Here is a 72,089-nt window from a genome sequence, read left to right as displayed (position 1 = left end):
TCTGGCCCTGATGGCTTCACTGGAGAATTCTACCAAGCTTCCACAGAAGAGTTAACACCACTACTGCTAAAGGTTTTTCAGAGCGTAGAAAAGGATGGAATACTCCCTAACTCATTGTATAAAGCCAGCATAACCCTGATACCAAAACCAGGTTAAAAACACCACACAAAAAAAGAAAATTACAGACCTATATCTCTCATGAACGTGGACACAAAAATCCTCAACAAAATTCTAGCTAATAGAATTCAACAGCATATTGAAAAAAATTCACCATGACGAAGTAGGATCTATACCATGTACGCAGGGATGGTTCAACATTAGAAAAACAATGTAATCCATTACAGAAATAAAACAAAAGACAAGAATCACATGATCTTATCAATTGATGCAGAAAAGGCATTTGACAAAGCCCAACACAGTTCGTGATAAAAACTCTCAGCAAAATAGGAATAGAAGGGAAATCCCTCAACATAATAAAGGGCATTGATACAAAACCAATAGCCAACATCATTCTAAATGGAGGGAGTATGAAAGCATTCCCCTTGAGAACAGGAACCAGACAAGGATGCCCTTTATCACCACTCTTATTCAACACTGTGCTGGAGGTCCTAGCCAAAGCAATTAGGCTAGAAAAAGAAATAAGGGAAGGTAAAGTAAGGAAGAAGTAAAAGTATCCCTATTTACAGATGATATGATCTTATATATAGGAAACCCCAAAGAATCCACAAGAAAACTTCTGTAACTAATAGAAGATTTCAGCAAAGTATCAGGATATAAGATAAATACACAAAAATCAGCTGGATTCCTCTATACCAACAAGGAGAATTTCAAAGAGGAAATTATCAAATCAATACCATTTACAATAGCCCCCAAGAAGATAAAATACTTAGGAATAAATTTAACCAGAGACATAAAAGACCTATACAAAGGAAACTACAAGACGCTACTGCAAGAAACTGAAAGAGACCTACTTAAGTTGGAAAACATACCTTGCTCATGGGTAGGAACTATGCTCAACATTGGGAAACTGTTCATTTTACCCAAAGTGATCTACAGATATAATACAATGTAATCTCACTCCAAATTCCAACGACATTTTTTAACGAGATGGAGAAACAAATCACTAACTTCATATGGAAAGGGAAGATACCGCAGATAAGTAAAGCATTACCGAAGAACAAAGTGGGAGGCCTTACACCACCTGATTTTAAAACGTATTATACCACCGCAGTAGTCAAAACAGCCTGGTACTGGTACAACGAAAATACATAGACCAATGGAAAAAATTAGAATCCAGATGTAAATTCACCTATGAGCAGCTGATATTTGACAAAGGCCCAAAGTCAGTTAAATGAGGAAAATACAATCTCTTTAACAAATGGTGCTGGCATAACTGGATATCCACCTGCAAAAAAATGAAACAAGACCCATACCTCACATCATGCACAAAAACTAACTCAAAATGGATCAAAGGCATAGATATAAAATCTAAAATGATAAAGGTCATGGAAGAATAAATAGGGCCAACAATAGGATCCCTAATACATGGCATAAATGGAATAAAAATGTAACTAATGATGCTCAAACACCAAAAACAAAACTAGATGACTGGGAGCTCCTAAAAATCAAACACTTATGCTCATCAAAAAACTTCACCAAAAGAGTAAAAACACAACCTACAGTTGTAAATCCTAATCTCTATATACTAATGAAGTAGGGTAAGTGTGGGGTATATCTTGAGACACAACCTTACTAGAGGATGTGACTCAAGTCACACACTTATCAAGTCGTACTCTTACTTAAGTCATACCGTTAGAGTCATGCCTTTTACCTTACAAGAGACAAAAGGAGAGAGAATTAAGCAGAGAGGAGAGGGACCTCACTACCACAAAGAAAGAAGAACTGAGAGTAGAGCATGTCCTTTGGATCCAGGGTTCCTGTGCTGAGAACCAAGTAGACTCAGGGGAAGATTGGTGCCAGGATAGATGAAGATCTCAAAGGAATGCTGGGCCCACAGATGCTGAAAAGAGACAAGGACCTTCCCTCAGAGCTGATAGAAAGAGAAAGCCTTCCCCTAGAGCTGGCATCCTGAATTCAGACTTCTAGTCTCATAAGCTGTGAGAGAATAAATTTCTGTTTGTTAAAGTTGTCCACCTGTGGTATTTCTGTTATAGCAGCCCAGATAACTAAGATGGATGCCAAATTAATTATTAGGTCCTGTTTTTAAGTGAATAAAAGAAAGGTTCAGAACTCCAAGATTCAGATACTAGCCTGAGGGAATTTTCAGTAAGTCCATGTTTTTCTACTTTTGATAACATAAGTAACAATTATGTAATATTATGTACACTACACTATTTAGACATATCTACTTTACTGGAAATGCTTAAACAAACAGACAAAACCACTAAATGGTAGAAAAAGAGATCTGTCAATGTATCTCTTCCATTGTGGACCTGCCTCTCTTTGTTATTTCCAAGACAATTGAGTTTTACAGCCTTTCCTTTCTTACCTGTGGCACTGAGAGGAAATCCTCCTTTATTTTCTTATAGACATATTATAAAAGAGTAAGCATATAAAAATTCTCATGACAGATCACTGCAGATTTACCTTCTCTTCGTTTACTTAAAATGCGAAATTTCTCAAGGAAATGGGTATGATATGTCTTGGTGCGCCATGTTTTCCTTGTGGCAATTTACCAATTCCGTGTGTTCACACATGATGAAATTCTTGACAGATGGCAAATGGCCAAGATGCTGCTTCAATCTATAGTACCAAGGGTTAAATGGGACACTTAATTACTCTTTTCTTATTTTCTTATTGTTAACAGACAGTGAGGCCTTGATCTCAATAAAATCATATTTATAGGTTTCCTTTTGCCTTGGCCTTCTTAGCCAGTGTTGTACTTTAACAAAAAATGTATCTGAGCAGTCTACTAAAAAATGAATTGAGGATCCTGCATTCATGTCGTGACATGATCTTTGTAGCCCATGTATGTGATGCAAACCTATTTATATTAAATATTAAAAATAGTAGTGACAATTTTACTAGGCACCTTGCATTCTGTCTTTTTTTTTCACCAAACGACAATATTTATAAAACAGACAACAGTTTTATTGTTAAGCAAACATGTACTTTTACTGAGAGTGAACCCATTCCATACTTAAGCTGAACAAATATTAAATTATTAAGTAAATATCCAGAAACTTGGAAGAAAGAATATGTGTCAATGTTGTTAAATGGGAGAGGGTGGGGAGAAGGGAAATCCATAGAGGCAAATTGTTAGTTAGCTTCTTCATGCACACACACACACACACATATATATATAAGTATATATATGTTGTTGCTGTTAATTGCTGTCAAGTCAGCTCTGACTCCTAGCAACCCTGTATACAACAGAATGAAATACTACCCCATCCTGCGATATGCTCACAATCTTTGCTGTGTTTGAGCCCATTGTGGCAGCCACTGTGTCAATCCATCTCATTGAAGGTCTTCCTCTTTTTTGATGACCCTCTATTTTACCTGGCATGATGTCCTTCTCCAGGGATTGGTCCCTTCTTATAACATGTCCAAAGTACATGAGAAGTCTCTACATCCTCACTTCCAAGGAGCACTCTGGCTGTACTTCTTTGAAGACAGATCTCTTAGTTCTTCTGGCAGGTCATATTATATTCAATATTCTTTGCCAATACCATAATTCAAAGGCATCAATTCTTCAGTCTTCCTTATTCATTTTCTAGCTTTTGAATGCATATGAGGCAATTAAAAATATCATGTCTTAAGTCAGGAGTACCTTAGTTCTCAAAGTAATATCTTTGCTTTTCAACCCTTTAAGGAGGTCTTTGGCAGCAGGTTTGCCCAGTGCAATATGTCATTTGATTTCTTGACTGCTGGTTCCATGGGTATTGATTGTGGATCCAAGTAAAATGAAATCCTTCATAACTTCAATATTTTCTTCATTTATCATGATGTTGCTTATTGGTCCTGTTGTGAGGATTTTTGTTTTATTTATTTTAATGTGTAATCCATAATGAAGGCTGTAGTCTTTGATCTTCCTAAGTAAGCGCTTCAAGTCTTCTCTGTTTTTGTACAGTAAGGTTGTGTCACCTACATATCACAGAATCTTAGTAAGGCTCCTTCTAATACAGATGCCACATTCTTCTTCATATAGTCCAGCTTCTTGGATTATTTGCTCACCATACCAATTGATTAAGTATGATGAAAGATACAACCCTGATGCATACCCTTCCTGATTTTAAACCATGCAGTATTCCCTCGTCCTGTTTAAATGACTGCTTCTTGGCCTATGTACAGGTTCCTCATGAGCACAATTAACTGTTCTAGAACTCTAATTCTTCTCAACATTATCCATAATTTTTTATAATCCACACAGACAAATGCCTTTGCATAGTCAATAAAACACAGGTAAACATCTTTTTGGTATTCTCTGCTTTCAGCCCAGATCCACCTGACACTGGCAATGATATCCATTGTTCCAAGACTTCTTCTAAATCTGGCTTGAATTTTTGACAGTTCTCTGTTGATGTACTGCTGCAACCACTTTTGAATTATCTTCAGCAAAATTTTACTTGTGTGTGATATTAATGATACTGTTTGATAATTTCCACATTCTGTTGGATCGCCTTTCTTTGGAATGTGCACAAATATGGTTCTCTTCCAGTAGGTTGGCCAGGTAGCTGTCTTCCAAATGGCATAGATAAGCAATCACCTCTAGTGTTGCTTCATTTGTTGAAGCATCTCAATTGATATTTAGTCAGTTTCTGGAGCCTTGTTTTTCACCAGTGCCTCCAGTGCAGCTTGGACTTCCTCAATACCATCGGTTCTTGATCATATGCTACCTTCTGAAATAGTTGAACGTTGAGCAATTCTTTTTGGTACAGTGACTGTGTTTTCCATTCATCTTCTTTTGATGTTTCCTGCATTGTTAAAAATTTTGCCCATAGAATCCTTCAATATTGTTACTAGAGACTTGCATTTTTCTTCAGTTTTTTCAGCTTGAGAAATGCCCAGCTTGTTCTTCCCTTTTAGATTTCTAACACCAGGTCTTTGCACATTTCATTTTAATACTTTGTCTTTCTGAGCCAGCCTTTCAAATCTGTTCAGTTCCTTTACTTCATCATTTTTTCCATTTGCTTTAGCTGCTCTACATTCTAGAGGAAGTGTCAGAGTATCTTCTGACATCCATTTTGAACTTTTCTTTCTTTTTAATGACGTTTTGCAGTCTTCAAGTATGATGTCCTTGATTTCATCCCATAACTCATTTGATCTTCAGTCATTACTGTTTCCAAATTCAGATGGTACATACTCAAAGACATACTTTGGCTCTTGTGGGCTTGTTTTCCTTTTTTTCTTCTTCAACCTGAAAGCCCATGTCCTTATTCTGACTGATAATATTGAGCTTTTCCATTGTCTCTTTCCGCAGATGTACACAATTCCTTTGTTTTCTCTTCACTGAGGTCCATGTGCATAGTTGCCATTTGTTGTTGAAAAAAGGTATTTGTAAGGAAGAAGTTGTTGGTCCTACAAAATTCTATCATGGGATCTCTGGCATCTTTTCTGTCACCAAGGCCATATTTTCCAACTACAAATCCTTCTTCCTCATTTCCAACTTATGTATTCCAATCACCAGGAATTATCAGTGCATTCTTATTGCATGTTTCATCAATTTCAGACTGCCAAAATTAGTAAAAATCTTCAATTTCTTCATCTGTGGCATTAGTGATTGGTGGGTAAATTTGCATAATAATCATATTTACTGGTCTTTCTTGTAGGCATATGGATATAATCTTATCACTGACAACTTGCTGCTTCAGGATAGATCTTAAAATGTTCTTTTTGACAATGAATATGATGCCATTTCTCTTCAATTTTTCATTTCTGGAGTAGTAGACCATAAGTTTGTCTGATTCAAAATGACTGTTCCCAGTCCATTTCAACTCATTAATGCCTAGGATATCAATCTTTATATGTTCCATTTCATTTTTCACAATTTCCAATTTTCCTAAATTAATTCTTCATACATTCCACACTCCAGTTATTAATGGATGTTTGCAGTTGTTTCTCATCATTTTGAATCATGCCAGAACAGCAAATGAAAGCCCTGAAAGCTTTACTCCATCCACATCATTAAAGTCAACTCTACTTTGAGGAGTCTTCTGATGTATTTTTTGTGCCTTCCAATCTGAGGGCCTTATCTTCCAACACCATATCATACGATGTTCTGCTGCTATTCATAAGGTTTTCACTAATCAATTATTTCAGAAGTAGACCACCAGGTCCTTTTTCCTAATCTGTCTTCATCTGGAAGCTCCTCTGAAACCTGCCCACCATGGGTGACCCTGCTGGTATTTAAAATACTGGTGGCATAGCCTTGAACATCGCAGCAACATGCAAGCCACCACAGTATGACAAACTGACAGAAGTATGGTGGATGTATGTATATGTATATATGCATATATACGCAAACTGGTTAAGAGCGCTGCTGCTAACCAAAAGGTCAACAGTTTGACCCCACCAGCCTCTCCTTGGAAACTCTATACCACAGGGCAGCCCTATTCTGTCCTATTGAATCAACTTGGTGGCAATGGGTCATATATTGCCATGGAGCCCCCAAAATCATAAGATATTTTATGAAAGTAAATTGATCCAGAGCCTGGTCTCACAGCCCATGTTAACTTCTGCTTCTTGCTAACAGGCTGTTAATCTTTTACAGAGATCCAACCCTATCACCAAGGAACCAGCCCTATCACCAAGGAACCAACCTTATCACTAAGGAAATATTTTTCTTTGTGGTTAATCTAAACAATGTACCTGGGATCTTGACTCAAATAGCAATCAAAACCCATTGCGTAAAAGGTCTTCATAATATTTTAACAACCTACTCTCAGACATATGCTTTGTAGTCATCCTGTGAACACCTAACAGCCATTTTCAAGCAAGAACTTCTGCAATTATGCTCTGTACAACTATGCTCTGTATCCAGTCTCTAAAAGTCAACTCTAGTAATGTAACCAATGACATTCAAAGCACCATTTGTAGATATCCAACCCTCAACTATCTTGCCTTGCCAAGCACCAATCAGAATATTGTGCTGTTGGTTCCTGGTTTAACAATATGAATATTGGCTGGATGCCTGAAACTCCTCTGAATGTTTGATTTCATTCTGTGGGATGTAACATTTTTGCAGTTTAAACTGCATATCTTCCCTTCAATAAACTTCTTTGCTTTTACTTTAAGAGTATGCAGTTTTCACTCTTTGACTAATATATGTATATGTATATGTATATGTATATGTATATGTATATGTATATGTATATGTATATGTATATGTATATGTATATGTATATGTATATGTATATGTATATGTATATGTATATGTATATGTATATGTATATGTATATGTATATGTATATGTATATGTATATGTATATGTATATGTATATGTATATGTATATGTATATGTATATGTATATGTATATGTATATGTATATGTATATGTATATGTATATGTATATGTAAATGTATATGTATATGTAATGTATATGTATATGTAATGTATATGTATATGTAATGTATATGTATATGTAATGTATATGTATATGTAATGTATATGTATATGTAATGTATATGTATATGTATATGTATATGTATATGTATATGTATATGTATATGTATATGTATATGTATATGTATATGTATATGTATATGTATATGTATATGTATATGTATATGTATATGTATATGTATATGTATATGTATATGTATATGTATATGTATATGTATATGTATATGTATATGTATATGTATATGTATATGTATATGTATATGTATATGTATATGTATATGTATATGTATATGTATATGTATATGTATATGTATATGTATATGTATATGTATATGTATATGTATATGTATATGTATATGTATATGTATATGTATATGTATATATATATAAATTCTTTTTACACAACAATGAAAAATAAATGGATTCCTGGGGCACTAAGATGATGTGTGGACTGTAAGCCATCATTCAAAGACAATTAAGGTTTGGAAGAAAAAAAGAAAAAGACGTTTTGAGAAAGAGCCAGCAGAGAGATCAGCCTAGAATCTGAGAAACCAAGTGAAGAGAGTAGAAAATCTTTGCTAGCTTATACCTGAAAATAATTGTAATGAATACTTAATTTTAAGTTGGTCAGCATAAGGTAATGAAAGTCTCATGACTTGATATGCTTAATAAAGGGACATACTTTGGTCAAAAATTAAAACTCTTCCTTATATAACTCATGTATTATTCTGGGTTCCTGGAAGTTTCATCAAGTCTATTTATGGAAAATTCCAAATCATTATTTCTTATTAAAATCACTGATAAAGTCTAGATTTCTAAAATATAAAAACCTAATAAAGTATTCATTAGCAGGGTTAAAATAAAGAGTAATATTCCATGTTTTCATGGCATTGGGTTTGATAAATAGGAATATATATATATATACAGAGAGTAAAGTATTTTTTAAATTGCTTTTAAACTTCAAAATGTCATTTAGTAGCAGAAAATGAACCTCATAACTCTCTTCTTTGAGATATGGCTTACTTTTTAAGGAAGTCTTATGTGGATCTCTCTACTTCGAATTTATGGCTATTGCAGTCTGATAGAAGGAGCCCTGGGAGTGTAGTGGTTAAGCGCACAGCTGCTAAACGAAAGGTTGGCTGTTGGAAACCACTAGCCACTCCGGAGGAGAAATATGGTGGTAAAGGTTACAGCCTTAGGAATCCTATGGGGCAGTTCTACTCTGTCCTACAGAGTATGAAACGGAATTGAGTTGATTCAACGGCAGTGGGTTTTGTTTTTGTTTTGTTTTGTTTTTGAAGTCTGACAGATGATAAATTCAGTTTGAATGTACTATTGCCCCTAAATAATTTCAATATTTTCACCATAAATTGTTCTCAGAAGAGAGATGTCAACAGTGCTAAATTGAAAGCCATTTCATTTGATTTAATTTATACAAAACTGGATTATATTTTTGGCTTCCACTTAGTCAAAGGTCATTAGAGTGTAATTGCCCCATTAGAGACAGTCTGGAAATGTAGGCATGAAGCCATAAACAATAAATTTGTTTCACTGATCCTTTGGGGTTTGTTTTAATGCCTTCTTGTCTGTTAAACAATGCTGGATACTGTAGACAAAGATGAATTTGGCTTTATCGTATAAAAAGCACTGATGACTGGTTATATTCACAGTAAATCAATTTTTCAGTTGGTTCCCAAGTGAGTAATTAATGTAAAAATGGTTAACAGATTTTCACGCTTAACATTATGAAGGTGACATTCTTGTTTTGTGTTTTTTTTCTCCCTTTCTTCTCTCACCAAAGTCATTTTTGCCTAGTTGTGGTTGCAGGAATAATGTAAGAAAAGATATTGGAGGATAAAGAATAAAACATTTTTTCCTCAAATCCCTAAATATTCTTTTATTTTACTAGCAGATCTCATGAGAAAAATAATATTATAACAACTTCAGATTTGTTAAAAATCAAATCTGTTGCTGTCAAGTTGATTTCGACTCATTGAGACGCCATGCGTGTCAGCATAGAACTATGCTCCGTAGGGTTTTCAATGGCAGGATTTTGAGAAGTAGATCGTCAGACTTTTCTTCTGGGGCACCTCTGGGTGGACTCAAACCTCCAACATTTCAGTTAGCAGCTGAGCACATTAACTGTTTGCACTACCTAGGGACTCTGACTGGGTAATGGGAACTGGGGTAAAAAAGTGTTTAGAATGAGGATTTATGTCAATCTTGCCAGGAGGTGGGCTGTGTTTAGCCCATTGCCATCTAGTTGATTCTGACTGATAATGACGCTATAGGACAGAATAGAACTGCTGCATAGGGTTTCCAGGGAGTGGCTGGTGGATTCCAACTGCTGACCTTTTGGTTAAAAGCTGAGCTCTTACGCACCGCACTACGAGGACTCCTCTCAAATTCCTCTAGAGTCCTTAATTTGTGTTTCCTCTTGACTGGGCTTCACTAAGTACTCTTCCTTAGACGTAGTCTGTGTCTTATAGCTTTCACCTATAATCTACTGTTATGCTGGAGACCTGTTGGTGTGGTGGTAAAATGTGGAGGTTAAGCATTCTATTATTATTAAATCTTAGTCTTTTAGTGTACCTGTGCCTTGGGGCTGTGAACACCCTGAATGCTTCCTCAGTGGTATAGCTTCCCCTTGGTTCCTACATGAGACAAGAAACTAGACTGGGTTGGACTGGGTAGAAGAATGCTCTTTTTTTGCTATGGAGACTAGATATACTTTATAATGATTGCCCTTCCTCTCCTTCTGCCAGAGGCACCTGGGGATCTTCCTCATATCTTCTCTGTGGGAACTAGGTGGAGTTCTTGAAGGTAAAGGCCACATGAGAGTGTAGGGCCCCCTCAGAGTGCAGCCACCAGGAGTTTCTCACTCTCATACTAGTCCACACTCAACCTCCAACAATTTGTTAAAATTACCGTTTAAGTTTTCTATCAGTTCACGGGCTCCAGGCGCTTCTGCTCCAAGTAAGCAGATTTTGATTGTGCCTCTCTGGATTTATCTGTCTCTCCAGATTTCACAATGGCAGCTTGTCCTGCAAATTCAATGATCTGGAGAATCCAAGAAAAGTCAATGATTTTCTGTTCATTTTTTTTCTTGTTTTAAGGATGGAAATGATTATTTCTAACCTGTTCACATGTCAGAGCTGAAACTGAAAGTCTCCTCTTTCTTTTTGGAAAATGAACTTTGTGGGGATGTAAGAGTGGAAGCAGAGGGAACATTTTGGAAGATATTGCAGTAGAGATGATATGGATTTGACATAGGATCCTGTCAGCAGCGGAGGTGGTGATTGTTGGATTTAGGATCTATTTCAGAGGTCAAAGTAACTGAATGTTTTGATAAATTTGAATGCTGTGTTGACATGATAGTAAAGGAATAATTCAAGATTGTTGATCTAAGGAATTGGTGAATTGTGGTATAATTTACTAAGATGTGAAAACCTGGGTTTCTAAATCAGATATGTTAGATTTGAGGTACCTAAGAGCTCAGCTGCTAACCAAAAGTTTGACAGCTCAAATCCATCAGCTTCTCCTTGGAAACCCTCTGGGGCAATTCTACTCTGTCCTATAGGGCTGCTATGAGTTGGAATCAACTCAACGGCAACAAGTCTTTTTTTTTTTTTTTAGATATTGAAATGGAAGTGTCTTCTGGCAACTTTGGATTAACAGCAAAGGTTATGGTTCAAGGCATACCTCTCAGAATAATTGTAATGTAGATAAATATTTATTTAAAGACCTCCCAAAGACCTTCCCAACACTTTAGAATTACCCCAATTCTAACTAGAAAATTTATATAGTTTTTTTTTTTTTAATATCTCTTTTTTTCTGATAGCCTATAAGATTTATAAATTCAGGAACCATATTCTTGTTCACCACTCTTTCCCCAAAACATATCACAATATCACATCATATTTGTTTAATGAATAAATAAATGAGTGAAAAAATATTAAACTATCCTGGCCTCAGCTGGATTGCTCTCAAAGCAACTGTCTTAGTCATCTAGTGCTGCTGTAACAGAAATACCACAAGTGGATGGCTTTAACAAACAGAAATTTATTCTCTCACAGTTTAGTAGGTTAGAAGTCCAAATTCAGGGTGTCAGCTCTACAGAAAGCCTTTCTCTGTCAGCTCTGGAGGAAGGTTCTTATCAGTCTTCCCTTGGTCTAGGAGCTTCTTAGTGCAGGAACCTCCAGTCCAAAGGACTCACTCTGCTCCTGGGTGCTGCTTTCTTGGTGGTATGAGGTCCCCCGTCTCTCTGATCATTCTCTCTTTTATGTCCCAAAAGAAACCAGCTCAAGGCACAATTCAATCCCATAGACTGAGTCCTGCCTTATCAATAAAACTGTTGCCCATCTCCCTCATTAACATCATAGATAGTATTTACAACACATAGGAAAAGCACTCTGGATGACAAAATGGTGGACAATCACACAATATCGGGAATCATGGCTCAGCCAAATTGATATGCATATTTTTGGGGGACAAATTCAATCCATGACAACAACCATAGGCAAAGATCTTTCAACTTGTTCCTGTGCACACTAAATGTACATCCTTTAAAAGTTAGTAGAGGTTAAAAAAATAATAAAGTCACCCTATTCAATTAAAAAAGAAAGGTGGATTTGCTTAAAAGAGTCATTATGCAAATGTGCCACATCAATATGCTAGTAATTGCAAATACCATGTGATGATTAAATTGCCTTTTGCATCTCATGAATTAAAGTTAACATTGCCTTCATACATCATTGGGTTCTCATATCATAAGTGGTAATTAAGATATTAATCATAGATATTCTCAGATGGTATACATTGGTTTAGTGGAAAGGTATTCTTTCTTTCCTTCTTCTCCCTTTTTATTAATTTCTTATTACATCCACAATGGGAATAATACCCATTATGTTCCAGAGATTAAACACACATAATCATTTTCATAAAGTCTGTTAACTACGAATTTTCCTGGTTTTTATTTAGGTTATTTAGTTGCAGATAGTAATGTGATTACTTTTTTAATGAGAATGATTTCTTATTTGCCAAAGAGAAACAAACAATAACAAAAAGAGGGAGAGAAAGGAAAAAAGAAAATGAAGGCAAATTTGGATCTCGATAGCTTCACTTCAGGTAACATTACATTTGAATATAAACATCACCCATTACTGGTTCTCAGAGAAGCAGCGATTAAGACCATGAGTTGCTATCATCACTGTGTGCAACACACAGAAACACACGCTATTGTTGCAACGCAAATTGGGCATTGGTGCATAAGAATGTGAATTTTAGCTGGTAAAATGAAATTATTTCAACACTACCACGAGTAGCTAATGTTTTACAATTTAAATATAAAGAAAATTACACACCGTGAATAAAATTGTTTCAGGAAAATCATTTTCCTCAATGAATAATGAAAGAAATTCTGGGGTAATACTGTGATATAAGCAAGTTAAAGTAATTTTGTGCAGTTGTAATTATTGTTTATTTCTTTGGTTCCTTTCGTATCTGGGGGAAAAAAACTAAGTCTATTAGTTATCAAATTAAAAAAAAATGTTTTTCTCAACCGTTTATAAATTCTTAATATGAAATTTCTAATTTTTAAGTTCCACTGGCCAATAATCTGCAGATTTAATTAAATATCTTCAGAAATCTCTAAAATACCTTCTCTTTTATATTTCCAAACTTGCAGAACTATGGCTTTATATGCAGGGATGAAAGAGAGCTGATGTTTATACACAAACTGAATATGTACCCGACATGTGCATGGTGGAAGCAATTCTGCTGTCTATACACATGCCTCCAGAGCTGTGGCACTTTAAGTGTCACTCCAAAGGAGGGATATGAAACCAATAAATTAAAACTTGGTATAAAATATAGACACAAAATAAAAGCATTGTCTCAAGCTTTTCTACAAAATTAAAAACTGAAAATCTTTCAATAATACGGGCTGCTATGAACCCTGGTGGCAGAGTGGATAAGACCTTGGCTGCTAACCAAAAGGTTGGCAGTTCAAATCCCCCAGCTTATCCTTGGAAACCCTGTGGGGCAGTTCTACTCTGTCCTATAGGGTAGCTATAAGTTGGAATCGACTTGATGCAATGGGTTGGTTTCTATACTCTCTATTGCTTATTGGTCTTTTAACCAGATTAGTATATTTTTACTACTTGTGCTGGAGCCCTGATGGCATAGTGGTTAAGAGCTCAGCTGCTAACCAAAAGGTTGGCAGTTCAAATCCACCAGCCACTCCTTGGAAACCCCGCGAGGCAGTTCTGTTCTGTCCTACAGAGTTGCTGTGAATCAGAATCAACTTGATGGCACCTAGCAACAACATATGTGCCTAGGAATAATTCCTTGTGTTTTTACCACTGTCTTCTTTCTGGGTTCATAATCTAATAGTTTGTGATTTAGATGTTAATGAGACAGCTGTGGGCAAATTTGATTCCTACAGAAAGGAAGGAAAAAAAAAAAAGCCAAATCCAAAATCAATTCAGCCATTCATTTTGCTGAGCCCTTTCATTTTACATTGATCTGAAAATCATGTTATGTCTTTCTCAAGGCAAGAAAAGAATGCCATTCTAGACCCTTTGGTTTTCCTTTCATTCACAGGTGTTAAAGAAAGAAGGTGGTAAGAGCTGTCTCCTATCAGCAGAATGGCAAGAGGAAGCTACTCTCACCAGTGATTTGATTTTGGCAAATTAACTCCCACCGTTCCCAATTTAAGCATTGCTCAATTAATTGAGGATACAAATTTTTGCCTTCCACAAAGAATTATGTAGTATAAGAGTCAAATAATAATACCTGTAGAATTCTTCAGAAATTATAACATGCTGAACAAGATTGGCTTATAGCACTACTGTTCTCCACAGGGGCTTTTGTTCACCCTCAACCCAAACCTATTGTGGTAAAGTCAATTTTGACTCATAGGGACACTATAGGACAGAGTAGAACTGCACCATAGGGTTTCCAAGACTGTAAATCTTATGGAAGCCGACTGCCACATCTTTCCCCCATTTGTTCACCCAGTTACATACAAATTCTAAATCATTTTCTTTACTCATACATTTCCCTCAAACTGAATAGAAGATTTTTCATTCCATCTCTGTCATTTGAAATCCTTTTCAGCTTTCTTCATAGTACTTATGAAAGATTACATCTTTTTTGTATTTCCACTGTACTTCATGCTTGTACGTTATCAAAAGGAAAATATAGACCATTAAGAATACATCTCCCTGGTTGACTGCTGACCAATAAATTTAACTACCACTGGGACACAACAAAAAGCAAATTTCTTACGTCCTATGATGACTCTCTTTACATGTCCTTATATCCCATCACTTTCACTTACTCAGACATCTTGCTCAGACCTCTTAAACTTTAATCAGAATCTTTTCCATAGGTTATAAACATTTTTGGCTAGATAATTACCTAGTAATTAGTGTGGATACTTATTAACCTAATTAAATATTAATTATTTAACTTATTGCTTAAAAAACCCTATTCAATCTTAGGTTCTAATCACTCTAGACTTCACAGCTCAGCTTCTTCCAAAAGTCATCTATACTGCTTGCCTGTACATTCTAACGTTATTTTACTCCCTGTTTCGACTTTGGGTGTTTGTGTGTGTTTAATAATAAAATATGGAAAAATTCATTCAATGTAAAAGTATAGTGTAACAAATAATTATAAAATGTAACCTTTTAATCATCAGTCAAGTTAAAACAGAAAACTGATAGCACTCCAGAGTACATCTTCCAATCATAATATCGGAAATCTTCCAATCATAATCTCCCTCCATGCTGGTGATGATTATCATTATGTTATAGAGCTGACTGTCCAATATGGTAGACATTAGCAACATGTGGCTTTTTTTAAATTAAGATGAATTAAATAAAATTAAATTAAAAATTCTGCTCCTCAGTCATACTAGCCACAAGTCAAATGCTCAGTGGTCATATGTGTCTAGTGGCTACTGTATTGTACAGAACAGAGAACATGTCCATCATCAATGAAAGTGTTATTGGACAGCATTGAAATTAAATTTCATTTAAAATTTTTTTTAGAACATATACCTAAAAGTAAAATTTAACTAATGCAGACCTAACGAAAGAAAGTAATGTTCAGATGTGACTAAAAAATACAAAAGAGAGACTTAATTAGCATACATTTGTATGGGGTTGAATAGTTTCCTCTTCCCAAAGTTCATGTTCTTTCCAAAACCTCAGAATCTGACCTTATCTTGATATACGATCTTCAAAGATGTAATTAGTTAACTTAAGATGAGCTCATACCGGAGTAGGGTAGATCCGATATGACTTACTGTCCTTGTAAGAAGACAAGACCCAATATGACTAGTGTCCTTATAAAAAGACAAGAGAAAAACAGACACACTGGCCATGTGAAGACAGAGGCAGAGATTGGCACGATACATCTACAAGCGAAGTTCCCAAGAATTGCTGACAACCACCATAAGCTAGGGAGATGCAAGGCTTCCTTTGAGCTTTCAGAGAAACAGTGGCCCTACTAACGCTTTGACTGTGGACTTCTAGCCTCCAGAACTAAAAAGAGCACATTTCTGTAGTTTTAAGCCCCCACCTTACCTCTCCATTGCTACCATCCACCCCATCATTAACAACCTGCTTTATGCAGATGACACAACCTTGCTTGCTGAAAGTGAAGGACTTGAAGCGCTTACTGGTAAAGATTAAAGACCTCAGCCTTCAGTATGTATTACACCTCAACATAAACAAAACATAAATTATCACAACTGTACCAATAAGCTACATCATGATAAATGGAAATGATTGAAGTTATCTAGGATTTTGTTTTACTGGGATCTACAATCAACACCCATGGAACCAACAGTCAACAAATCAAAAGATGCATTGCATTGGGCAAATTTGCTAAAAAAAGACCTCTTTAAAGTGTTAAAAAGCAAAGAGGTCACCTTGATGACTAAGGTGTGCCTGACCCACTCCATGGTATTTTCAATTGTCTCATATTCATTTGAAAGCTGGACAATGAATAAGGAAGACTGAAGAAAAATTGATGCCTTTGAATTGTGGTGTTGGCAAAGACTATTGAATATACCATGGACGGCCAAAGAATGAACAAATCTGTCCTGAAAGAAGTACAGCCAGTGTGCTCCTCAGAAGCAAGGATGACAAGACTTCATCTCATATACTTTGGACATGTTATCAGGAGGGATCAGTTCCTGGAGAAAGACATCATGCTTGGTAAAGTAGAGGATCAGCAAAGAGGAAGACCCTCAAGGAGATGGACAGACACAGCCTAATAATGATGGTGAGGATGCGCAAGACCAGGCAGTGTTTCATTCTATTGTGCATAGAGTTGCTATGTTTCGGAACTGACTCAATAGCACCGAACAACAGCAACAGCCCCATCTGAGCCACGATCTTTTACTCCTTCATTATTATCATGCATCTTTGCTTCTTACCTGGCTTTCCTGTTTGTTCCTTGCCCTCTACAATCTATACTACAAAGCAGCAGGGTGACGTTTGTAAGATTGTCACTTCTTTTATCAAAATCTTTCAAAACAGCATTCTTTTTCATCAGGAGCAAAACCCAAAGACCTTAGAGTGGCATATAAGATGCCTTCTTTCTCTCACTGCTCTGACTCCAACTCCTACTCTCTCATCCCTGTCTCTGAAGTCATCTCTGTTCCTTGGCTATTCCTTGAACACAGCCTGTTCCCACCTCACTGCACTCGCCCTAGCCATTCTTTATTTCTGCAAACCCCCTTCCCGGGGTGTGGTCATATTTCAGTCCCTCATCTCTTTGCAGACTTTTCTCACATGTTGCCTTGGGAATGGGACTTAGACAAGCAAGGCGACCATGTATATTTATTTTAAGTTGTTGTCTTCACACACAAACCTGTAATTTCCATGAAGGCAAGGATTGTTATATGTTTTGTTCATTGCTATTCTATGTTGTCCTTTGTGCAATATTTGGCATGTAGATAGATGGCATTCGATAAATACTTATTGAATTTTTTTTTTTTTTTGATGCTAAAATCACCATGATCGCCTTCAGAGACAGGGATGAGAGTAGGAGTTGAAGTCAGAGCAGTGAGAGAAAGAAGGCATCTTATGATCCCCTGATCCCAAATTTGTTCCTGACTTTTGCCACACCAAAAAAATAAATTTGTCTGTACAGTGAGAGCACATCTTTGGGGGTGAACTCAGTGTCTACAATCTGACAGGAGACTAACTTGTTAATTAAGGTGCCAGCATAGTAATCTGTAGTGAGAAATATCATGTTCAGTTGAATCAGATGTTCATGTTGGTTTAACCAGCATGATCTCTCACTTCAGAGTGCCAAGGAAAATCAAACAAAAATTGGCATTTAATTGCTTAGCATGACATTAGAACAAGGTGTCTTATTTACATGATTCAAGTGTTTAATGGTAAGGATTCGTAGTAGATTGAAGCACCATTCTGAATCTGCACTTCTATAAACCTGCCCTAGAGACTGAGAAGATCAAGTCTCCAGTCCACACACTCTGCTCAGACTCTGCTGCATATACGATGTCGAATCTTTCCTTTATGACTTCTTCTTAGCTTTGTTTTGACTGTCCTCATTCGGTTGATAAATGGTTATTTTTCCCATTCCAAACTCTGTGTTTGTAATTGAAGTAAGTTATTTTCAGATAGAACTGTTGTTATAAATTATATCCCCTAAAAAGATAATGTTGATGTCCTAACACTTAGTACCTATGAATGTGACCTTGTTTGGAAATAGAGTCTTTGAAGATATTATCAGTTAACAAGATGTCATACTCAGTAAGGTAAGTCCTAATCCAATGAGAGCAAGATCCTCATAAAAGAGAAGAGACAGAGAGAGACACACAGAGGAAGGACAGCCATATTAAGATGCATCTACAAGCAAGTAGTTCCTGGGGCTTCCAGAAACTGGGAGAGTGAAGAAAGGATCTGTTACCCTAAGCAGGTCCTGCTCAGTGCAACTTTTTGTCAATAAAGATACACTGAGGTAAGGAGGGAGGAAAAGCATTTATTGCAAGCACACAGGCAAGGAGTAAGGAAGTGTATACCTCAAATCAAAATCCCCGAACAAAGGAAGGCAGAACTTTTTATACCATGTCTCATAATGAAGTACATACAAACATGATGGGCTACATATGTTATAATGGTGCGTGGGCACAGTAAGACAAATTGCCTTTTTCTTCTTTGGAATGAAGGCTCATAAACTGGGCTTGACTGTCTTGAGCCACACACAGATCTTTGAGGACAATGGACAGGAGGGGCAGGTTTCACTTGGTCTGAGCTGCTGCTAATTGAGCCATAGAGTGCTATCACTTAAGCTTTTGCTTGATAGTGGCTAAAAAACTCCTGGCTGTGTTTGCTATCAGATCTCCCTCTAAAGCCTTCAGAATGTTGATTTGGGCTTCTAACTTCCAGTACTGTGAAACAATATATAAGCCACCCAGTTTGTAGTATTTTGTTAGAGCAACCCTCGGAAACCAATACAGCCATTTAGTTACGCTTTCTGAAATTTAGTAGAAAGATATTTGTTTTCCTTCACTCAATTATGATCTTAAAATATGACATTTTTATGCAAGGGATTTTTCAAAAATTCTAAAGAGTGCTCTGCCTGATATATATAAAAAAAAAAGAAGTACTATTTAAAGTTAAATTCAGAGAAAAAAGATCACTAGCTTAATTACTCTGTATTGCTATTTAATTTAAACTTCTTTTCTATACACAATTTTAGGTATAACAGACTATAGTGTTTGAAGACATTTTTAAAGAAAACAAAATTCACAATATAATGCTTCCTTTGTTTTCTAAATATTAATAAATATATTTACAGGCATATTCTTTCCTATTACCTAGGTTCTGTACTCAGACTCTGCAAAATGCCCTAAAATCTATTCCAACATTGTCTTTTTTTTTAATTTATCTTAAAAAAAATTTTTTTTGTTGTATTTTAGATGAAGCTTTAGAGAACAAACCAGATTCTCATTAAACAGTTAGTACACATATTGTTTTATGACATTGGTTAACAACCCCATGACATGTCAATACTCTCCCTTCTCGATTTTGAGTTCCCTATTTTTTTGATTACCAGCTTTCCTGCCCCTTCCTGCTTTCTAGTCCTTGTCCCTGGGACAAGGACTAGTCTCCTTTTGTTTTATGGGCCTGTCTAATCTTTGGCTGAAGGGTGAACCTCAGGAGAGACTTCATTAATGAGCTAAAAGGGTGTCTGGAGGCATACTGTTGGGGTTTCTCCAGTCTTTGTCAGACCAGTAAGTCTTATCTTTTTTTTTTTTTTTATAATAACTTTTATTAAGCTTCAAGTGAACGTTTACAAATCCAATCAGTCTGTCACATATAAGTTTACATACATCTCACTCCCTACTCCCACTTACTCTCCCCGTCTTGAGTCAGCCCTTTCAGTCTCTCCTTTCTTGACAATTTTGCCGGCTTCCCTCTCTCTCTATCCTCCCATCCCCACTCCAGACAAGAGTTGCCAACACAATCTCAAGTGTACACCTGATATAATTAGCTCACTCTTCATCAGCGTCTCTCTCCCACCCGCTGACCAGTCCCTTTCATGTCTGATGAGTTGTCTTCAGGGATGGTTCCTGTCCTGTGTCAACAGAAGGTCTGGAGAGCATGACCGCCGGGATTCCTCCAGTCTCAGTCAGACCATTAAGTTTGGTCTTCCCATGAGAATTTGGGGTCTGCATCCCACTGCTCTCCTGCTCCCTCAGGGGTCCTCTGCTGAGCTCCCTGTCAGGGCAGTCATCGATTGTGGCCGGGCACCAACTAGTTCTTCTGGTCTCAGGATGATGTAGGTCTCTGGTTCATGTGGCCCTTTCTGTCTCTTGGGCTCTTAGTTGTCATGTGGGCTTGGTGTTCTTCATTTTCCTTTGCTCCAGGTGGGTTGAGACCAATTGCTGCATCTTAGATGGCTGCTTGTTAGCATTTAAGACCCCAGACGCCACATTTCAAAGTGGGATGCAGAATGATTTCATAATAGAATTATTTTGCCAATTGACTTAGAAGTCCCCGCAAACCATGTTCCCCAGACCCCCGTGCTTGCTCCGCTGAGCTTTGAAGCATTCATTTTATCCCGGAAACTTCTTTGCTTTTGGTCCAGTCCAATTGAGCTGACCTTCCATGTATTGAGTGTTGTCTTTCCCTTCACCTAAAGCAGTTCTTATCTACTGATTAATCAATAAAAAACCCTCTCCCACCCTCCCTCCCTCCCCCCCTCGTAACCACAAAAGTATGTGTTCTTCTCAGGTTTACTATTTCTCAAGATCTTATAATAGTGGTCTTATACAGTATTTGTCCTTTTGCCTCTGACTCATTTCGCTCAGCATAATGCCTTCCAGGTTCCTCCATGTTATGAAATGTTTCAGAGATTCGTCACTGTTCTTTATCGATGCGTAGTATTCCATTGTGTGAATATACCACAATTTATTTACCCATTCATCCGTTGATGGACACCTTGGTTGCTTCCAACTTTTTGCTATTGTAAACAGAGCTGCAATAAACATGGGTGTGCATATATCTGTTTGTATGAAGGCTCTTGTATCTCTAGGGTATATTCCGAGGAGTGGGATTTCTGGGTTGTATGGTAGTTCTATTTCTAACTGTTTAAGATAACGCCAGATAGATTTCCAAAGTGGTTGTACCATTTTACATTCCCACCAGCAGTGTATGAGAGTTCCAATCTCTCCACAGCCTCTCCAACATTTATTCTTTTGTGTTTTTTGGATTAATGCCAGCCTTGCTGGTGTGAGATGGAATCTCATCGTAGTTTTAATTTGCATTTCTCTAATGGCTAATGATCGAGAGCATTTTCTCATGTATCTGTTGGCTGCCTGAATATCTTCTTTAGAGAAATGTGTGTTCATATCCTTTGCCCACTTCTTGATTGGGTTGTTTGTCTTTTTGTGGTTGAGTTTTGACAGAATCATGTTGACTTTAGAGATCAGGCGCTGGTCGGAGATGTCATAGCTGAAAATTCTTTCCCAATCTGTAGGTGGTCTTTTTACTCTTTTGGTGAAGTCTTTAGATGAGCATAGGTGTTTGATTTTTAGGAGATCCCAGTTATCGGGTTTCTCTTCATCATTTTTGGTAATGTTTTGTATTCTGTTTATACCTTGTATTAGGGCTCCTAGGGTTGTCCCAATTTTTTCTTCCATGATCTTTATCGTTTTAGTCTTTATGTTTAGGTCTTTGATCCACTTGGAGTTAGTTTTTGTGCATGGTGTGAGGTATGGGTCCTGTTTCATTTTTTTGCAAATGGATATCCAGTTATGCCAGCACCATTTGTTAAAAAGGCTGTCTTTTCCCCAGTTAATTGACACTGGTCCTTTGTCAAATATCAGCTGCTCATACGTGGATGGATCTATGTCTGGGTTCTCAATTCTGTTCCATTGGTCTATGTGTCTGTTGTTGTACCAATACCAGGCTGTTTTGACTACTGTGGCTGTATAATAGGTTCTGAAGTCAGGTAAGGTGAGGCCTCCCACTTTCTTCTTCTTTTTCAGTAGTGCTTTGCTTATCCGGGGCTTCTTTCCCTTCCATATGAAATTGGTGATTTGTTTCTCTATCCCCTTAAAATATGACATTGGAATTTGGATCGGAAGTGCGTTAAATGTATAGATGGCTTTTGGTAGAATAGACATTTTTACTATGTTAAGTCTTCCTATCCATGAGCAAGGTATGTTTTTCCACTTAAGTATGTCCTTTTGAATTTCTTGTAGTAGAGCTTTGTAGTTTTCTTTGTATAGGTCTTTTACATCCTTGGTAAGATTTATTCCTAAGTATCTTATCTTCTTGGGGGCTACTGTGAATGGTATTGATTTGGTTATTTCCTCTTCGGTGTTCTTTTTGTTGATGTAGAGGAATCCAAGTGATTTTTGTATGTTTATTTTATAACCTGAGACTCTGCCAAACTCTTCTATTAGTTTCAGTAGTTTTCTGGAGGATTCCTTAGGGTTTTCTGTGTATATAATCATGTCATCTGCAAATAGTGATAACTTTACTTCTTCCTTGCCAATCCGGATACCTTTTATTTCTTTATCTAGCCTGATTGCCCTGGCTAAGACTTCCAACACGATGTTGAATAAGAGCGGTGATAAAGGGCATCCTTGTCTGGTTCCCGTTCTCAAGGGAAATGCTTTCAGGTTCTCTCCATTTAGAGTGATATTGGCTGTTGGCTTTGCATAGATGCCCTTTATTATGTTGAGGAATTTTCCTTCAATTCCTATTTTGGTAAGAGTTTTTATCATGAATGGGTGTTGGACTTTGTCAAATGCCTTTTCGGCATCAATTGATAAGATCATGTGGTTTTTGTCTTTTGTTTTATTTATGTGATGGATTACATTAATGGTTTTTCTGATATTAAACCAGCCTTGCATACCTGGTATAAATCCCACTTGATCAGGGTGAATTATTTTTTTGATGTGTCGTTGGATTCTATTGGCTAGAATTTTGTTGAGGATTTTTGCATCAATGTTCATGAGGGATATAGGTCTATAATTTTCTTTTTTTGTAATGTCTTTACCTGGTTTTGGTATCAGGGAGATGGTGGCTTCATAGAATGAGTTGGGTAGTATTCCGTCATTTTCTATGCTTTGGAATACCTTTAGTAGTAGTGGTGTTAACTCTTCTCTGAAAATTTGGTAGAACTCTGCAGTGAAGCCGTCCGGGCCAGGACTTTTTTTTGTTGGGAGTTTTTTGATTACCGTTTCAATCTCTTTTTTTGTTATGGGTCTATTTAGTTGTTCTACTTCTGAATGTGTTAGTTTAGGTAGGTAGTGTTTTTCCAGGAATTCATCCATTTCTTCTAGGTTTTCAAATTTGTTAGAGTACAATTTTTCATAATAATCTGAAATGATTCTTTTAATTTCATTTGGTTCTGTTGTGATGTGGTCCTTCTCATTTCTTATTCGGGTTATTTGTTTCCTTTCCTGTATTTCTTTAGTCAGTCTAGCCAATGGTTTATCAATTTTGTTAATTTTTTCAAAGAACCAGCTTTTGGCTTTGTTAATTCTTTCGATTGTTTTTCTGTTCTCTAATTCATTTAGTTCAGCTCTAATTTTTATTATTTGTTTTCTTCTGGTGCCTGATGGATTCTTTTGTTGCTCACTTTCTATTTGTTCAAGTTGTAGGGACAGTTCTCTGATTTTGGCTCTTTCTTCTTTTTGTATGTGTGCATTTATTGATATAAATTGACCTCTGAGCACTGCTTTTGCTGTGTCCCAGAGGTTTTGATAGGAAGTATTTTCATTCTCGTTGCTTTCTATGAATTTCCTTATTCCCTCCTTGATGTCTTCTATAACCCAGTCTTTTTTCAGGAGGGTATTGTTCATTTTCCAAGTATTTGATTTCTTTTCCCTCGTTTTTCTGTTATTGATCTCTAGTTTTATTGCCTTGTGGTCTGAGAAGATGCTTTGTAATATTTCGATGTTTTGGACTCTGCAAAGGTTTGTTTTATGACCTAATATGTGGTCTATTCTAGAGAATGTTCCATGTGCGCTAGAAAAAAAAGTATATTTTGCAGCAGTTGGGTGGAGAGTTCTGTATAAGTCAATGAGGTCAAGTTGGTTGATTGTTGTAATTAGATCTTCCGTGTCTCTGTTGAGCTTCTTACTGGATGTCCTGTCCTTCTCCGAAAGTGGTGTGTTGAAGTCTCCTACTATAATTGTGGAGGTATCTATCTCGCTTTTCAGTTCTGTTAAAATTTGATTTATATATCTTGCAGCCCTGTCATTGGGTGCGTAAATATTTAATATGGTTATGTCTTCCTGATCAATTGTCCCTTTTATCATTATATAGTGTCCTTCTTTATCCTTTGTGGTGGATTTAAGTCTAAAGTCTATTTTGTCAGAAATTAATATTGCTACTCCTCTTCTTTTTTGCTTATTGTTTGCTTGATATACTTTTTTCCATCCTTTGAGTTTTAGTTTGTTTGTGTCTCTAAGTCTAAGGTGTGTCTCTTGTAGGCAACATATAGATGGATCGTGTTTCTTTATCCAGTCTGTGACTCTCTGTCTCTTTATTGGTGCATTTAGTCCATTTACATTCAGGGTAATTATAGATAAATAAGTTTTTAGTGCTGTCATTTTGATGCCTTTTTATGTGTGTTGTTGACAATTTCATTTTTCCACATACTTTTTTGTGCTGAGGCGTTTTTCTTAGTAAATTGTGAGATCCTCACTTTCATAGTGTTTGACTTTATGTTAGTTGAGTCGTTACGTTTTTCTTGGTTTTTGTCTTGAGTTATAGAGTTGTTATACCTTTTTGTGGTTACCTCATTATATACCCCTATTTTTCTAAGTAAAAACCTAACTTGTATTGTTCTATATCGCCTTGTATCACTCTCCATACGGCAGTTCAATGCCTCCTGTATTTAGTCCCTCTTTTTGATTATTGTGATCTTTTACCTATTGACTTCCATGATTCCCTGTTATGTGTATTTTTTTTTTTAATTAATCTTAATTTGTTTGTTTTTGTGATTTCCCTATTTGAGTTGATATCAGGACGTTCTGTTTTGTGACCTTGTGTTGTGCTGATATCTGATATTATTGGTTCTCTGACCAAACAATATCCTTTAGTATTTCTTGTAGCTTTGGTTTGGTTTTTGCAAATTCTCTAAACTTGTGTTTGTCTGTAAATATCTTAATTTCGCCTTCATATTTCAGAGAGAGTTTTGCTGGATATATGATCCTTGGTTGGCAGTTTTTCTCCTTCAGTGTTCTGTATATGTGGTCCCATTCCCTTCTTGCCTGCATGGTTTCTGCTGAGTAGTCAGAACATATTCTTACTGATTCTCCCTTGAAGGAAACCTTTCTTTTCTCCCTGGCTGCTTTTAAAATTTTCTGTTTATCTTTGGTTTTGGTGAGTTTGATGATAATATGTCTTGGTGTTTTTCTTTTTGTATCAATCTTAAATGGGGTTCGATGAGCATCTTGGATAGATATCCTTTCGTCTTTCATGATGTCAGGGAAGTTTTCTGTCAGAAGTTCTTCAACTATTTTCTCTGTGTTTTCTGTCCCCCCTCCCTGTTCTGGGACTCCAATCACCCGCAGGTTATCCTTCTTGATAGAGTCCCACATAATTCTTAGGGTTTCTTCATTTTTTTTAATTCTTTTATCTGATTTTTTTTCAGCTATGTTGGTGTTGATTCCCTGGTCCTCCAGATGTCCCAGTCTGCATTCTAATTGCTCGAGTCTGCTCCTCTGACTTCCTAGTGTGTTGTCTAATTCTGTTATTTTATTGTTAATCTTTTGGATTTCTACATGTTGTCTCTCTATGGATTCTTGCAACTTATTAATTTTTCCAGTATGTTCTTGAATAATCTTTTTGAGTTCTTCAACAGTTTTATCAGTGTGTTCCTTGGCTTTTTCTGCAGATATCCTAATTTCATTTGTGATATCATTAAGCATTCTGTAAATTAGTTTTTTATATTCTGTATCTGATAATTCCAAAATTGTATCTTCATTTGGGAAAGATTTTGATTCTTTTGTTTGGGGGGTTGGAGAAGCTGTCACGGTCTGCTTCTTTAAGTGGTTTGATATGGATTGTTGTCTCCGAGCCATCACTGGGAAACTAGTTTTTCCAGAAAATCCGCTAAAAAAAAACAGCAGTCAGATCCCTATCAGAGTTCTCCCTCTGGCTCAGGCTATTCAGATGTTAATGAAGCCACCTGCGTGCAGTCCAAATCCCTGTGGGACGGTTCCCCGGCTCGGATGCTGCTCTTTCTGCTCCAAGATCAGTCACTGCCTCCCGGGGACTTCTCCTAACGGCTGCGTCCCACGCCGCCCGTGGAACCGGCTAGTCCCCCTCCCGGGGTTAGTTCAGGGGGGTGGAGCAGGTCTCTGTGCTTGTGCCGTACCTGACTGGTACGCTGGCTCCAGGCTCTGGAAACAATCGCTGCTTCCCCGTATTAGTTCGTTCTCCGTCTCTAAATCTGTGTTTGTTGTTCAGGGTTCGTAGATTGTTATGTATGTGATCGATTCACTTGTTTTTCCATGTCTTTGTTGTAAGAGGGATCCGAGGTAGCGTCTGCCTAGTCCGCCATCTTGGCTCCGCCCCCAGTCTTATCTTTTTTGTGAGTTAGAATTTTTTTCTACATTTTTCTCTAGCTCTGTCTGGGACCCTCTATTGTGATCCCTGTCAGAACAGGCAGTGGTGGTAGCTGGGCACCACCTAGTTGTACTGGACTCAGTCTGATGGAGGCCATGGTAGTTGTGGTCCATTAGTCCTTTGGACTAATCTTTCCCTTGTATCTTTAGTTTTCTTCATTTTCCCTTGCTCCCAAAGGAGTGAGACCAGTGGGATATCTTAGACGGCTGTCCAAAGTCTTTTAAGACCTCAGGCAGTACTCACCAAAGTGGAATGTAGAACATTTTCTTTATAAACTATGTTGTGCCAATTGAGCTAGATGTTCCCTTAGCCCTCAGCAGAGCGATTCAGTCCCTCAGGGAGTTTGGGTGTGTTTATAGATCTTTCATGACCTTGCCTTGTACAAGTTGTGCTGGCTTCCCCAGTATTGTGTATGGTCTTACCCTTCACCAAAGTTACCACTTATCTATTGTGTGTTCAGTGATTTTCCATCCCCACCCTTCCCCTCCCTGGAAACTATCAAAGATTGTTTCTTTTTGTGTGTAAACCTTTTCATGAGTTTTTACAGTATTGGTCTCATACAACATTTGTCTTCCTGTGATTGATTTATTTCACTCAGCGTGATGCCCTCCAGATTCATCCATGTTGTGAGATGCTTAGCAGATTCATCACTGTTCTTAATCATTGCATAATACTCCATTGTGTGTATGTACCATAGGTTGTTTATCTGTTCATCTGTTGATGGGTATGTAGGTTGTTTCCATCTTTTTGCTATTGTGAACAATGCTTCAATGACCATGGGTGTGCATATGTCTATTTGTGTGCCAAGTCTTACTCCTCTAGGATATACTCCTAGGAGTGGGATTGCTGGATCACATGGTATTTTTATTTCTAGTTTTCTAAGAAAACGCCATAAAATTTTCCAAAATGGTTGTATCATTTTGCATTCCCATCAGCAGTGCATAAGAGTTCCGATCTCCCCACAGCCTCTCCAACATTGGTTATTTTCTGTTTTTTTTTGATTTGCGCCAGCAATCCTGGGCCCAACACTATCTTTTAATGTAGGAAAAGGACTCCTCTTTCCCCCTACATTTTAGCTGGGGACATCCTACCCACCTAGAGACCTATATTTCTAAGACACTATTACAGCAAGGTGTGGCCATATGACAAAATATTGGCCAGTGGTACGTTACAGAAACTGATAACTTTGAACCCTCACCTCTAAAAGAGAGATGATTACATCTTTCTTTTTAATCATCTCCTGATAATCTTATGGAGCATAATGGCCCATCTGAGCGGAAGATGTATCTACTTTAGTATAATGGCATGAGAGGAAAATGCACTTCAACTTTGAGTAAATGCATTTTTGGATCTCTGTTAGAACAGCTTAAACTTGTACTCATTCCTAGGTAACCACACATGTATCTTTGGACTTGGAAATACAACAGACATCCATATACAATATAATCCATATGCTAAGTGTATTATCTCTCACCTTTTATGGATTTAAAGCCTTTCTGAGAAGTAAATATAACCCCCTCCACCTCTTTAGCAAGAGGAGATATTTCATCACTATAATGCAGTGCAAGAGTGTATTTGTTTTTTGGCACGGAAACCCTGGTGGCGTAGTGGTTAAGTGCTACGGCTGCTAACCAAGGGGTCAGCAGTTCAAATCCAGCAGGCGCTCCTTGGAAACTCTATGGGGCAGTTCTACTCTGTCCTGTAGGGTCGCTACGAGTTGGAATCGACTCGACGGCAGAGGGTTTGGTTTTTCTTTGGCTTTAGATAGCATTCTTAAAACCTAACAATCTTTACCAAAAGAAAATTTTTTAATAGTTTAAAAAAGTGAAAAATAAATAAAGACAAGTCATTTACAACATAATTGTTTGTCTTTTTTAGAAATAGTGCTGGCCTCTTTTTTATAAACTCCAATTTTAAGTTAGTTTCTAAATATTTACTGTTTAATTTTTTTCAATTGTTTACCTACCATCTCTCACTAATATAGAAGTACATAAAAGGTCAAGAGCTTTTGGAGGTTGATATGTTTTAAGATGACTTGGAGTTGGAAAAATTCCAGTTTATACCCAATGACAGTTTTGAAATACATTTAAAAGAACACAGACCCTGGTGACCAAAGGTTACCAGTTCAAATCCACCTGCTGCTCCTTGGAAACCCTATGGGGCAGTTCTACTCTCTCCTGTAGGGTTGCTATGGGTTCAAGCAGACTCTATGGCAACGGGTTTTTTTTTTTCTTAAATAGAACATGAATTCCTTAAATGAAGACATATGATATATTTTGTCTACAAGTCATCTTCCTCACTCAGGTGGAAGAAATTTCTGGCTCAGGCAACTTGGAAGATTTAGAATATTTAGAATAGAACAATGGTCACTAGTAAAATAACTGAATGTATTTTAAATTACTAAAAAATATAGACTATAAGAAAAAAGTAAAATGACAAAAGGGATAATAATTTTATTATATTTAATTAGAAAAATATATGCTATGTTTCAAAATAAGCAAATATGAATATCATGTGTGGTTAGTAGATGTACACAAATGTTATATTCATCTTTGGTGAGAAAATAATGGTTATGTTATAAAGAGTGGGAAACTTGATTGTCTTAATTGCCAAAATTATTGCAACAATTAGATGAAGAAATAAGCCTGAGATTATAAAAATAATAGTATATAAAAAGATCAACTACTGTAATGTGTATTGTGTTAGATCTAAGATGATTAAGATAGAAGACAGAGCCATATTATTCTAAGCGATGCTTAAGATAGACCTGAATTCAATTTGAAATACATTATGTCCAATAAAAAAAAAAATGATATGATGCTTTAAAAATTCAACAATTATTTGATTAGAATGTTAAGAAGTTCCACCCCTAAATGGAATATAAATGCAAGCCAAACATTTGCAAAGAAACTTTCAATATTTACTGAAAATCATGACATTTGAAGTATCTAAATTTGATCATGATGCAAAATTATACAAATGTTTGCTTGAATAAACACTAATACATCAAATGTTATAACATATTGATGCTATTGATTAAATTTTGTCCCCCCAAAATGTGTGTTAATTTGCCTAGGCCATGATTCCCAGTACTGTGTGATTGTCCACCATTTTGTCATCTGATTTGATTTTCCTTTGTTTTTAAATCCTACCTCTGGGATGTTAATGAGGCATTTCTGTTAATAAGACAGGACTCAATCTACAAGATTAGGTTGTGTTTTAAGTCAATGTCTTTTGGGATATAAAAGAAAGAAATGAGCAGAGAGACATGGGGACCTCATACCACCAAGACAGCAGCTCTGGGAGCAGTACCTGTTCTTTGGATCCAAGGTCCTTGTGCTGAGATGCTCCTAGACCAAGGGAAGATTGATAACAAGGACCTTCACCCAGAGCCAACAGAGAGAAAGCCTTTCCTGGAGCTGGCACTCTGAGTTCAGACTTGTAGCCTACTAGACTGTGAGACAATAAAATTCTGTTTGTTAAAGCCATTCACTTGTGGTATTTCCGTTATAGCAGCACTAGATAACTAAGACAATCAGGCCTTTGATCTATATGTACTCCTCTTTGACCCACAGGTTCTAATGGAATTTTGAGTACAGATTGCGGCATTTGGAATTTTAATACTACTTTCTAAGTCTGATCCTAGTCTAGCTGCACTGTAGTTAGCCAAAGAATCTTTTATTTTTTGTTTTTTAATAACTCTAACTCAAGGCAAATACAACAGCCATATGACATATTCCAGCTTGCAGTCTGCTGGATATATTTATATAGCAAGGACTCATATTAATTTATAAAGGGTATTATGAAATCAATGTTAATGTATCTTGTGGTGACTATTAATCTTTTAGGAGTAAATAAAGTGAACACAGTTAAACATGAATTTTTATGTACTCTACAGTACTAATTAAATTTACTAAAACACATTAAGGGAGAGCTTAAAAATAGACTTATATCAGTGCTATCATTAGCCTGCCTTTTTGTTTTTTTTTCCAAACATAATATACTGCTTCCATAGCAACTGACATTTGGGGGTGTGTCTAGAGAGATTAGTGAAGCACCTTAGAACATTTTATATCTTTTTTTTTTTTTAATAGACCAACATTTTCTGTTTAAAATTTTGATAGAATTGTCAATCCTTTCTACCCAAACTACGGGGAACATACCAGTAAACGAAGAAGTTGGGTTTATAACACTTGCAGTGGGGGAGAAGGTACACCATGGCCACTGTGCCATCAAAAGAGAGATTGCTGTTGTTAGCTACCCTTGAGTATTAAAATGGACAACTGACAGGAGTTAAGGAACCCCAGTGACACACAGTTAAGTACTCAGCTGCTAACCAAAAGATTGGCAGTTCAAGTTCACCCAAAGGCTCCATGGGAGAAAGATCTGACATTCTGCTCTTATAGAGATTACAGCCAAGAAAACCCTAAGGAGCAGTTCTTCTCTGTCACATGGGTTCACTATGGGTCAAAAATCAACTGGATGGTACCAAACGACAATACTTTTAGGATTTAGATTTATGAAAATGTGTTCTCAAAGATATCCTTGTTGAAAAGGTAGACTTCACAGCAAATTGTGCTGGAACAATTGAATATTTGCATGGAAAACAACAAAACAAATGAACTTTCATACTTACCTCACACTATTCAAAAAAGTTAACTCAAAAGTGATTATCAGCCTAAAAATAAGAGCTAAAACTGTAAAATTTCTTGAAGGAAACATGAGAGAAAATTTTTGTGATATTTTGTTAAACAATGATTCTGTGAAACAGGCATAAAAAGCACCAATCATAAAAAAAAAAAAAAATTGCTCTTCAAAACACACTTGGTAAATAGAAAGTCAAGCCACAGGTTAGGGGGAAAAAAGGGAAGCATTTATCCGAAGTGGTATCTGTACCCAGAATTTACCTAAGACAAATGAAAACACATCCCCAAAATGTTTGTACATCAATATTCAGAGTAACATTATTTATAATAGCAAAATTGTGGAAAGAACCCACATGTCCATCAACTGGTGACTGAATAATCAAATTATTGTGTTTTCACGTTATGGAATATTAATTATCAACAATGAAGAACAGAATATTGACTCACATAACAAAATGAATGAATCTTAAAAACATAATGCTAAGAGTAAGAAGTCCAATGGAAAAGGCTATGTACTAGATTACTCTGCTCTTCTGTAACTCTAGAAAAGGCATAGCGTAGCCACAGAGAATAGGCCAGTATTGCTGAGGACCAGGGCTTGAAGGAACTTTTCAGGATGATTGAAGTTTTGCACATCTTGGTTGTGTTGTTGCAGAATTTTATATAATTGCCAAAATGCATCACACTATGTTAAAATGGATGAATTTTATTAAATAGAAATTACACTGCAATGAAGTCAAAGGGGGCTAAAAATGCATTGCAAATCTGATTGTTTCACTCCCCCTCTGCCATCCACTTAGTCACAGCTAACACTTTCTCTTAAATTATTGTAATGAAATTCCACCCGGTATCTATTCTTCTGCCTCCCTCCAATCCAAATTCCATCAAGTAACTCAAGTAATCACTTTAGAATGAAAAATGATCATGCCATTCCCTTTCTTAAAACATTATAAAAGACTTCCTAATTTACTAAGGATACATTACTACAGCCCTGATTATTCTACTAAGGAATGCTGCTGCTGCATTGGTTAAACACTCGGCTGCTAACAGAAAAGTTGGTGTTTGGAACCCACCAACCGCTCCGGGGGAGAAAGATATGGCAGGCAGTCTGCTTCTGAAAGATTACAGCTTTGGAATTCCTCTGGGGCAGTTCTATTCCGTCCTACAGGGCTGCTATGAGTTGGAATCTACTTGAAGGCATCCTAAAAAAAAAAAAAAAAAAAACCTTTGCTGTCGAGTCAATTGCAATTCATAGTGACCCCACAGGACAGAGTAGAACTGCCCCATAGGATTTCCAAGGAGTGGCCGATGGATTCAAACTGCCAACTTCTTGGTTAGCAGTCAAGTTCTTTAACCACTGCACCACTTATTTGAAGGCAATGGGATGGGATTATTCAACAAGCCTTGAATAATAGGAGTGCATTTTAACATCCTAATCTTTATTAATCTTACCAATTGACCTTCCTCAACTTCTAGCCTCAGTGCCTTCTTTCCGTCCTTCCGAAAGACCAATTTTTTTCACATAAGGGACACATACCTTTTCCTTAAGCTCTCCAAACCAAACAGGTCTCCATATTATATTCTCTTATAATATTCCTATTTTCTTCCATAGAACTAATTATAGTGTACAAATGTATACCTGTGTGTCAGTTGATTTCTATAGCATATTTATCCCACATGGTACTGAAAGTTTCATGTATCTGGAAAACGTATTTGTATTGTTTAACATTCCAAGCCCACTAGTACAATGCAGGTATCCTGGAGATGTTTGAAGAATCTACCAATGAAATAAGTGTTAAAAAAATTGTTTGGCTGTTACAATTCATACGTTATTTCAGGAACAGAAAACAAGTCAAATCTAGGAATTTGCCAAGCAGAGGGCTTTAATTTTGTTAATGTAGGTTCAAGAATAAATAAACCAAAACTAAAAAACCTGAACTGGAACAAGATATCTATCTGCCTGACCAATTATCAGTGTTGGTCAGTTCTCCCAGTGCTGTAAAAAGTTATACAGACTTGGACTCTTGTTCTGAAATGAGCTAACAACAAAAAACATGAGGTCTACACAGTTATATTCTTGTCCTCTTTCTTGTTTTATGTTGAACTATTTTTTATGAAAATATTTTTAAATTGGTTGGGAGATTTAAAACTAACAGGTTTCTTTTCTTTCATTTTTCTATATTTTTAAGAAAAGATGAACTGATTTTTAGTTTTTTACAGAAGACAGATGTATAGGAAGACATGGGCCGTGTTTCCTGCAAGTTTACGGAATCATATCAGCTATTTCCCAGCACACTTGCTTCTATCGTTCTCAATGGATTGCGACAATGGATGGGCATGGAGAAAGATGGCAGGATCCTGGAGTCAGTCTTTCTCCATATGGTCTGTCATTCTTTACTCTGCTCGGTACCATAAGGACCAGTTTTAAGAAAGATTGGCATTTGGCTACCCTGGCCACAAAACTATAGTAGAGCTGACAATTTGGCCTATTCCAGTTGCTTGCATTTTTCTTCCTTTGCCCTTAACACTATAAGGGAAATTTGTGGATTGGGTTAAACAAATTGGTCAAAAAAATTGGAATTTACTTAGCAGAACCTTTGATTCAGCCATATTTTTTCTAGGTTTGAATAAAATTACCAACCAAAACAAGTTGCCATAGAGTCAACTCCAATTCATGGCGTCCCTGTCCATGTGTGTCACAGTAGAACGGTGTTCCATGGGATTTTCCAAGGCTGATGTTTTGGTAGTAGATAACAAAATACCTTAACTATTTTGGGGATTCTTTAGCATCAGGATTAAAATAAAAATTTTATCTTCTTACCGCACTCTGCCTCCAAATCAAATCATACTTGTTTAACATAATAAAATTTGCAATTACCAAAAGGAATCTCTGTTGAAATTGTATATGGAATAATTTTGAAATAATTTCTCCTTGTTGTCTTGTTTGTTTTGATAATTATTTTAACAGCTGCCTTTTTTTTTTTTAACAGTTTCTCATAACAGCTAATATTAAGTGTCAGCTGTGTGCTAACTACTGGTGACAAGTAAGTGCTAAATACTTTGACTACTAAGCCCATGATTGAACAGTCAAAATGCATACTTAATGAAATGCAAACGAGTGAGGCTTAACTTCACTATATAATATAACGTAGAGTTGTGTTTTCCCTTCCTTACATGGAAGTGTGATTTTAATGTTATTACTGAGGTAATGTTGCAGGGGTTACTGTGAATTATTTTTCTTAGAAAATGTTGTCTGATAAAGATAAGGGAAGATCATGGTGTTATACTGACAGAAAGCAAGAGAATGCAGGCTATGATAACAGTTATCAAGATTACTTGACCAAAGAGCAAACTGCAATCAGTTTAGTTATTCTTCAAATTGAAGTTAATGAAGACAGGAGAAATCAGGTTTTGTGCAGAATAGAACCACTGTGCTTAAATAATTCTCTCTTGATTTCTACTTAAAACCAATGAAAAGTTGTTTAAAAAATAACACATTAAACTAACCGGCTAATATAAGATTGGTTTCATTTGTTATATGCAATGTGGAGCAAAAAGTGATTTCGTTATTAGGCATGGCACATTTGCATGCTAATAGCACATTTTTGAACAGCTTTTCAAGAAGGTAGAAACTAGAAAATGTTTTAAGAAATTGAACTAAATAACTCTTTAGGAAAGTACAACATGCAATTTCTTTATTAATATTCTACGTTTTCTCTAGAATATACAGGGTTTTATGAGTTCCGTTGGAGCCCTCATGGTGCAATGGTTAAGAAGTAGGCTGAGTTCTATTAGCAATTATACCTTTCTTTTTATAATATAAAAATTAAATTTATATAATACATATGTTGTGGATTTAATTTTGTCCCCCCAAAATATGTGTTGTCTCTCCTAACCCCAATACCTGGGTTTATAATTCCATCTGGGAAAGGGGTTTTCTTTGTTATGTTAACAAGGCTGTATTAGTGTAGGGTATATTTTAAGTCAATCTCTTTTGAGGTATAAAAGGAGCAGATTAAGGAAGCAGAGGATGAGAGATGCCATGCCACATGGAGATCACCAAGGAACCAAGAAACAGAAACTAAAAATAGACAAGGACCTTCCCTAGAGTGGACACAGAAAGAGAGCCTTCCCCTAGAGACAGCACTCTGAATTCAGACTTCTAACCTCCTAAACTGTGAGAAAATAAATTTCTGTTTGTTAAACTACCCTTTTGTGGCATCTCTGTCATAGCAGCACTAGGTAACTAAGACTGCATATATAAAAGACATGGATGAGAGAAGTAATATTCAACCTTTAAAAGTTAGAAATACAAAAATATGTTTATTATTATATGTATATTATACACATATATATGCAAATATATTTGTACTTTCTTATATGTATAATATGAATTATGGAGTAAATGGTTAAGCACTTGACTACTAGCTGAAAGTTTGATGGTTCAAACCCACCAGAAGTTGCTTCAGCAGACCGAATAGGCGAGTTGCTTCCAAAAGTTCATTGCCTTGAAAACCCTATGGAGAGGGATTCTACTCTGACACACATGGGGTCATCATGAGTCAGAATCGACTCAATGGCAACTGTTTTTTTTTTTTTTTTTTTAATTTACTGTCTTGGTCATCTAGTTCTGCTATAACAGAAATACAAGTGAATGGCTTTAACAAAGAGAAACTTATTCTCTCACAGTCGAGTAGGCTACAAGTCTACTCGACTGTGAGAGAATAAGCTTCTCTTTCTTAAAGCCATTCACTTGTATTTCTGTAATAGTCAGAGAATCAGCTCTAGGAGAAGGCTTTCTCTCTCTGTTGGCTCTGGAGGAAGGTCCTTGTGATGTATCAGTCTTTCCTTGGTCTGGGAGCATCTCAGTGCAGGAGCCTCAGGTCCAAAGGAAGCACTCTGTTCCGGGCACTGCTTCCTTAGTGGTATGAGGTTCCCCTCTCTGCTTGTTTCCCTTTCCTTTTTATCTCTTGAGAGATAAAAGGTGGTGCAGGCCACATCCCAGGAAAACTCCCCTTGCATTGGAGCAGGGATGTAACCTGATAAGGGTAATACAATACAACCCTAATCCTCTTTAACATAAAATTACAATCACAAAATGGAGGACAACCTCAGAATACTGGGAATCATGGCCTAACCAAGTTAATATACATATTTTGGTGGTGGTGATGGGGGGTGGGGTACATAACTCAGCCCATGACATCTACCTAAATAATTCTAAATCATTCACCTTTTTTTCAAAGAAAATACTAATTTTTTTAATCCTAACAATATATTTTTTTGCCGCGTGTTGTCCAATCACTAGTTTCTAATTGTGCAAATATATGCCTCTTATAAAAAAAAAAAAAATTGCCCTCATGGACTGCAAAACATTTGTCTCCCTATAGGATGTAAGTGGGGATGAGGAAATTGAAAGAGGCCCGGTCTCATCTCCTTGTAAACTTGTCAATAACCAATCTTTTAGCAAACAAACTAATATGTCAGCAGGGGCAGAGTTCTTATCTCTGGAATTCCTTTAGCAGGATGTCCCTGTTTTAGGACAGCCCTGGTGGCACAGTGGTTAAGAGTTTGGCTGCTAAGCAAAAGGTTTTCAGTTTGAATACACCAACCGCTCCTTGGAAACCAGATGGAACAGTTCTATTCTGTCCTACAGGGTTGCTATGAGTTGGAATTGACTTGAAGACAAAGGTTTGTTTTGTTTTTTTTTTTTTTGGTTTACAGTAAACAAGCTTTGAGTCTATGAATTTAATCAGCAAGCCTCCTTGAAAAATGTCGTGTAAGTTATATAACTACACGGGTATGAAATGAAGATGTTTCATGAACTGAAATATACCTATTCAAGTGAAGTGTCTGCACACCTTTATTAGTGATCTCATCTTTGAACCCAGGTCAGACAGCATCTGTGGGATGTGAGGAGAATGAGCCCAGGAAGCCACACTCAATGTTCCAGTCCTTCTGTTTTGCCTGTACCTCTTCTTGTTTCTTGGAAATTTTAGTAAAGCTTCATACTGGGATTTGTTGGGTCTGATCTGACGGTCTGATCCTTTGTGTTAATGAACACACAGGCACACAAAACTCTGGTCCTTCCAATTTTCTGTTTATTTTTCTTTGTATACTTCCGTTGTCTTTCACAGAAAAGAGAATTTTTGTTGGGTGCTGTCTAATCTGTTCTGACTTATAGCTACCTTATGTACAACAGAATGAAACACTGCCTGGTCCTGCGCATCCTCACAATTGTTGCTATGTTTGAGCCTGTCGTTGCTCAAAGAGGATATCTTACTCTCATTTTCCCTAAACACAATAGCCCTTTGCTGTGTTTTTATAGCATGTCTTCCAATATTGAATTATCACTGTATGGTTCGTAGACAAATAGGAAATTCCCTGGTTACTTTATTTCCAGTTGAGGATAGTAGAGAAATGTGCATTTTATTCTAAGTTATTCTTGTTTAGTTTGATTACGAATAGCAGACTGAGCTAAAAATTAGCCAGGAAAAATTTACTTTTACTAACAAAGGGGTTCATTTCTAAGACTATTGAGCAAACTATCAGCCCAATGATAAATGTGATATTACATGTCTGTCAGGTAGCCTGCATCTTCTTAATATTCTGGGAATTTTTACAAATGACAATTTGTTTATATGGTTTAAGGTTTATATTTCACCATATTTCAGATGCTTTTTAAGTGGCAAAATAGAAATAGATTAATTAAGAGCCTGGCTTTAGGCCAGGACCCAAAACATCAAAATCTAAACTCCCAAAGATACGTTGCTGTTAGTTGCCATCAAGTGGATTCTGATGGCATGGAGACTCTGTATGTGTCAGGGTAGAACTGTACACCATATGCTTATTTTTCAGAAGTAGATTGCCAGGCCTATCTTCTGAGGTTCCTCTGGGTGGGCTCAAACTGCTAACTTTTCAGCTGGTGGTCAATCTGCGCCACCCAGGTACTCCTTCCAAAAGTTTAGAGAACAAAATAAATCAATATGAGAAATAAATCATGAATAAGCCAGAGACAAACATATTAGAAAGTGGCCTGAAGCAGATTTGTTACACGAATAATATAGCAAAACAAGAGCAATAATTTTGTCAGAATAAGAATTATTATTGAGTCCATTATACTCTGGCATAGTCAGTCAGATTTTTAACATTGGCGAGGGAGTGTGTTTTTAGTCATGCACAAATCTTCTAAACACATAATATTAAGGGCAATTCTCTAATATTCTAAAAATTATTATTATCACTAGAAAGAATATTTCAATAAATTGAAGTGAATGAACCATGACATCTGGGAGAATATTAATACAAAAACATGCTTTCAAAATCTTTATATTATCATTACAGATTTGAGGAAATCACTCCTTTTACTATTCAAATATAAATGAAAACTTAAACATTTAAATATATATTTTTAAATAGTTTTGATAATCAGGTTTTCTTCAACAATAAATTTTGTTGTTTGATTATTTAATGGAAATGATTCCTAACATATTTACTTTGACAGATTTTAGAAATGAAACTTGAATATATTTTTAAAAATAACTGTTCTTTGTGAAGTCTTAGAGCTGTTCTCATGTGACTTGTTTCTTTCGGTTTTCTAGTATTTAATGCCATGATTCATATTTACTCGAGCTAGACTTATCATTCCCAAAGTGTGAATAGGTTATTACTGAATATATGAGAGACCACAGAAATGTTTGGATAAGTGCCTTTTTGAGAATGATATTATGGATAAAAACAGAAAATCAAACCCAGTGCCATCCAGTTGATTCCGACTCATAGAACCCTATAAGACAGAGTAGAACTGCCCCGTAGGGTTTCCAAGGAGCGCCTGGTCGATTCAAACTGCTGACCTTTCGATTAGCAGCTGTAGCTGTTAACCACTACGCCACCAGTGTTTCCAATATTATGGAAAGAAGTAAAAAAAAAAAAAGGTATAACGTATTTACAGGACAATGGTAAAACCAAATTTAAAAACGCAAATATTAATCTCTTTGACCGAACTCTTATCAACCATCTAACCAATTTTTATTACCTTCAAACTGGGAAAAAATTAATCAGTAAAGATACAACCCTCTAAAATTTTAATAAATTTTCGGTATGTGCATATTTTCATTGAATTATAGCTGAACAATTCCCTTCCCACGCCATCTCAAATAATTTAAAATATCAACTTAGTGAAGAATTAACACTCTGAATATTTCAATATTTGTGCAACCGAGCTCCCTTTGGAGTGTTCTATGTGTTTATTATCACTCGTCTTTATTTTTGACTTCCTGTATAATTTTGTAAATCTCTTGTTAATAAAGTCAAGCACATTTGCCTTTTAAAATAAGCAAGATTGTTAGAATATATAGAGTGGGTAGCATCATTATTTAAGTAACCCTTTTGGAATGAGGAAGTTGAACTTTTATCAAAAAGAATAAGAGTAAAATGTAAAATTCAAAAACTTTTATTTTGAATAACAATTTCTGTACCCTTTTTGACTTAGAGATAGTAAAAATAGAAGGGGAAAATGACATGAGAGAAAACAGAAAGCTTGCTTCTCCTGATGGCAATATAAAATATTATTCTTACTGTGTTATACAAACATTCGGTTAACTTTCTACTCAAGCTACTTTATGACATTTTCAATATTGCTTTAGTTAAAACTATTTTTCTGAATTGCATTAATGCTTATTAAGTTGGAATCTCTATGTTTACGTGCAGATTTTTAACGTCAAAATTCAGAAAGTTTTATATTTTGTACTCTTTGATTAAATATCTTGCTTTCTCAATTCAAGTATGAGCACCATTGAATTAATTATACTTGTTGTTGTATGCTGTTGATTCTAATTCATAGCGACCCTGTGTGACAGAGTAGAACTACCCTATAGGATTTCCTAGGCTGTAACCAGCTGCCCCTTGGAAACCCTATGGGGCAGTTCTACTCTTTCCTATAGGGTCCCTATGAGTCGGAATCAACTCAAGGGCTTTTTTTTTTTTTTTAGTCTTTATGAAAGCAGATCACCAGGTCTTTTCTCCCACACGGCCTCTGGCAGATTCTAACTACCAACCTGGGTGAGCAGCTGAGCACATAACCATTGTGCCACCTGTGCTCCTAAATTATACTTAGAAGTATAATTTTAAAATTTTGTAAACTATAAATTCTATAAGGTTAAATAGAATTCTAAACTAAACATTAACCATAAAAAATAGAGGGACAAGAAGTATCTTTCATCAATATTGGCACCCGGGAGATCTCTCTCGCTCTTATTAGCTGTGCAGTATTGAGCAGACATTTTACTTTTGTGGTCCTCATTTTTATCCTCTGTAGAGTTGGACGATGTATTAAGTTATTTTAAGCAGCTTTTCAACTCTAAGGTTTATGGGCCTGAAATAATTAAAACAGACAATTTTTACCCTTTGCTTCATCTAAGCCTAATTTGCATTTTAAAAGCCTTGCATTCCTGAAAGTGCAAATTATTGACACATACTTAAAGCTTTGAACCTTGCAATAAACCACACACTGCTTTTTAAATTTTGATTCTTCTTGGTTTTCTGTTTCTGTGTTTATAAAAGGAGACCCCATATAATATGATGCTGTTAGCCATTTCTTCAGAGAACATGCCCTCTTGCAAGCACTGCAATCTACAGGACAAACAGATACGTATAAATGTCTTTGGTGCTTAAATATATTCTCAGGTTGTAATATGTTTCCTTCCTTTTTCAGTTAGTTTGGAGATGTCACCAAGAGACACCACTGTAAATAGCTGAACTCCACGTTGCTTGAGAGAATACAACTGGAACCCTTGAGCCCAGACCAATGTCCATTGGCAACTGGGGTGAGTGTTACCAGGCGGTTTTAGTCTCTGCTCACTGTGTCTGCTTCAGTTCCCAGATGACTGATGGTCTGGTTTATTTGTGATTTGTAGCCCATCTCCATTATTTCTCTTTTAACGGTTGTCTAATCTTCCAAAAAAAAAAAAAATTTTTTTTTAATCTTCCAAATAAGTGACAACAAGGACTGAGAAGGTGTTATCTGTTCTTTTTCAGTGTAGTCTGTCTGCAGGACTCGGGAATTTTGAAAGACTAGAGCACATGTCTCTGCATATATGGGATAGAGACTACAGTTTACTGGGTGCAGTTCACTCTCAGATGCAAGATGGAGAAGCAACCCTTTGTCTAAAGTGATTGTTGTTAGCTGCTGTCATAGAATAGTGATATTATTCTTATTAGGCTGTAGACAAATTCAATAAATTGTCTTGGCTGTGTCAGTCTTTTTGGTCAGGGATCATTTTGTTTCCCACATATATCTTGGTGTCTGTAATTTGCTTTTGTTGGTGCCTGAATTTGTTGATCTGCTACTTTGAGCTCTTTGTGTGTCTGTGATAAATCCTCTCCTCCCTTCCCCAGAGGAGGTTCAATTGCCTTTTACTTGCTCTGTTTGCAATTATAACTCTTTGTGATATGCCAGGAGTGGGGGACCCTCCTCCAGATGTATTTCTTGAAAAGAATCTATGGTCTGTAGGTGCTATGTTATTTGTTGTTAGATGCTGTTGAGTCAATTTTCAATTCATAGTGACCCCCATGTGACAGAGTAGAACTGCCTCATGGGGTTTTCCTGGCTGTAATCTTTACAGGAGCACTGGGTGGGTTTGAACCGCCAAACTTTTTGTTAGCAGCAGAGTGCTTAATTGTTGCACCACCAGGGTTCCTTTGTAGGAGCTATACCAAAACCCAAACCAAATCCACTGCCAACTCATAGTGACCCTATAGTTCAGAGTAGAGCTGCCCCATAGGGCTTCCAACGAGCACCTGGTAGATTCCAACTGCTGACCTTTTGGTTAGCAGCTGTAGTTCTTAACCATTGCACCATCAGTGTTTCCTGTAGGAGCAGTAGGAATATCTAATTCTAACAAACTCATCTACTATAAATGTCAATAAAGCTTAAATAAACCAAGATAGGTTTCGCATAGGCTGATGACCAGGGAGCCCTGAAGTTCAAGTGGGCTTGAGATTCTTATGCAACAATTTTGTGAATGAACCTGAATGAGTGTGTGTGCTAATCTTGAATGGACAGTAAAGTGAACACACAACAAGGGGGTATATCGGCTTCTATGTTCTCTAGAGTGTCAGAGCCTTAATTACTACACAAAAATTTGAAGTGTTCTAAGGGCAATGCCTCTTCTTTTTACAACTGAATGAAATAGGGAAGTCCCCCTGGTGGCGAAGTGGTTAAGAACTCGAATCTGCCAGGCGCTCCTTGGAAACTCTATGGGGCAGTTCTACTCTGTCCTATAGGGTGGCTATGAGTCGGAATCAACTCGGCGGCACTGGGTTTGGTTTGTTTGGTTTTATATATACATATATAAAATATATATGTATAAATATACATATATGCCACTGCCATGAGTCAATTCAGACTCATAGTGACACTACAAGATATAGTAGAACTGCCCCATGGGGTTTACAAAGCTGTAAATCTTTACAGAAGCAGACTGCCACGTCTTTCACCCATGGAGTGCACGGTAGGTTTGAACTGCTGAACTTTCAATTAGCAGCTGAGTACTTTAACCACTTTGCCAGCAGTGCTTCTCTATATAGGTATAGATGATATAGATATAGATGATATAGGTATAGATTTAGATATATAGCTGAAGCCCTATTGGCGCAGTGGTTAAGAGCTTGGCTGCTAACCAAAAGGTTGGCGATTTGAATCCATCAGCCACTCCTCGGAAACCCTATGAGGCAGTTCTACTCTGTCCTATAGGATTGCTATGTGTCAGAATCAACTTGACAGCAATGGGTTTGGTTTTGTTTTATATAGCTATATCTACTATTCTCTGGGGATCTGATTCAATAGTGATATTCATTTAAAAAATTGCTTATCTTCTAAGGATCTCTCTCTCTATATATATATATAAAAAAAAATACATAAAAAACCTGTTGCTATAGAGTTAATTCTAACTCATACCAACCCTACAGAACAGAGTAGGCCTGCCCCATAGAATTTTCAAGGTTGTAATCTCTACAGATGCACTGTTCTGACCTTTTGGTTAGCAGGCAAGCACTTAGCCACTGCACCACCAGGGCTCCACACACACAGACACACACACACAGACACACACACACCACAAAATAATAGATATATAATATAACCTGATATTATATGCATCATTTTTCAGAAAATGATGTATATAATAGGTTGTTTGGAGAAATAATCTAAATGGTCACATTTGGAGGAAGTTGTATTTGGTCATTTTGTTTTTGTTGCATACATTTTCCTTGTGGATTATACATTTTATTCTACTCATAATGATTCTGATTATTCCTTTTGTATTCCATTCTGTCTTGAATTTCTATTTTCTCTGACAGGAATATTCCTGCTGTTTTCCACATGTTTGCACTTACCTCCAGTATCTATCAGTCATTTTTATTAAAAATTTCCACATTATTTTCCTTTAGAGTGTCCTTGAGCAGACACATTAAAGTAGTATTCTGTGATTCATCACAATTGAAACCTAATTTGAGTGACTGGCTGTCATTGCCTCTAACTGGATATTGGAGAAAGAATTCATTTGGGGAGGTAGGGATAGTATTTTTAATTTTGAATGCAGTATGTTTAATGTAATTGTGGGGGAGCCAACTGGTTGGAGATGTTCATATATCAAAATATGAGCCTCTTAGGCAAAAGACGTTGCTATAAATCTGAGAGTCAAATCAGAAGCAAATAAAAAGGATTAAAAATCACAGGAGATGGATGAGATTACCCAGAGGGAAGTGCATAGCAGCAGCATAAGTTGGATAGAGACAATATTCTGGAAAACTCATACCTAGGAAGCATAGATTGGATTATGGAACAGGGATAGTTTTCCTGGTAGGATAAAAACGGGATGAAACTTTATAATCCTTCTGATGGTATGTTGTTTACATTCATTAATGCACAGCATGCATTTTCAGGGTCCGATAGTCATTTGCAAATGCTCAGCCTTTCTTTTCTTTTTTAATCACAGTGAATGCTGTATGTCAGTCACACTGCTCCTTGGAGTTAGTGTCACGGACTCAGACTAGAGTGGTGGTGGGGAATGCAGAGGTGATGGTAATGGCAGCTGTCAGCTATAGAACAGAAGAGGGACAGAAACTGTCATGAGACTTGAGAGCTTTATATATCACTAAAGACAGTTAATTTAGCAGCTGTGACCAGGGTAGGCAGCTGAATTTATTAAACCCCTGTGCTCTTATAATGCTCCCATTTCCTCCACCATGAGAATATAAGCTAGCACTGATTTGTGCTTGCTTTCTCCTGTAGCTCATTCAAGTGCTTTCCCTACGACACAGGTTGTTATTAAGATTGCAGCCCTATAATTTCAAAATGAACATTGTCTAATGTATGCTCTTTCGTGGAATGCCACTGCAGTTTATCTGTCAAAACACCTTAACAAAGTAGAAGTTATAGGATTTTAGAACTGCATTCATGTCTTCAAGTTCTGCTCTGTGAAATACAGATGCAATGGTTCTTGTGGTTTTTCAAATGCTCTTCCATTCTAGGGAGACTTAATTGTACGCTTAAATGATCACAGCTGAACATATAGGAGAATCAGGTGACAGGAAAATGCAAACTCTCAGAAGGGTCCTGTATTACTCGAAAATCAATCTACTTCCTGAAAAAAAAAAATGAATTAGACCTTAATTTGTTGAATTTTTATGATCTGGTTGTTGGTTTTCCACAGCTATTTCATTGAAATAAGGGAATCTGGAAATAAATATAGAAATACATTCTGGTACATGCATGTATCAATTTGTTCTTTTTCTCTGAGAAATGTAATAAAATATTTGTCTTTGTAAAATAATTATTACTATTTTTATTAAATTAAGGTACTACTATCATATATATGCATAATACTAGTAATACAATAAACAATATCATTTTATTCTTCGAATATGAATGGATATTAAATAAGCAGAAAGATATTCTGTGTTCATGGATCGGAAGATTTGATATTGTAAAGATGGCAATACTCCCTGAATTGATCTATAGATTCACAAAAATCCCCCTTAAAATTCCAACTGGGCTGTTTTGCAGAAACGGTGAAGTTGATCGTAAAATGCATATAGAAGTGCAATTGACCCAGAATAGCCAGAACAATCTTAAATAGAAGAATGAGGTTGGAGGATTACTACAAAGCTACAGTAATCAAGACTGTGTCTACTGGAATTAGAGTAGACATACAGATCAATGCAATAGAATTGAGAGTCTAGAAATAAACCCATAGTTGTGTTCAACGGCTTTTCAACAAGGGTGCCAAGACTACTCAATAGGGAAAGAATTGTCTTTTCAGCAAATGATCAACACGCAAAGAATGCTATTAGACCTCTACCTCTTACCACATGCAAAACTTAACTCCAAATGAATCGAAAACTTAAATATAAAAGCTAAAACTATAAAACTTTTAGAAGAAAACATAAGTATAAAAAATTACAATCTTTGTGACATTGGATTAGGCAATTTTGGTCTCATATATAATACCAAAAGCACAAGCAAACAAACAAAATATGAATAAATTGAACTTCATCAAAATTAAAAACTTTTGTGCTTCAAAAGACACTATGAAGAAAAGACAACATACATAAACCCATTGTCGTCGAATTGATTCCAACTCATAGTGACTCTATAGGACAGAGTAGAACTGCCTCACAGGGCTTCCAAGTCTGTAGATGTTTGCGAAGCAGACTGTCACATCTTTCTCCCGAGGAGTGGCTGGTGGGTTCAAACCAACAATCTTTGAGTTAGCAGCAGGGTATTTTAAGCACAACGTACTTATTGGGGGATAATATTCACAAATTGTATATCTGATAAAGGTCTAATATCTAGGATATGTAAACCCCGTACTCATATAATTCAACAATATGAAGACAAATAACCCAATTAAAAACGCAGAAATGGGCTTTTGGTGTACTATCTGAGACCAAAATTGCTTAATCAAATTTCAGTAGACATTTCTCTGAAGAAGGTATACAGTATGTACACAAAAAGATGATCAACATCGTTCATTAGGGAAATGCAAAGCAAACCCACAAAGAGATACCATTTCTCACCCACTGTAACAAAATTGACAAACAATAACAAGTGGTTGAACAGATGCCCAAAAAAAGAACCCCTTTAAATTGCTAATATGTTTCTTATAGGGTACATTTTTATATGTATTATTCATTGTATGTCAATTATGCTTTAATAAAAATTTTCCAAAATGTCATATGTTTGCAATAACATTTAGCATATACTATTCTCCTGGGATACCTGTATACATACAATAACTCCATTTGGGTATCTAGAATTTGATTCAAAATTGTTAGGTTGAATATTAAACTAGTATAGGGAGAAATGATTCACATGTATTGCAGTCTCTAATATATTTTTTTAAAGAATTTTTACTGTGCTTTAAGTGAAAGTTTACAAATCAAGTCAGTCTGTCACATATAAGGTTATATACACCTTTCTCCATACTCCCACTTACTCTCCCCCTAATGAGTCAGCCTGCTCCCTCCTTCCAGTCTCTCCTTTCCTGACGGTTCTGCCAGTTTCTAACCCTCTCTACCCTCCCATCTCCCCTCCAGGCAGGAGTTGCCAACACAGTCTCAAGAGTCCACCTGATACAAGTAGCTCACTCTTCATCAGCATCTTTCTCCAACCATTGTCCAGTCCCTTCCATGTCTGATGAGTTGTCTTCAGGAATGGTTCCTGTCCTGGGCCAACAGAAGGTTTGGAGACCGTAACTGCTGGGATTCTTCTAGTCTCAGTCAGACCACTAATTCTGGTCTTTTTATGAGAATTTGGGGTCTGCATCCCACTGTTCTCCTGCTCCCTCAGGGGTTCTCTATTGTGCTCCCTGTCAGGGCAGTCATTGGTTGTGGCCAGGCACCATCTAGTTCTTCTGGTCTCAGGATGATGTAATTCTCTGGTTCATGTGGCCCTTTCTGTCTCTTGGGCTCATAGTTACCCTGTGACCTTGGTGTTCTTCATTCTCCTTTGCTCCAGGTAGGGTGAGACCAATTGATGCATCTTAGATGGCCGCTTGTTAGCATTTAAGACCCCAGATGCCACACTTCAAGTGGGATGCAGAATGTTTTCATAATAGAATTATTTTGCCAATTGACTTAGAAGTCCCCTTAAGCCATAGTCCCCAAACCCCCGCCCTTGCTCCGCTGACCTTTGAAGCATTCAGTTTATCCCAGAAACTTCTTTGCTTTTGGTCCAGTCCAGTTGAGCTGACCTTCCCTGTATTGAGTATTGTCCTTCCCTTCACCTAAAGTAGTTCTTATCTACTAACTAATCAGTAAATAACCCTCTCCCACCCTCCCTCCCTCCCCCCCTCGTAACCACAAAAGTATGTGTTCTTCTCACTTTAAACTATTTCTCAAGATCTTATAATAGTGGTCTTATACAATATTTGTCCTTTTGCCTCTGACTCATTTCACTCAGCATAATGCCTTCCAGGTTCCTCCATGTTATGAAATGTTTCACAGATTCGTCACTGTTCTTTATCCATGTAGTATTAAATTGTGTGAATATACCATAATTTATTTACCCATTCATCCGTTGATGGACACCTTGGTTGCTTCCAACTTTTTGCTATTGTAAACAGAGCTGCAATAAACATGGGTGTGCATGTATCTGTTTGTGTAAAGGCTCTTATTTCTCTAGGGTATATTCCGAGGAGTGGGATTTCTGGGTTGTACGGTAGATCTATTTCTAACCTTTTAAGATAACGCCAGATAGATTTCCAAAGTGGTTGTACCATTTTACATTCCCACCAGCAGTGTATAAGAGTTCCAATCTCTCCGCAGCCTCTCCAACATTTATTATTTTGTGTTTTTTGGATTAATGCCAGCCTTGTTGGAGTGAGATGGAATCTCATCCTAGTTTTAATTTGCATTTATCTAATTGCTGTTGATTGACAGCATTTTCTCGTGTATCTGTTAGCCACCTGAATATCTTCTTTAGTGAAGTGCGTGTTCATATCCTTTGCCCACTTTTCGATTGGGTTGTTTGTCTTTTTGTGGTTGAGTTTTAACAGAATCATATAGATTTTAGAGATCAGGCGCTGGTCGGAGATGTCATAGCTGAAAATTCTTTCCCAGTCTGTAGGTGGTCTTTTTACTCTTTTGGCGAAGTCTTTAAGCATAGGTGTTTGATTTTTAGGAGCTCCCAGTTATCCGGTTTCTCCTCGTCATTTTTGGTAACATTTTGTATTCTGTTTATGCCTTGTATTAGGGCTCCTAACGTTGTCCCTATTTTTTCTTCCATGATCTTTATCGTTTTAGTCTTTATGTTTAGGTCTCTGATCCACTTGGAGTTAGTTTTTGTGCATGGTGTGAGGTATGGGTCCTGTTTCATTTTTTTGCAAATGGATATCCAGTTATGCCAGCACCATTTGTTAAAAAGACTGTCTTTTCCCCAATTAACTGACACTGGGCCTTTGTCAAATATCAGCTGCTCATATGTGGATGGATTTATATCTGGGTTCTCAATTCTGTTCCATTGGTCTATGTGCCTGTTGTTGTACCAGTACCAGGCTGTTTTGACTACTGTGGCTGTATAATATGTTCTAAAATCAGATAGAGTGAGGCCTCCCACTTTCTTCTTCTTTTTCAGTAATGCTTTACTTATCCGGGGCTTCTTTCCCTTCCATATGAAGTTGGTGATTTGTTTCTCCATCACATTAAAAAATGTCATTGGAATTTGGATCGGAAGTGCATTGTATGTGTAGATGGCTTTTGGTAGAATAGACATTTTTACTATGTTAAGTCTTCCTATCCATGAGCAAGGTATGTTTTTCCACTTACATAGGTCCTTTTTAGTTTCTTGCACTAGTACTTTGTAGTTTTCTTTGTATAGATCTTTTACATCTTTGGTAAGATTTATTCCTAAGTATTTTATCTTCTTGGGGGCTACTGTGATTGGCATTGATTTGGTAATTTCCTCTTCAATGTTCTTTTTGTTGATGTAAAGGAATCCAAGTGATTTTTGTATGTTTATCTTATAACCTGAGACTTTGCCAAACTTCTATTAGTTTCAGTAGTTTTCTGGAGGATTCCTTAGGGTTTTCTGTGTATAAGATCATGTCATCTGCAAATAGAGATAATTTTACTTCTTCCTTGCCAATCCAGATGCCCTTTATTTCTTTGTCTAGCCTAATTGCTCTGGCTAGGACCTCTAGCACAATGTTGAATAAGAGCGGTGATAAAGGGCATCCTTGTCTGATTCCCGTTCTCAAGGGAAATGCTTTCAGGCTCTGTCCATTTAGGGTGATGTTGGCTGTTGGCTTTGTCATGCCCTTTATTATGCTGAGGAATTTTCCTTTTATTCCTATTTTGCTGAGAGTTTTTATCATGAATGGGTGTTGGACTTTGTCAAATACCTTTTCTGCATCAATTGATAAGATCATGTGGTTTTTGTCTTTTTTTTTATTTACATGGTGGATTACATTAACGGTTTTTCTAATATGAAACCAGCCTTACATGCCTGCTATAAATTCCACTTGGTCGTGGTGGATTATTTTTTTGATATGTTGTTGAATTCTACTGGCTAGAATTTTGTTGAGGATTTTTGCATCTATATTCATGAGGGTTATAGGTCTGTAATTTTCTTTTTTTTGTGGTGTCTTTACCTGGTTTCAGTATCAGGGATGTGGTGGCTTCATAGAATGATTTAGGTAGTATTCCATCATTTTCTATGCTTTGAAATACCTTTAGTAGTAGTGGTGTTAACTCTTCTCAGAAAGTTTGGTAGAACTCTGCAGTAAAGCCATCCGGGCCAGGGCTTTTTTTTGTTGGGAGTTTTCTGATTACCTTTTCAATCTCTTTTTTTGTTATGGGTCTATGTAGTTGTTCTACTTCTGAATGTGTTAGTTTAGGTAGGTAGTATTGTTCCAAGAATTTATCCATTTCTTCTAGGTTTTCAAATTTGTTAGAGTACAATTTTTCATAGTAATCTGAAATGATTCTTTTAATTTCATTTGGCTCTGTTGTGATGTGGTCCTTCTCGTTTCTTATTCAGGTTATTTGTTTCCTTTCCTGTTTTTCTTTAGTCAGTCTGGCCAATGGTTTATCAATTCTGTTAATTTTTTCAAAGAACCAGCTTTTGGCTTTGTTAATTCTTTCAATTGTTTTTCTGTTCTCTAATTCATTTAGCTCAGCTCTAATTTTTATTATTTGTTTTCTTCTGGTGCCTGATGGATTCTTTTGTTGCTCTCTTTCTATTTGTTCAAGTTGTAGGGACAGTTCTCTGCTTTTGGCTCTTTCTTCTTTTTGTATGTGTGCATTTATCAATATAAATTGGCCTCTGAGCACTGCTTTTGCTGTGTCCCAGTGGTTTTGATAGGAAGTGTTTTCATTCTTGTTGCATTCTATGAATTTCTTTATCCCCTCTTTAATGTCTTCTATAACCCAGTCTTTTTTGAGCAGGGTATTGTTCAGCTTCCAAGTATTTGATTTCTTTTCCCTGATTTTTCTGTTATTGATTTCTCACTTTTATGGCCTTGTGGTCTGAGAAGATGCTTTGTAATATTTTGATGTTTTGGATTCTGCAAAGGTTTGTTTTATGACCTAATATTTGGTTTATTCTAGAGAATGTTCCATGTGCGCTAGAAAAACAAGTATGGTTTGCAGCTGTTGGGTGGAGTGTTCTGTTTAAGTCCTTGAGGTCAAGTCGGTTGATTGTAGCAATTAAGTCTTCCGTGTCTCTATTGAGCTTCTTACTGGAAGTCCTGTCCTCCAAAAGTGGTGTGTTGAATTCTCCTACTATAACTGTGGAGGTGTCTATCTCACTTTTCAGTTCTGTTAAAGCTTGTTTTATGTATCTTGCAGCCCTGTCAATGGGTGCCGAAATATTCAATATGGTTATATCTTCCTGGTCTATTTTCCCTTTAATCATTATGTAGTGTCCTTCTTTATCCTTTGTGGTGGATTTAACTTTAAAATCTATTTTGTCAGAAATTAATATTGCTACTCCTGCTCTTTTTTGCTTGTTGTTTGCTTGATATATTTTTTTCCATCCTTTGAGTTTTAGTTTGTTTGTGTCTCTAAGTCTAAGATGTGTCTCTTGTAGGCAGCTTATAGATGGATCGTGTTTCTTTATCCAGTCTGAGACTCTCTGTCTCTTTATTGGTGCATTTAGTCCATTTACATTCAGCGTAATTATAGATAAGTATGTGTTTAGTGCTGTTGTTTTGATGCCTTTTTGTGTGTGTTGTTGACAATTTCATTTTTCCACTTACTTTTTTGTGCTGAGATGTTTTTCTTTGTAAATTGTGTGTTCCTCATTTTCATAGTAGTCGAATTTTATGTTTGCTGAGTCGTTATGTTTTTCTTGGTTTTTATTTTGAGTTATGGAGTTGTCATACCTCTTTGTGGTTACCTTAATATTTACCCCTATTTTTCTAAGTAAAAACCTAACTTTTATTGTCCTATATCGCCTTGTTTCCCTCTCCAGATGGCAGTCCTATGCCTCCAGTATTTAGTCCCTCTTTTTGATTATTGTGATCTTTTACATATTGACTTCAATGATTCTGTTTTGAGCATTTTTTTCTTTTCAAATTAATCTTAATTTGTTTTTGTGATTTCCTTATTTGAGTTGATATCAGGATGTTCTGTTCTGTGACCTTGTGTTGTGCAGGTATCTGATATTATTGATTTTCTGACCAATTTCCTTTAGTATTTCTTGTAGCTTTGGTTTGGTTTTTGCAAATTCTCTAAGCTTTTGTTTATCTGTAAATATCTTAATTTCACCTTCATATTTGAGAGAGAGTTTTGCTGGATATATGATCCTTGGCTGGCAGTTTTTCTCCTTCAGTGCTCTATATATGTCATCCCATTGCCTTCTTGACTGCATGGTTTCTGCCGAGTAGTCTGAACTTATTCTTATTGATTCTCCTTTGTAGCAGACCTTTCTTTTATCCCTGGCTGCATTTAAGTTGTTCTCTTTATCTTTGGTTTTGGCAAGTTTGATGATAATATGTCTTGGTGATTTTCTTTTTGGATCAGTCTTATATGGGGTTTGATGAGCATCTTGGATAGATATCCTTTCGTCTTTCATGATGTCGGAGAAGTTTTCTGTCAACAGATCTTCAACTTTTCTCTCTCTATTTTCTGTAATCCCTCCCTGTTCTGGAACTCCAATCACACGCAAGTTATTCTTTTTGATAGAGTACCACATGATTCTTAGGGTTTCTTCATTTTTTAAAATTCTTTTATCTGACTTTTTTTTTTTTTTTTAGCTATATTGGTGTCAATTCCCTTATTCTCCAGATCCTCCACTCTGCATTCCAATTGCTCGATTCTGCTCCTCTAACTTCCTATTGAGTTGTCTAAATCTGTAATTTTACTGTTAATCTTTTGGATTTCCGAATGCTCTCTCTCTGTAAATTCTTGCAGCTTATTAATTTTTCCACTATATTCTTGAATAATCTTTTTGATTTCTTCAACTGCTTTTTCAGTGTGTTCCTTGGCTTTTTCTGTAGATTGCCTTATTTCATTTCTGAGGTCATCCCTGATGTCTTGAAGCATTGTGTAAATTAGTTTTTTATATTCTGCATCTGGCAATTCCAGGATTGTATCTTCATTTGGGAAAGATTTTGATTCTTTAGTTTGGGGAGTTGTAGAAGCAATAATGGTCTGCTTCTTCATGTGGTTTGATATTGACTGCTGTCTCCAAGCCATTTATAAGATATTGTAATCATTTATTTTATATTTGCTCACTGAGTCTTATCTTGTTTTGTTTTCTTTCAATATATGTAGATGGGCTACTAGATTGTGCTGTCTTGATTGTCATAGCCCTTGAATCACTTATGTCCTACTACCAGCTGGTTTGGGTTATTACCAGATATGTAAGCCTAAGAGTCCATTTGCTATTCTTGAGTAGAATCTGATTTTGGGTCACCAAGTGTGTGATGCAGACTGTCACCTATCCACCTAGAGGAGTAGTAGTGATAGTTGTGTGCACCAGATTGTAGTAGCAGCTGGGGGTCACGCTCCAGGGGGTCAGGATGCTGACAGGCTTCCCCCAAGTGTCAGTGAGGTAGGTGTGTCTCTATTCCTAAAGCTCCTTGGTGGGTGGGCTCTGCTGCTGTACCTTAGGCACCCAATGCAAGTACCTCTACAGATTGGTAGGTGTCACCATCCTCAGACCCCTATGGCAGGAGGCTAGGTTGTTTGGGGGCAGCTTCAGCCCTCAGTTCCCTGTTGTGGGTCAGTGAGGGCTCTGTTTAATATGCAGAGATATCAGACCTGGGAAACTTGTCTTTCCAGTAATCCACTAAAACAATTACAGTTAGATCCCTTTCAGAATTGCCTTTGCATTATAATAGCCACATTGTTCCCCGTAGGGATGAAAGCCCAAGACTGTGGATCTCATATGCTTGGCTGGAACTGGTTCTGTATTTTTAGTCCAATTTTGGGAAGTCAGGGAAAGATTTTTGGTCCCTGGGTTTTTTGTAGCTGCTTCTCTCAGGCCGGAAGATGCGGTTAGGAAAAGACCAAAAAAAAAAAAAAAAAAAAAACCGCAGAGCACTTCACTCTCTGGCTCAGGAAATTCCAATGTTAATGAAGCCGCCTGGGAAGGGAAGGGGAGGGATCGGATAAATAGGAGAGAGTAGCACCCCAGAATATAGACAAAGTTACTTATCTTGCTTGATGACTACTGTTTTATCTGAGATTCCAGAGGGGTGTGTAGCCTGTGTGCGTTGGCTGGTTTGAGATTGCCCCCGAGGGTCAGGCCCGCGTCCCGTGCTTGTGCTGTCTCAGAAGCTATGGTCAGTTCCTCCACTCCCAGTCCAAAGCCCAGCACCAAGGTTCCCCGGCTGGGACACCGCACTCCAGGCTCCAAAACCAGTCGCTGCCTCCTGATGACTCTCCTCCTGTCTTCACTGTGCTGCCTGTGTGCACTGGCTGGGCTTCCTCTGAGGTCACTTCTGGGGGCTAGGGCTGCATCCCGTGTTGGCACCATCTCAGGATGCTATGCTCAGCTTCCCTGTGCCCAGTCCAAAGCCCGACGCCAAGGTTTTCTGACTGGGACGCTGGCTCCAGGCTCCGAAAGCAGTCGTTGCTTCTCCGTGGTTGCTCGTTCTCAGTCTTTGTCACTCAGGTCAACTCTTTAGATCTGTGTTTGATGGTCAGGGTTCGTAGATTGTCATGTATGTGATCAATTCACTTGTTTTTCCGAGTTTGTTGCAAGAGGGATCCGAGGTAGCTTCGGCCTAGTCAGCCATCTTGGCCCCGCCTCCTCTAATATTTTTTCATAGTACAAAATTCATTAATTTAGTGCTTTGATTCATTTTTACTAACAGGAAGGTCAAGATAAATAAAGACAGTTTTCTTCATGTAAATTTTCTTTATATAATTTCTTTTGCTGGTGTCTTGGTTTCGCTGGAAACTGTCATAATGAAGCAGTTTCTAAGGGAAAGAAAATACATTATTTTATATCTTAAAGAAAAGTAGTCTGTCATGGATATGAGTTTTAGTGACAAGTAAATTCAATATTTCTTCCTAGGTTAACCTAGAATAATAAACGTAGGATATTTCTTCAAAAGCCTAGGATTATTCTTTAGGCTATAATGCTAATAGCAAGCGAGATTTTAACACTTTGAAGATGAATGTTTGTTAAATCATTATTGTTTGTTTCATAAGAATGTGTTTAAAATTGGATTGATTTTACTTTGCTATTATATTAAAAAAGTAGTGGGAGATACAAAAATGTTGGTGTTATGGATTGAATTGTGACCCCAAAAAATGTGTGTTAACTTGGCTAGGCCATGGTTCCCAGTATTGTGTGATTGTCCACCATTTTGCCATTGTTTGTGATTTTCCTGTGTGTTGTAAATCCTACCTTTATGATGTTATGAGGCTGGATTAGAGAAAATTATGTTAATGAAACAGGACTCAACCTACAAGATTAGATTGTATCTTGAGTCAATCTCTTTTGAAATATAAAAGAAAGAAGCTAGCAGATAAGGGGGGCCTCCTACTACTAAGAAAGCAGAGCTAGGAGCAGGACCCAGGGTCCCTGCACTGAGACACTCCTAGACCAGGGGAAGACTGATGAAAAGGATCTTCTCCCAGAAGTGAGAGAGAGAGAAGGCATTCCCCTGGAGCTGGCACCTTGAATTTGGACTCCTAGCCTCCTAAACTGTGAGAGAATAAATTTCTCTTTGTTAAAGCCATTCATGTGGTATTTCTGTTATAGCAATACTAAATAACTAAGACAGTTGGTAATTATTTTCTTTTTTTGAAACTGATTATTTGCTTTTAATTATATCTTTTTTTATTGAGGTATACTATGTACAGTAAAATGGACAGGCATTATACAGTGCAATGAATTTTTCTAACTGCATAAACTCGTTAATCCACACTCCTACAAAGACAGAAAAGATTTCCATTCCCCCAGAAATTTTCCTCGTGTCCCTTCCCAGCCCATCTCCTCTCTGTCCAGAGGCAACAACTATTCTTATTTTTCTCATCAGAAATTAATTTTTCTTGGAGAACAGGTTAATCTTTAATAACATCTTAGTCATTTAATGCTATGAAGATGCAGTATGGCTTCGTAAATCTTGTGAATTCCTTTCTGCTTTGTTTAGGCCCATCTGTTTTACTGTTGATTTCATCATATGTATGAGCCAAGGAATAGCAGAAACAAATGAATAGACAAAAATATAATTTAAATGTATAATTTAGAATATTGACCTCTGGATTTAAGGATATGTAGAAAAAATGATTGCAGATAGTTTAATTTGCTAACCATAATCTAACATTTAGCTTAAGCATAGTCTCTAAATCTTTATATCTGAGGAGGTAGGTGTTATAATTTTGGGATGTGATGAGATCTGAAATTTGAAATTTTGGAAAAGTACAAGAAAAAAAAACTATGAGGGAAAAACAGTAGCCTCATTTCTGAGTCATGAAAAAATAAGAAAAGGAAGGGAAAGCTAAAAGATGAACAAATTCCACATTAATTTTCCACACTTATGAAAGAAACAGTTTTCAGATCTCCTTCAACTATGTATGTGTATGTCTTATGTGTCCAGAGACAGCGGTCTTTACACAGTCTCACCCTCATTATGTAGCTCTGGGCTGACTGGAGTTTTCCCATCAGGTGCCAGACACCTAAATTTGAGACTCCCAAGGGGACAGGTCCATCTCAGAGCCTACAAAACTCTTGAATATTTGGTAGGAAATTTCCACGTATGGAGGAATATCTACAATAAACAGATTCCCCTTACTCTTGTGAGTTTTCTTTCATCTATATCAGCTCCAGATAGATGATGTTATTTATTTATTTTATCACAATTATAAAATCAAGGATTTACAACATAAAATATAATTATAAAAATTGTATTGTGTTATAGCATACTATATAACATGACACTGCAAGATGAGATATGAAAGCTCAGAAGGAAAAACTTGCATGTCACTCTATAGGTAACGGTAACAGAAAGGTGGGCAGTTCAAGCCTATTCAGAGGTATCTCAAAAGAAAGGTCTGGTGATCTACTTCTGAAAAACCACCCACTGAAAACCCCGTGGTGCATAGTTCTACTCTGACACACACGGGGTTACCATGAGTTGAAATTGATTCAAAGGTAACTGGTAAAATTCAATTTGGATATTTTTAGAAGCCCAAAGTTATTTACATTATATACCTTCTCAGAGTTATGATCCATATACATATAAAGGGATCTTTTTCTTTATTAACTTTTATTAAGCTTCAAGTGAACGTTCACAAATCCAATCAGTCTGTCACATATAAGTTTACATACATCTTACTCCGTACTCCCACCTGCTGTTCCCCTATTGAGTCAGCCCTTTCAGTCTCTCCTTTCGTGACAATTTTGCCAGCTTCCCTCTCTCTCTATCCTCCCATCCCCTCTCCAGACAAGAGCTGCCAACACACTCTCAAATGTCCACCTGATATAATTAGCTCACTCTTCATCAGCATCTCTCTCCCACCCGCTGACCAGTCCCTTTCATGTCTGATGAGTTGTCTTCAGGAATGGATCCTGTCCTGGGCCGACAGAAGGTCTGGGGAGCATGGCCACCAGGATTCCTCTAGTCTCAGTCAGACCATTAAGTATGGTCTTTTTATGAGAATTTGGGGTTTGCATCCCACTGATCTCCTGCTCAGCGCAGTCATCGATTGTGGCCGGGCACCAACTAGTTCTTCTGGTCTCAGGATGATGTAGGTCTCTGGTTCATGTGGCTCTTTCTGTCTCTTGGGCTCCTAGTTGTCGTGTGACCTTGGTGTTCTTCATTTTCCTTTGCTCCAGGTGGGTTGAGACCAATTGATGCATCTTAGATGGCCGCTTGTTAGCATTTAAGACCCCAGACGCCACATTTCAAAGTGGGATGCAGAATGTTTTCATAATAGAATTATTTTGCCAATTGACTTAGAAGTCCCCTCAAACCATGTTCCCCAGACCCCCACCCCTGCTCCGCTGACCTTTGAAGCATTCATTTTATCCCGGAAACTTCTTTGCTTTTAGTCCAGTCCAATTGAGCTGACCTTCCATGTATTGAGTGTTGTCTTTCCCTTCACCCAAAGCAGTTCTTATCTGCTGATTAATCAATAAAAAACCCTCTCCCTCTCTCCCTCCCTCCCCCCTTCGTAACCACAAAAGTATGTGTTCCTCTCAGTTTTTACTATTTCTCAAGATCTTATAATAGCGGTCTTATACAATATTTGCCCTTTTGCCTCTGACTCATTTCGCTCAGCATAATGCCTTCCAGGATCCTCCATGCTATGAAATGTTTCACAGATTCGTCACTGTTCTTTATCGATGAGTAGTATTCCATTGTGTGAATATACCACAATTTATTTACCCATTCATCCGTTGATGGACACCTTGGTTGCTTCCAGCATTTTGCTATTGTAAACAGAGCTGCAATAAACATGGGTGTGCAAATATCTGTTTGTGTGAAGGCTCTTGTATCTCTAGGGTATATTCCGAGGAGTGGGATTTCTGGGTTGTATGGTAGTTCTATTTCTAACTGTTTAAGATAACGCCAGATAGATTTCCAAAGTGGTTGTACCATTTTACATTCCCACCAGCAGTGTATAAGAGTTCCAATCTCTCCGCAGCCTCTCCAACATTTATTATTTTGTGTTTTTTGGATTAATGCCAGCCTTGCTGGTGTGAGATGGAATCTCATCGTAGTTTTCATTTGCATTTCTCTAATGGCTAATGATCGAGAGCATTTTCTCATGTATCTGTTGGCTGCCTGAATATCTTCTTTAGTGAAATGTGTGTTCATATCCTTTGCCCACTTCTTGATTGGGTTGTTTGTCTTTTTGTGGTTGAGTTTTGACAGAATCATGTAGATTTTAGAGATCAGGCACTGGTCTGAGATGTCATAGCTGAAAATTCTTTCCCAGTCTGTAGGTAGTCTTTTTACTCTTTTGGTGAAGTCTTTAGATGAGTATAGATGTTTGATTTTTAGGAGCTCCCAGTTATCTGGTTTCTCTTCATCATTTTTGGTAATGTTTTGTATTCTGTTTATGCCTTGTATTAGGGCTCCTAACGTTGTCCCTATTTTTTCTTCCATGATCTTTATCGTTTTAGTCTTTATGTTTAGGTCTTTGATCCACTTGGAGTTAGTTTTTGTGCATGGTGTGAGGTATGGGTCCTGTTTCATTCTTTTGCAAATGGATATCCAGTTATGCCAGCACCATTTGTTAAAAAGACTGTCTTTTCCCCAATTAACTGACACTGGGCCTTTGTCAAATATCAGCTGCTCATATGTGGATGGATTTATATCTGCGTTCTCAATTCTGTTCCATTGGTCTGTGTGCCTGTTGTTGTACCAGTACCAGGCTGTTTTGACTACTGTGGCTGTATAATATGTTCTAAAATCAGATAGAGTGAGGCCTCCCACTTTCTTCTTCTTTTTCAGTAATGCTTTGCTTATCCGAGGCTTCTTTCCCTTCCATATGAAATTGGTGATTTGTTTCTCTATCACCTTAAAAAATGACATTGGAATTTGGATCGGAAGTGCATTGTATGTATAGATGGCTTTTGGTAGAATAGACATTTTTACTATGTTAAGTCTTCCTATCCATGAGCAAGGTATGTTTTTCCACTTAAGTATGTCCTTTTGAATTTCTTGTAGTAGAGCTTTGTAGTTTTCTTTGTATAGGTCTTTTACATCCTTGGTAAGATTTATTCCTAAGTATTTTATCTTCTTGGGGGCTACTGTGAATGGTATTGATTTGGTTATTTCCTCTTCGGTGTTCTTTTTGTTGATGTAGAGGAATCCAAGTGATTTTTGTATGTTTATTTTATAACCTGAGACTCTGCCAAACTCTTCTATTAGTTTCAGTAGTTTTCTGGAGGATTCCTTAGGGTTTTCTGTGTATAAGATCATGTCATCTGCAAATAGTGATAACTTTACTTCCTCCTTGCCAATCCGGATACCCTTTATTTCTTTGTCTAGCCTAATTGCCCTGGCTAGGACTTCTAGCACAATGTTGAATAAGAGCGGTGATAAAGGGCATCCTTGTCTGGTTCCCGTTCTCAAGGGAAATGCTTTCAGGTTCTCTCCATTTAGAGTGATATTGGCTGTTGACTTTGCATAGATGCCCTTTATTATATTGAGGAATTTTCCTTCAATTCCTATTTTGGTAAGAGTTTTTATCATAAATAGGTGTTGGACTTTGTCAAATGCCTTTTCTGCATCAATTGATAAGATCATGTGGTTTTTATCTTTTGTTTTATTTATGTGATGGATTACATTAATGGTTTTTCTGATATTAAACCAGCCTTGCATACCTGGTATAAATCCCACTTGATCAGGGTGAATTATTTTTTTGATGTGTTGTTGGATTCTATTGGCTAGAATTTTGTTGAGGATTTTTGCATCTATGTTCATGAGGGATATATGTCTATAATTTTAGTTTTTTGTAATGTCTTTACCTGGTTTTGGTATCAGGGAGATGGTGGCTTCATAGAATGACTTGGGTAGTATTCCGTCATTTTCTATGCTTTGAAATACCTTCAGAAGTAGTGGTGTTAACTCTTCTCTGAAAGTTTGGTAGAACTCTGCAGTGAAGCCGTCAGGGGCCAGGGCTTTTTTTTGTTGGGAGTTTTTTGATTACCGTTTCAATCTCTTTTTTTGTTATGGGTCTATTTAGTTGTTCTACTTCTGAATGTGTTAGTTTAGGTAGCTAGTGTTTTTCCAAGAATTCATCCATTTCTTCTAGGTTTTCAAATTTGTTAGAGTACAATTTTTCGTAGTAATCTCAAATGATTCTTTTAATTTCATTTGGTTCTGTTGTGATGTGGTCCTTCTCGTTTCTTATTCGGGTTATTTGTTTCCTTTCCTGTATTTCTTTGCTCAGTCTAGCCAATGGTTTATCAATTTTGTTAATTTTTTCAAAGAACCAGCTCTTGGCTTTGTTAATTCTTTCAATTGTTTTTCTGTTCTCTAATTCATTTAGTTCAGCTCTCATTTTTATTATTTGTTTTCTTCTGGTGCCTGATGGGTTCTTTTGTTGCTCACTTTCTATTTGTTCAAGTTGTAGGGACAGTTCACTGCTTTTGGCTCTTTCTTCTTTTTGTATGTGTGCATTTATCGATATAAATTGGCCTCTGAGCACTGCTTTTGCTGTGTCCCAGAGGTTTTGATAGGAAGTATTTTCATTCTCGTTGCATTCTATGAAATTTCTTTATTCCCTCCTTGATGTCTTCTATAACCCAGTCTTTTTTCAGGAGGGTATTGTTCATTTTCCAAGTAATTGATTTCTTCTCCCTAGTTTTTCTGTTATTGATTTCTAGTTTTATTGCCTTGAGTTCTGAGAAGATGCTTTGTAATATTTCGATGTTTTGAACTCTGCAAAGGTTTGTTTTATGACCTAATATGTGGTCTATTCTAGAGAACGTTCCATGTGCGCTAGAAAAAAAAGTATACTTTGCAGCAGTTGGGTGGAGAGTTCTGTATAAGTCAATGAGGTCAAGTTGGTTGATTGTTGTAAGTAGGTCTTCCGTGTCTCTATTGAGCTTCTTACTGGATGTCCTGTCCTTCTCCGAAAGTGGTGTGTTGAAGTCTCCTACTATAATTGTGGAGGTGTCCATCTCACTTTTCAATTCTGTTAAAATTTGATTTATGTATCTTGCAGCCCTGTCATTGGGTGCATAAATATTTAATATGGTTATGTCTTCCTGATCAATTGTCCCTTTTATCATTATATAGTGTCCTTCTTTATCCTTTGTGGTGGATTTAAGTCTAAAGTCTATTTTGTCACAAATTAATATTGCTACTCCTCTTCTTTTTTGCTTATTGTTTGCTTGATATATTTTTTTCCATCCTTTGAGTTTTAGTTTGTGTCCCTAAGTCTAAGGTGTGTCTCTTGCAGGCAGCATATAGACGGATCGTGTTTTTTTATCCAGTCCGTGACTCTTTGTCTCTTTATTGGTGCATTTAGTCCATTTACATTCAGCGTAATTATAGATAAATAAGTTTTTAGTGTTGTCATTTTGATGCCTTTTCATGTGTTTTGTTGGGAATTTCATTTTTCCACATACTTTTTTGTGCTGAGACGTTTTTCTTAGTAAATTGTGAGATCCTCATTTTCATGGTGTTTGACTTTATGTTAGTTGAGTCGTTACGTTTTTCTTGGCTTTTATCTTGAGTTATGGAGGTGTTATACCTTTTTGTGGTTACCTTATTATTTACCCCTACTTTTCTAAGTAAAATCCTAACTTGTATCGTGCTATATCGCCTTGTATCACTCTCCATCTGGCAGTTCAGTGCCTCCTGTATTTAGTCCCTCTTTTTGATTATTGTGATCTTTTACCTATTGACTTCCATGATTCCCTGTTATGTGTATTATTATTTATTTATTTATTTTAATTAATCTTAATTTGTTTTTGTGATTTCCCTATTTGAGTTGATATCAGGACATTCTGTTTTGTGACCTTGTATTGTGCTGATATCTGATATTATTGGTTTTCTGACCAAACAATATCCTTTAGTATTTTTTGTAGCTTTGGTTTGGTTTTTGCAAATTCTCTAAACTTGTGTTTATCGGTAAATATCTTAATTTTGCATTCATATTTCAGAGAGAGTTTTGCTGGATATATGATCCTTGGCTGGCAGTTTTTCTCCTTCAGTGCTCTGTATATGTCGTCCCATTCCCTTCTTGCCTGCATGGTTTCTGCTGAGTAGTCTGAACTTATTCTTATTGATTCTCCCTTGACGGAAACCTTTCTTTTCTCCCTGGCTGCTTTTAAAATTTTCTGTTTATCTTTGGTTTTGGCGAGTTTGATGATAATATGTCTTGGTGTTTTTCTTTTTGGATCAGTCTTAAATGGGGTTCGATGAGCATCTTGGATAGATATCCTTTCGTCTTTCATGATGTCAGGAAAGTTTTGTGTTAGGAGTTCTTCAACTATTTTCTCTGTGTTTTCTGTCCCCCCTCCCTGTTCTGGGACTCCAATCACCGGAAGTTATCCTTCTTGATAGAGTCCTACATGATTCTTAGGGTTTCTTCAGTTTTTTTTAATTCTTTTATCTGATTTTTTTTCAGCTATGGTGGTGTTGATTCCCTGGTCCTCCAGATGTCCTAGTCTGTGTTCTAATTGCTCGAGTCTGCTCCTCTGACTTCCTATTGTGTTGTCTAATTCTGTAATTTTATTGTTAATCTTTTGGATCTCTACATGCTGTCTCTCTATGGATTCTTGCAACTTATTATTTTTTCCACTATGTTCTTGAATAATCTTTTTGAGTTCTTCAACAGTTTTATCGGTGTGTTCCTTGGCTTTTTCTGCAGTTTGCCTTATTTCGTTTGTGATGTCTTGAAGCATTCTGTAAATTAGTTTTTTATATTCTGTATCTGATAATTCCAGGATTGTATCTCCATTTGGGAAAGATTTTGATTATTTTGTTTGGGGGTTGGAGAAGCTGTCATGGTCTGCCTCTTTATGTGGTTTGATATGGACTGCTGTCTCCAAGCCATCACTGGGAAACTAGTTTTTCCAGAAAATCCGCTAAAAAAAAAATGCAGTCAGATCCCTATCAGAGTTCTCCCTCTGGCTCAGGTTATTCGGATGTTAATGAAGCTGCCTGGGGAGGGTGGGGGAGGGATCAGAGAGCTAGGAGAGTAGCACCTCAGAATATAGCCAGAGTTGCTTGTCTTGCTTGGAATGACGATTATATCTGAGATTCCCGCGGGGCGCGTCGCCTATGTGTGCTGGCTGTGTGGAGATTGCCCTCGGGGGGTCTGGCCCGCTGGAGTCATGGTCAGATCCTCCGCTCCCAGCCTGGGACGGTGCACTCCTGACTCAAAAATCAGTCACTGCATCCCGGGGACTCCCCATCCCGCCTGCCACGTCGCCGCGCTGCCCCCGCGAACTGGTTGGGTCCCCCGGGGTCAGTTTAGGGGGGTGGAGCTGCTCCCCGCGCTTACGCCATACCCACGGTCCGCCAAAATCCCGGCGGGATGGCTCCCCGGCTGGGACGCTGCTCTCCCCACTCCAAGACCAGTCACTGCCTCCCAGAGACTTCTCCCACTGGCTGCGCCACCGCGCCACCCACATGAACTGGCTGGGCCCTCTCCCGGGGTTAATTCAGAGGGGTGGAGCAGCTCCCCGTGCTTGTGCAGTGCCTGCTCCCCGCCTATATCCCGGCAGGACGGCTCCCTGTCTGGGACGCTGCTCTCCCCGCTCCAAGACCAGTCACTGCCTCCCGGGGACTTCTCCCACCGGCTGCGTCCCCACGCCACCCGCGCGAACCGGCTGGGCCCCTCCCGGAATGAGTTCGGGGGCCAGGGCTAGACCCCTTGTTTGTGCCATCTGCCCCCCTGGGCTCTGCCCCAATTGGGCGCCGAAGGTCACCTGACTGGTACGCTGGCTCCAGGCTCTGAAAACAATCGCTGCCTCCCCATATTTGTTCGTTCTCCGTCTCTAAATCTGTGTTTGTTGTTCAGGGTTCGTAGATTGTTATGTATGTGATCGATTCACTTGTTTTTCCGAGTCTTTGTTGCAAGAGGGATCCGCGGTAGCGTCCACCTAGTCCGCCATCTTGGCCCCGCCCCCTAAAGGGATCTTAATAGAGGTGCTTTATCTCCCTGTGTGTTTTGGTGGAGTTCCCAATGACTGAAAACAATGCACCAGGTGCTCTGATGCTGAAAAAGTTTCAGCAGAGCTTCCAGACCAAGAGGGATTCAGAAGAAAGGGATGGCAGTCTACTTCTGAAAAGAAATTGAAACTCTGAGTGGACTCTTATTCATTCCGATGCACTAGGAGGTGTGAGAGGTGCTTGACTAGTAAGTCAGAGAGGAGGTGGAGATAGAAAGTAAAGTAGAAACAAACCTTCCTGAACCATATTCCCACTGCACTTAACCAAACCTGAAAGACATCTGAGGAGAGGACGGGGGGAGGGTAGAGGAGAAGGAAAATGTTTTACAGAATTATGGCCATTACATTCAATTGGATTTTTAAATTACTAACTTTATTAATATTTCAATCCACTCAACAAATATTTATGGGGTACCACCTATGCAATATGCACTGTTCTAGGGTGTCATAGGGTTGACGGCACTGGGTTTAGGGTGTCAGGGACACAGAAGTGAATAAAAAATCTCTACCTTCCTGGAATTTTATTCTTGTTGAATATGTGACACAAACTACTCTGAAGAAATATAAAGCAGAGCAAGGGAATCAGGACAGTGTGAGGTTGCTATTTTTACTCAGACTGGTCAAGAAATATTTCTCTTGCCAAGAGCACAGGTATTTGAGAAGAAACCCAAATAAAGTCAGACCTAAATAAATCAGAATGTTATGGTGACTGTAAGAGGCTGACTTATATCATCTCTGAGTACCTGGAAAATCAATAGGACTTGTCCAGAGACTTCATCCAGGGCCAGGAAGAAACTGACAAAATGATTTTAACAGGGAGTGTGAGGAAACAGTAAAGCTATTTTCTACTCACAATTTATAGACTATAGCTCATTCAAAAAAACATATAGTTAACACACATGTCATTATAATACCAGCTATTATCTTTTTAAACATAAAAGTAAAAATTATTCTTCTTCTGAGCTTTTTTATATTTTTATGACATATATGCAACAAGTGTAAAATATTTATTGATCCATTTTGGACCAAGTCCGTATTCATTTTATACAAATATCTGTGTGTCTACAATATGTTCAGCACTATGATGGCCACTGAGGTAAGATGATAAGCATGATTTGGTCCGTGCCTTTGAGGAAGCCACTTCACAATAAGGAATACATTTGAAAGAAGAATCTAGAGGCATTCATTTATTATACATTTATTGAACACCAAGGATCCTAAAATAAAAAAATAGCAAAAATAGGTGAGAAAGATAAAGCTTTAATCACCACTAGCAGGAGGATCAGTCTGAGGGTGAATTGTCTTTACCTTCTGGGACAATACTCTATGTGCCATAGGCAATGAGGTTGTTAAACAGAGAAAGAGGAATAGAAACAGCTATACGAGGTGGGAAGTCAGAGATTAATTATCAGCTCTCAGGTTTTGGAAAGAGGTGGTCTAACAGTAAGCAATCAAGGAAAAGGACATTCTGGGGGGAAACATATTCTGCAGTTTTGGGTTCATCAAGAAAACAGGACGTTTAGGCCAGATAATTGCAGCTGTGCTATAAAAGGATTGTGGGACAGCCTTAACCCTTTACATGACTACTATGTTTAAAAAAAAAAAACTTACCGTCAATTGACTTATAGCAACCCTATATGACAGAGTAGAACTGCCCCACAGGACTTCTAAGGAGCGGCTGGTGAATTCAAACTGCTGACATTTTGAATAGCAAACAAACATTTAACCCCTGTGTCACCAGGGCTCCTCATGACTACTATAAACCAAAAAACCCAAAGTCATTGCTGTGAAGTCAATTCCAACTCATAGTGGCCCTATACTAGGGTATATTTAATTATAGTCTCTGCCTTCAGGAACCTTATAATGTAAAAATTAAGGGGATACTACATGGCTTAAAGTCAGGAAAAGTTTATGCCAGGGTTGTATCCTTTCACCAGACCTGTTCAATCTGTATGCTGAACAAATAGTCAGAGAAGCTGGACTATATGAAGAAGAATGGGGCACCAGGATGGAGGAAGACTCATTAACAACCTGCGTTAGGCAGATGACACAGCTTTGCTTGCAGAAAATGAAGAGGGCTTGAAGCACTTACTGATGAAGATCAAAGACCACAGCAGTATGAGTTATACCTCAACATAAAGAAAACCCAGATCCTCACAACTGGACCAATAAGCAACATCATGATAAATGGAGAAAAGATTGAAGTTGTCCAGGATTTCATTTTACTTGGATCTACAATAAATATCCATGGAAGCACCAGTCAAGAAATCAGAAGACGCATGGCAGTGGGCAAATCTGCTGCAAAAGACCCCTTTAAAGTGTTGAAAATAAAGATATCAGCTTAAAGAATAAGTGCTCGTGACCCAAGCCTTGGTATTTTCAATCACCTCCTATACATGTGAAAGCTGGACAATGAATAAAGAAGAACTAAGAAGAGTAGACACCTTTGAATTGTGGTGCTGGAGAAGAATATTGAATCTACCATGAACAAACAAATCTGCCTTGGAGGAAGTACAACCAGAATGCTCATTAGAAGCAAGGATGGTGAGACTATGTCTCACATACTGTGACATGTTATCAGGAGGGATCAGTCCCTGGAGAAGGATATCATGCTTGGTAAAGTACAGGGTCAGTGGAAAAGAGGAAGACTCTCAATGAGATAGACTGACACAGTGGCTGCAACAATGGGTTTAAGCATAACAACAATTGTGAGGATAGTGCAAGACCTGGTAGTGCTTTGTTCTGTTGTACATAGGGTCGCTCTGAGTCAGAACGAACTCGATGGCCCCTAACAACAACATAATACAATTTAGGAAATAATTTAAAAGATTATAATGAAATGACAAAATTTAATTATAGTAAAATGAATAACTTTTAATGTTGATAAGTGCTATAGTTGCAATTACTCATGACACAAAATTAATGAAATCCAGGAAGAGAAGTTTTCTTCATGAACTTAAGGGAAGAGAATATAAATGCTAGTTGACCTTGTCGGAACAAAGAACAACAATGAAGAAGAACAACCTCAACAATAACAACAGTAACAACCTCCTCCTGCTCCCCCAAGTGCTATAGATTCACTTTTCTTTCTTTTCTATACCAGCAAAGGCAAAACACAGACTAATACCTTCATTGACTCTACTGCCATCACTCTAAAGAGAAAAGCTATATAGGTAACAGTGGGAAAATCTCCACAAATTCTCTGCTCCAAAGTGAGTCTCACTTAAGACAAAGTTGGCAGATAAGGAGGACCTAGTTGAATGAAGAGTCAGATAAAAAAACCCAGTTGAATGAAGAGTATATAAAAAACCCAGTGCCATTGAGTTGATCGTGACTCATAGTGACCCTACAGGATAGAGTAGAACTGCCCCACAGAGTTTCCAAGGCTGTAGATCTTTAGGGAAGCAGATTGCCACATCCTTCTCACATGGAACATCTGGTGGGTTTAAACCACAGACTTCTGGGTTTTTGGTTAGCAGCCGAGCGCTTTACTACTGCACCACCAAGGGCTCCTTGAAGGGCATATACAGGTAGATAAAACTGCAGACCGTATGGTTTGAGGCATGAAAAAATTGACTGTGCCTAAAAAAATGGAAAGAAACCAATTTTTTGGCTAAAGTTCAGTGAGCCAATGGTGAATCGAATACTATGCAGCGGGATGTAAGATGATAACACTGAATGGTTTGAACCATAGGATGAACACAGTAAGGATGTGCTTTTTTAAAAGACACCTTGGACTTTGTGAGGAAGCAGAGTAGACCTGGACCAGTGGGGAAAATAGTAAGGAGGCCAGGAGGTAGTTATGGTTAAGATAAAATGATGACTTAGACAAGGATGTCTCAGTGTACTGAATAAAAGTGTGAACTGTACATTTACCTGGGAGGTACAAAGGGAGGAGGAGTTGCCAATGGTTCAGATATAGGAGTTTAGGGGAAAGGAAAATCAGTGGTTATAATCAGATATAACCAAGTATTGGGACGGTGTGGATTATTGCTGCCTGAGAGATTCTGGGAAAGCTGGTAAATATAAGAATTATTTTAGATCTCTTTACTCATAAATCTATGCTTACAGATATTTTTGTTGTGTTGTTGGATGCCATCAGTCACTTCCAACTTAGCTACTCCATGTAACACAGTAGAACTACTCCATAGGGTTTTCCTGGGTGTAGTCATTACAGAAGCAGATCGACAGGTCTTCCTCCAGTAGAGCTTCTGGGTGAGTTCAAACTTTCAACATTTCCCTTAGCAGCAGACTGCTTAACCATTGCACCACCAGGGCTCCTTACAGATATCCTACTAAGCGAAAAAAAAAAAAAAAATCCTGCTGTCTATACTTCACATGTTATCTCCCCCACTGCGTGATGTTATCTCTAGATTTCAATGGTTGTTTAATGTTGAATTCTTGATCCTGTTGCCTTTTGGCCTCCATTTTGCAAATGGTTTGTGCCTTTCTAAGCTTAATCTCAATTCATGGTAGAGTGTAAAGCACATTGAAATGTTGGAGAGCAATACTTCGTGTAGAAGCAGTTAATTCTAAACATATTTCATTCTAAATATCATTTCATTCTCAACACATTTCCTTGATCCTCCAACTTTCCTTAAGTTTTCAAAATTAATCCATTGATGGAACTTATTTGGGTGTTATGGAAACCCTGGTTGCATAGTGGTTAAGTGCTACGGCTGCTAACCAAAGGGTTGGCAGTTCAGATCCACCAGGCGCTCCTTGGAAACTCTACAGGGCAGTTCTACTCTGTTCTATAGGGTCACTATGAGTCAGAATCGACTTGACGGCACTGGCTTTGGTTTTGGTTTGGTTTTATTTGGGTGTTACCATTGTACACAGTAACTTTGTAAAATGGTTCCCAGTTTACAGGTCAAAATTCATAGTCTCACCATGAATGGCATCAATATTTGTGCTTTTATGCTCCCAGTTTTTCCCCATCTTATTCATCACTAGCCTTTGCCATACCAAGGACTTGCCCTCTACAAGTTCTTTCCAGAAACATCTCAGGTTCCTGATGATTTTCCCAACCCTCTGGCACTTGCTCTATTTTTTTTAAGTGCCTACTCGTGTCTGTGCCTTATTATCTCTTTAGTAAATATGCTGTATCGAATGCTGAAAAAGGCCAACATTTATAGTCTACTTATGGAAACCCTGGTGGTGTAGTGGTTAAGAGCTGCAGCTGCTAACCAAGAGGTCGGCAGTTGGAATCCACCAGGCGCTCCTTGGAAACTCTATGGCGGAGTTCTACTCTGTCCTGTAGGGTCGCTATGAGTCGGAATCGACTCGTCTGCAGTGGGTTTTTGGGTTTTATTCACTATACTATACATTCTAGGATATGCTCAAAAAATATGTTAGTAGATTACATTAGAATTCAAATAAGTAAAAAATGTTTTTATATAATAATCAAAGAAAAAATATTATGCCTTCTAAAGTCATCCTAAGTAATATTGTTTACTTTCTGATGTATTCATTTTAATATATCCTGATTTTTATTATAAATTGAAGTAAAACATATTCTAATTTTCCCTTTGAATATTTTAATTTTTCTAACTTGAAGAAAAATTAAATTGTATGTCATTTTATTTTAATAGCACATATTGTATACCTGTACCTATTTGTATCTCAACTATATATTTCATATGTATATATACATTAATTTATACATGTATTAATGTTTTTAAATGTTTTATACAATTTTTAATGTTAAATTTCCATATGATTATTACATTCTAATTCAATGTGTTATATAATCAGAATCTGTTATGGAAGAGCACTCTAAAGTATTTTTAAAAAGTACAACAATCTTAAAGGAAAAAAAATGTATTTTCTGTCATTATTATCTCATTTCCAGTGATTAAAGCATTTTTTAAATTCCTTTTTGAAAGAGGGAACCCTGGTGGCATAATGGTTAAGTGCTACGGCTGCTAACCAAGAGGTTAGCAGTTCCAATCTGCCAGGAGCTCCTTGGAAACTCTATGGGGCAGTTCTGCTTTGTCCTATAGGGTCGCTATGAGTCGGATTCGACTCGAGGGCAATGTGTTTGGTTTTGAAAGAAAGAGACTAAGTCTTGCTCTCTCAGTAGCGGCCATTCTGATCTTTCTGAAAACATCCGTTGAGTAGGTATCTATATGGTATTCCTAGTAATGATACATGATCATTAGGATTTCTACAATTAAGAAGAAAGCCAACAGCATATTTTACTTTATATTTCCTTTCCCTTTATTCTTTTATTTTGTTAACATATGTCTACATAAAAGTATTTGCAAGTAAAATGAACTTGAATTAAAAATCTAAAATATTCAACTTTTTACAGGTGTACAACTTATTGACAGCACTTATTGTGCAACACTACCCTTAACCAATGAAATTTTTCCATCACTATGAACTGAAACTCACTACTCCATGAGCAGTAGCCCCCTCTTTCCCCCTACTTTTCACCACTGGCGACCCCTGATAAACTTTGGTCTCTATAAATTTGCCTTTACCTGTCTTTTTATATAAGTGAGAACATACATTATCTCTCCTTTTGTGACTGACTTATTTCACTCAACATCATGTCTTCAAGCTCCAGCCATATTGTAACATGTATCAAGACTTTATTTCTTCTACTGGCTGAATAGTATTCCATTGTATGTATGTACCACATTTTGTTTATCCATTCTTCTGTTGCTGGGCATTTGGGTTGTTTCTACATTTTGGCTATTGTGACTAGTGCTGCAATGAACACTGGTGTACAAGTCTCTGTGTGAGTCTCTGCTGTCAAGTCTTTTGGATATATACCTAGGATTGGAAGACATATTTACAACAATGGCAAAAAATAAAATTAAAGAGTAGCTTCTGAGGCTGCTTATGTACAACCAAACACGTCATGGGATTTGGTTACTTGGTTTGGAGATTTAGGGTTATGGTTTCATGGGAAATCCCAGTTAATTGGCCTAATAACGTGTTTAGTGCTTCCATTTTACTTTGTAGTTTGTTGCACAGTTCCTGGGCTCTTAAAATCTTGCAAGCAGCCATCCAAATCACAACAATTGGTCTCCATTCTTTTAGAGCAACAGAGGAAGAAAGAGAGTCAGGAATAGGAGGAGAAAATGGAATGATGTGCCTAATCGCCTCCTTGAACAACTGCTTCTTTTGCCAGAGACCAGAAGAACTGGATGGTGCCTGGCTACCATTATGGAGCATTTTGATCCAAGATCCTATAGAAAAATTCTGATCAAAAGGGGGAAAATACAGAACAGAATTTCAGATTCTCATGGACTCTAGACTTTCTGGAGCCATGGAGACTGGATAAAACCCTGAAACTATTGCCCTGAGATAATCTTGAAACCTTAAACTCAAAAAATATTCCATGACATTTTTTAAATCCAGAAAATAGCTTAGCTTATTTAGTAAAACATGTCTGCTTTGAGCATTATGCCCTTTTGAGCACTATCTATATGGGATCAAATTGACAACCTGTTGCCATCGAGTCAATTCTGACTCATATCACCCTAGAGAACACAGTAGAACTGCCTCATAGATTTCCAAGGAGTGGCTGGTAGATTCAAACTGTCGACCTTTTGGTTAGCAGCTGAACTCTTAACCACTGTGCCACCAGGGCTCCAAACTGACAA

Source organism: Elephas maximus, chromosome 11 (genome assembly GCF_024166365.1).
Source record: "Elephas maximus indicus isolate mEleMax1 chromosome 11, mEleMax1 primary haplotype, whole genome shotgun sequence".
Taxonomy (NCBI): Eukaryota; Metazoa; Chordata; class Mammalia; order Proboscidea; family Elephantidae; genus Elephas; species Elephas maximus.
The sequence above is the reverse complement of the archived record's forward strand: the minus strand, read 5'-3'. Positions refer to the sequence as shown.